This window comes from Chelonia mydas, chromosome 6, assembly GCF_015237465.2.
Source record: "Chelonia mydas isolate rCheMyd1 chromosome 6, rCheMyd1.pri.v2, whole genome shotgun sequence".
Classification (NCBI taxonomy): Eukaryota; Metazoa; Chordata; order Testudines; family Cheloniidae; genus Chelonia; species Chelonia mydas.
Window position 1 is genome coordinate 83,887,707 of NC_051246.2, and position 72,089 is coordinate 83,959,795.

A 72,089-nucleotide genomic window follows, 5' to 3' on the forward strand; every position below is an offset into this window, starting at 1 on the left:
AAATCTTTCCATGGACTTCAGTGGACTTTGGATTGGGCCTTTACTCAGACACTTTATCATACTTCAGCCATACTTGGAGACAGCAATATTTTCCACTCACGTTTGAAGCATTGTCAGCATGTTGACCGATGAAATTTTCTTTTATATTGATGCCCATATTTTCAAGTGTGTCCACATCTCTCATGTGTGGGCCGGTGTGTAAGAATCCTGGAAATCTCTTGATGGGCTGTCCATCAGATGACTAACACACTTTAACTGATCAGTGTTAGAGAGGTCAAGTGTTGCTATTGATAACTGGGGCTGAAAGGGTGGAAATACTCTATTTTAGACAGGAAATAAACATTTTTATCTCTCATTTTTTAAAAGAATTGTTATTGAAGGCCTGGGCCTGGTGGATCTATGCATTAATCTTATATCACCCACCCAATTTTTAAGTGATTAATTTTTTCACTGTGAACACCCAGCATATATGTATAATGAATCATTCCCCTTTAGATAGCCAGCCACTGAAACTTGGGTATAGGCTTGTTACTAACTTTTATTCCTCTTAGACACTCAGTTCTCATTTGTAGAAGCATCTGTGGGCTTCTTTCCCCACTACCCCTGCTCAGGAATTGGAGTAATCTCTTCATTATGGACCTAATTCTCAGTTAGACCTCTTTATGCTGCCAGAGCAGTCCTTACTGTAACTGAGAGTCATACCCAGTGATTTAATATGGAGTTCAGAAGTATAATAATCCAAGTTTTCAAGGTTGTTGATCACTGTGGTATCCAAGAGCCAAGATAGTCATTTATTATTAAATGGACTGCAGTAGCATCTAGGATCCCCAGACCTGTACCATGACATGTGCTAGGCATGGTACAAGTACAGAAGAAAGACAGTCCCTGCTCTGAAGAACTTACAAGGTAAGTATAAGACAAGATGCAACAAATGTTGGGGGAGCATAAGTGTTTCTTTGTGGAAGAACTCCCACCTCTACCCCCAGAATCCAAATAAGGAAGCAAAGGTTTCCAAACATAGTAGTAACAAAAAAAATTGCAGTTAACAGAGAAAAGATTAATTCTATTGACACTATTAATCAAAAACACATATGGCAGAGTCAACAGCTGAGGGTGGCTTTGAAATTATTAAGCAAAGTGAATAAGGGGGCACACTTACAGTTGTCTCTGTTGTAGTGTAAATGGACCTAGCAATGGCTTTGTAAACGTGCGGCCCAAGACTCGAGCTGGTTACGGAGACACAGCTAGGACCCAGCTACACTGAAACCATGTTGTAACGGGTTTCCCTTAGTGGGTTGTAGGTATAGTGTAAAAGGGGGCAGGGTTATTAATTCAGAGCCAAAACCTGCCCAAAGATACAGGAATGGAGCTAGCAGTCTAAAACTTGTATATATAGCAGCCAATCCATTACCTCCCTTCTCTTGTAAGCCAAGAATCTCTTAAAGACAGACTGGTGATAGTATCCTTACACCACTCTACATAATATAATAATTCACACTGCAGGTGAGTGAGAAACAGAGAGCTACATCTGATAATGAGAGGCCTGAGGAAAGACAAAACAGCCTGTCAATATGCCACAAGAAAACCTGTTTCCTGGAAACAAAAAAACAAAACAAAGGAACTCATGAAGGGCTGTCCTAGACAACCTTGAAAATATCCCCCTTTTTGTCTGTGTTTCCAAAACTTAACAGTCTCTAAACATCTTACTACTCTAGGCAAATACCTGTTTGGCCTACAGAGCAGAATTATCTGATTCAATGGTGTGCACCTAACTATTTGGTCTCTGTGACCATTCAATTCTTGGCCTCTCTGCTGCAGTTTTGAGAAGACTTGTCAACTCACCTACAGGTTTGGCACCCATGGCTGATCTTCAGACATCCACAATTGAAGCAGAGCTGACCAGTGACTCAGATTAAAGGTAGATTTCTGAATCCTTCCACCTTCAGGGCACCCTTCCCTCTGCCTCCTGCTGGGAGTCCCGAATCTATATGGCTGTGGGGGAGCTAAAGTCTTGTTTTAGGCTGATTTAAGCAGAACTAAAGAAGCCCCGTCAAGTGCTGTGCTCATGTTCACTTATACATAAAGCCAGGAGCCCTGGGCCGAAGCAGAAGCCTTAGCAGAAGGTAGATCTCCTGAATGCTGCCAGCTTTCCACAGCTCCTCATCCTAATCCACCAAAAAAAGATGATTTATTTCCTTCAGAGGAGGGAAGGATCAAGTAATTTCCCTTCAACTATCCCTATCCCCTAGCCAATGTATATATATTTGAAATGCAGATGCTGGATTTTTGCATTGTTTCCAGCATGGATGCCAGGTATTTGTGGATTTATTCAGTATATCCTGCCCTTTCTTTCTTTAAAAAAGAAAAAGAAATGTGCTGGCAGATATGCCTCATGCTATAAAGTGTATTGGAATAATTGTTAATGTGGGAAATAGATGGGTTAAGAAATTAGTAACAAGGAAGAAAAATACACATAAAATGTGTAACATCTCATTTTTGCTGAGGAGGGGTGGCAACTCAAGAACAGAGAGGCTGAAGGCCTGATCCAAAGCCCAGTGAAGTCAATGGAAAGACTCCTATTGATTTCAGTCAGCTCTGGATTGAGCTCCAAGTGATTTGCTCTTGAACTATCTTGGGGTACAAATCAAACTCAAGCATACAAATCAGTCACTAAGAAAACAAATACAATGAGTCTTCTGGAAAATAGCTCCACAATAGCCAAGGTTATGCAGTGAGTAGTCAGTGGCAGAGGCAGGGACAAAACCCATATTTTCTGACACACAATCTTGTACTCTAACTGTTACAATAAAGATGCTTGACCATTTCTCAGTGAGATTATAAACTCTTCTGGGCCAGGACAGTGTCCTTTTATAAGATTGTACAGCATCAAGCACAATGGGGCTCTGATCCTGACTGGAGCCTCTGAGTACTACCATAATCCAATAGTCAATAAGAATGTTATACAAACAAATTTTGTAAAGCTTTTTCCTGCTTAAAGTTATTCAAAGATATTCTCTGTTGCAGTCCAAATTCTTTTCCTTTATTAGAACTAAAGAAATCATTTGTCTAATATTTTATTCAAAAATTTCAATTGATAAATTATTCATAGTTTCCCCCCTAATCAGGCAGTTCTTTAGGTGATTAAAAAATATTCAGCAAATAAACTATTATTGATATTTCCCCCCCTTAATAAGGATGGGGCCTGTCTTATAGCACCCTCTTCCAGCCAAACCCAGACTTGCTCTTGCTAAGCCAGTGCCCACCCTGGGGGAATTCTGCCTGGAATCTTCTCACAGATTCCAGGGAAAGTAGCTTCCAGCAGAGTTAGTTGTTATGGTTTCTTTTCTTTTTTTCCCCAAGTCTCCTCAACACAACAAGATCAAAACTTTCCCAGGTCTACCCCTCACACCTGTAAGTTCATCACCCCAAAAGGCCCTGGTGCTTACCTCGGAGTCTTTGTGATAACAGCATTTCCCATTGTCTCCCTTCTGTTCATTTGTTTCTAAGAGCAGTTCTTCCCAGCAGTTACTTCAGCCTCTGGCAGGTATTACAGCTCACTTTGCCGCTTCCTGCTCCTCCTTTTATGAGCATCAGCCAGTTAAACTGCAGGTCTTTACCCAGGTGCAGCAGTTGGGGCTAATCAGCCAGCCAGCTCTGACCTCAATGGGATGGTGTCCCTTGTACCTTCACACCCCTCAATGAATTAACTGTTCCCAAATAATATTTTCATTATTTTGTTATATTGACAATAAATAGTCTGTCCTAAATTTTCAGAAGTGACTAGTGATTTGGGCTGCCTCAATCTTTGGGTTGCTCAACTTCGAGATACCTGGAATAGGCCTGATTTTTTAGAAGTGCTGAGAACTTGCCCTCCAAAAATCTGGATCCTTCAAGATGTCTCAAGTTGAGCACCAAAAAATTGAGGCACCCAAAGTCAATAGTCATTTTTGAAAACATAGGCCTATAGTAATCCCAAACCTTTCTCCTTGCCTCAGATGGTCTGAGCAATTATTGTGTTAACTACCATGTACTTTACTGAAGTGCCATTATGGATCTTAGCATGTCACCCATCTTTTCATCTTGTTTCTTAGCTATTTTCACTTGTTCTGGTTGCCCCATATTTCTCTTTTTCAGGAGTGAAGAGAAAAGATAGCTATCCAAATTCTAATCTAGTGCCTGCTATACGGGATTTCCCTTCCACTGTCCCACTCTATAACTAAAGGTTAAACTAAGTAAATATCCATCATTCTAGCTGTCCTTTTATAACTTGTGCCAGAATACGCATGAGTGGGTGGGTGGTCCCCTGCATTATCCTCAGAATGTGCAGATGACCATTAGCAGAGGAAGTGGAAGGAACAACATGTTCACCAGTAGCAGAGCCAGAAATAGCAGATGCTGTATATTCAAGAACACCAATAGGACTGGAGGCAGGCTCTGCCAGGGCACTCTCTATTCAAAACAGCCTTCCGCAACATTTATAGGAGCGGGGAATATTGTATATTAATCACCTGAAGCTACACGCTTACCTAAGATTTTGCTAAGCCCTGAAAACAAGAGGTACTACCTGAAAATTGATTGGAGAGATAGACCCTCAGACTATCGGTGGCAGCTGCCGGAAAAGAATTTGAAATGGTTGGAAATCATGATTTATTTCACAAAGCACAACTGTGCTCCAAAATACTGGCCTCCCAGCACCAATGAATAAAAAATAACTTCCATGGGTTGGCAGTTCATCCTTTCTTACAGCACGATTCCCATCCAAAATGAAACAGAGAAGCAAGTGTGCTGCAGCAGGAAGTGTGCTGGCCTTGTCTTTTCTAATTATTTACCAGTCCTCTACATTTGCATGAAAAATGCTTTCAAATAGTTGTAAAAACTACGGTGTTATTTTTGTTATAAAATCTATATATTTTCTAAAAAATGCAATGTTGCTCATTATAAACAATGACTACGGTGGTCAAAAGTGACCTGTGATTTGGTGTGCCTCAGGTTTTTGGGGGATCACCTGAAAATGCCTTAAAAGGATTGATTTTCAAAAAGTGCTAAGCACTAATTCTCTGTAAATCCAGCCCCTTCAAGGTGTTTCCAGTTGGGCGTCTAAAAAATGAGGCACTCAAAATAAATAGCCTACTTTTGAAAAATCTTTATATTTTTCATTTTATCCTTGTAAAATCACTTACATAAATGAGATTAGTCTATTTTCTATGAATCTGTCCTTTCTCTGCATGTTTGTCCTTGTTACTACAGCAAAATACATAAATTATGTCTTAATACAATAATAATATTTAGCTCTTTTCATCTGTAGCTCTTAAAGGAAGATAAATATCATTATCTGGGGAAACTGAGACTCAGCGGGGTTAAATAACTTCCCAAAGCCACTGAGTCAGCAGAGGCAGGGATTGGAATAAAACCCAGCTTTCTTAATGCTCACACCACTGCCCTATTCTCTGGGTCATAGTGAGTATGTCTACACTACAATTAAATGCCACCTGACTTGTGTTCACAGGATTTGGGCTAAGAGGCTGTTTAATTACATTGTAGACTTCAGGCTCGGGCTGGACAGTGGGCTCTGGGAACCTGCGGGGGGGGCGTCGACATACCCAGTGTCATCTATCATTCTCTTTAATAGAAGGATACATACATTGGTATTAGTATCATCCTGCTGCTGTTTTGCTAATTAATAGTTGATACTCAGATAGTTCTTTCAACATAGTACAAAATACTTTGTTATTGATATAGAACCCAGAATGAACTGTAGGCATTTGATGGCCAGTTTTGGTTAATAAAATTAAAATGCTGAAGAATACACAGAAGATTGGATCATATGACAATATGCAGTAATGTTTTTACAAACAGTTGTACTGTGCAAGATATTTTCTGAATCAATATTTTCATTTTTCTCTGAGTAGCCATGTTTATATTTAGAATTTTACTAACATGCCAAAATATTTCAAGCACAAAACAGCATGAATGCTTTGCAAACAAGACATTAAAGCAACCAGCACAACCATATGAGTTAGCAAATTAGGCTGGCTGGTGACAAATTGTGTGCATCATCTTATTCTAAACATTGTGAGAGAATACAAAAGTGAATCAGTCTGTACAATCTTCATGCACTACCAATAGGCAGTCAGAAGCTTCCTTCCAAGTGCTGCTTAGGTAACATTTGAAGAGTTTCTAAAGACAGGCTCACATTGGTGCCACAATTTCAGAAAGGACAGGAAGAGACATGATTTATGGGGAAGAAAGGCTGAGATTGTATTAAACACACAGACAAAGGTGCAGTCAGTCATTGCTTTGTTAAATTCAGTGGCTTCTCGCATGAGGGCTCCAATGCAGGTTGCCAATGCCCTCAGAGGACCCATCAAATGACTTATCCCTGCTGGGGCATCATGGCCCCACAGGGAGTCCATATAGCCTCTCTTTAGGTGCCTCTCTTTGGGGATCCAACCTGGGGTGATGACACAGCTCTGTTCTTGCTGGTTCTTAGTCATTTTGGCCCCATCCCACAGGTATGACCACAATCCATGCAGCTGCTGGAGCCTTAACCGCTTCCCTCGTGCTTCCAGCCTCCTGGCTCCTGGCTCCGAAAGGTCTGGACTCCCTGAAACATGTGTTAAAGCTAAAGACTAAAGATGACATTTAAAGGTCAGCATTGACCATTTCATTGCTGATCATTTTAGTGGATGGAATAGGTTGGGAGTGAGTGGGACTGAAGCTCCAAGAGGCAGGATTGGGAGTTGCTGCAGGGAAAGAAATGCAGAGAGAAGCGGAGAGACACAAAGTCAGGAAAGAGGGAGAAAAATAGAGAAAAGAGAATGGGAAAGAAAAGCAGCAAAGTGCATGAATAGAGGTGGGAGACCTTATTTTCTGAGTGAAAGAAACTGAATGGAATAAAAATTAAAGTTTAGTTAATAAAGGCCTTATAGATAAAGCCCAGATAAAAGAGGATGCTTCTGCAGTTGGGTTTGCGCCCCACTCAGGTAAAACCCTAATGCAATAGAAACAGTTCGGTTAACCCAAAAATTGAGGACAGTAGAGGCAGATGGAGCTCAAAACCCAAGTATGCCAGAGCCCAGTGAAAGCCAAAAGAAAGCTGAGCTCTCAAGACATCATATTCTGATCTCTACAAGAGTAGGTACATGGCACATACATACTTTGTGTAGTATGGAAAAACTGGCACAGGTTTCACAAGAAATGAAAAAATACCATCTGAACATACTTGGCATCAGTGAGATGATAAGGCCAAGATGTGGCAAGATGGTGTCTGATGGTGCTATAATCCGATATTCAGGAGCAGAAACACATGGAAGACATATAGGAATTATTTTGAATAACCTTACAGCAAGACCCTGCTGGCTTGGGAGCCAGTAAACAACAGAATAACAACAGCCAGGCTGCAAACAAGATGTGTCAAGCGTACAATAATTCAAATATATCCACCCACAAATGCAGCAGGTGACAGTGAATTGGATATATTCTATGAGCAGATGCTGTCAGCCCCAGGGTGGGATGAGGGGCTCCAGTTGACAGCCCCAAAGTGAGGAGGAGCTCCAGCTGTCAGTGCCCACAATGCCCCAGACAGTTAAGTTGGTGGAAGCGCTCCTGGTGAGGATGCACATCCCCAACAGAAGGAGCATAGTGTGGACATGAAACATTGCTTTAATTACTGCAGTGGCTGTATGCTGACGTACTTAATTTTGTAGTGTGGACATGAGTGTAACCAAGGGACAGGTGTCTATGTGAATCTGCAGAAAGTCTGGAATAATTGCTCAGAGAGATGTGAACTGACTTAATCATCTCAATCAGGACTTTACTCAGAGGCCAGTGATGACCACAGTGTAAATGTCAACATTGTTAAATATTTCATTTCTTATGTGGGAACAGATAGGGAGGATCACAGATCTGCACAATTTACTGAGCGGGCCTCTCAACAGGTAAATTTGGGAGATACCACCAATTCCCTCCCTCCCATTAAGAAAAATGCACGCTGAAGGATCCTACCGGAGCCCATGGACATAGTGAAGCCTCATCTAGGGAAGCCAAGATCAAGGATCCCAGTAGAGCTCAGATGAACACATGATCACATTTTGAACATCTACACAGCCTAGTCAGCAGTATCTGATTTTGGTGACTCACATAGGAGGAGCTTATTTTGTGGGTGGAACTTTGTAGAGTACCGCCTCTTCCTCCCACCCCCCATCTGATTCCGGACTGCAACCTTGGAAACACAGAAATATGTTTATGGAGTGATCAGAGCAGATGGCAGAGACAGTCCCATGTTTTGACAGTCAATACACACAATTCCAATTTAACAACTGACAGCAGAGTTGAACAAATAATTAATGATGAATCATTTATCTGATAACATTTTCCTTTTTTTCTATTTGCAAAATGTCAGTGAACAGATTGTGGTTTTCTCAGATATATTTGTTATTCAGAATTATTTAATGTATTTCACAAAACTCAATTATTTTGCAATTTGTTATTCAGAATCCAAAATTCGATATGTGTTGATTAGATTTATCACAAAAGAACCATGCTGCCATTTCTGTTCACTGACTGGATAAGTGTTATAACACAATCAATTTGCTGCTACAAACGCTCCTGGAAAACCAATTACTATTTTAATTTCTGTGAGTACTCACATGTGCAATGTTAAATTTCACTTACCAGGAACAATTGCGCTAATAACAGTCAACCACATGGGTGTTTATAGACAGCAACCGCTCAAGGAGCAGGAACGTGTCTGAAGTCATTAAAAAAAACCAACCTCGTACAAATATCCCTGAAAATATGCTTACAGACTAGTATTCACTCCTCCATATATAAGTAATCTGATCATCCCAAACAGCGATAGTATCTGTGGTGCCCAACCACCATCAGCATTTCACAAAGAACACTCAGAGCAGAACAAATGCAAAACAGATTATAAGGAAAATTTACGGTTTTGTACATATTTTCAATACTGGGGGGGGGGGAGGGGAGACGACTATCCAGTCAACACGCATGGTTCATGTGTGCTTGGGTTCAGCATAGCTGCTCATCGGTGGGGATGAAGTAACTAGATGTATATCAATGATTTAAACCAAAATCGGATTCGATTTTCAACAAATCAAAACGCAAACAGCAATTTTAGGGACCACTTAGTCTAATTAGATTCAAATTAATTCAGCATATGTGGCGGTATGGTATACAGGATGTGTTGGCATGAGTAGACATCTGTGGCGGATTCTATTAAAAATGCAAATAGGCCACTTATAACCGGGCGAATGCCACTCCGTTGCAGACCTGACGGGGCTTTTGCCTTGTGGATTTAAGGAGACCTGCTACAGCAGTTCATTTTCCGCCAGGCTTCACCCTCCACGCTGCTATTGTACATATAGATGCTGGACCTAGGGGTGCTGCTGCACCACCCCCCCCCGCCCCCCGGCTTGAAATTATTTCCATTATATACAGGGTTTGCAGTTTGGGTCAATGATTGTGCAAAGAGCTAGGAAAAAAACGTGCCATTTTCCTATGAAAAGACAAAGAGCCCCCGTCATTTCTGTATCCACCTAAGATATCTCCTATCCGGAACAAAATGTGACAAGGTAACCGAAAGCCCAGCCGACTGACATTTGCTTAAAACGTTAGGGTACCAAAGATTTACCTGGAACGTCTAAATAACCAGATAAAATGACGTGTAAGGAAAAGGAACAACAGCTCCCCTAAAGCTTTAAAAATCATACAGACAGAGGCTTGAGAGGCTGTTGCAGAGGGCAAAGGTATCTCTACAGTGTAACAAACTGAAAAGGGTCAGTAGACTGTGTGTGTGTTGTGATTCCAATTCACTCACAGACTATTAAAGAATTTGACATCTGCAGAGCTCCGAACCTCGTCTGACTACAAGAATGAATTCAAACACTTTAAGCCTGTTCTGCCAGGATTTTGCCCTGGAAGGGAAGAGACCTGCAGAAAATGCCCAGCAGGCTGTGGGCTGCGTATTGCTAAGTGTCAGGCATGAGTGGAACTCTGCTGATGGGAGAACGGTGACTCCACGGAGCCAGAGTCACACCCAAGTGGGCACATGGCAACCGAAAAACTACAGGATGGGAATCAGCTGAGTAACCCAACGGCTTTGCCTTGGAGATTCCTGTGCCCAAAGGAAAATGCCCATCCCTTCCGTCAACGGGAGAGAAGGGGAGGCGAGCTCCCTCCTGCCCAGCAATGAGCTGTCCTTGCACAAGGTGCAGCTCACTGCGCTAGTCCACCAGACGGTAAGGGACTGTCTGTGAACCTGTACCCGATCCCACAAGGTTTGGCCCGGACGGGCGGCAGGGCTGTTTGCCTGTGTGTCCATCGACCCTCTGGGTGCAGAGCAGAGCTCCCGGTGGGTCTCACTTGTCCCGGTGTGACTCCGGAGTCACTCCACAGGCGGCCAGGTTTACACGGGTGCCTGGGAATCCTGGCGGCGCCCCGCGCATCTGCTTGCTGCTGCCCTCTGGCAATTTAGCAGCGAGGCCGCCAGCCTGGCGCTCGCTCCCTCCCCGCAGGGTCGCCCGCCCAGGCCACCCAGGCAGCGCGGGCCTGCCCAGTGCTCATGCGCTCGTGGAAGGATTTAAAGCGCGCGCGGGGCTCGCAGCGCCGTCACAGGCACCAGCCGCAGCAGCAGCGCCGCCAGCCAGGCCCCGCGCTGCAGCTCCCCGGGGGTGGGTTGTCTTCCCCCGGCTCCACCGCCCCGCCCCAGGCTCTGCCTTGGGCCCCGCCGGGAGCTCCCGGGGCTGGGCCCCAGGGGTCCGTGCCTGGGCGCAGCAGAGCCCGCCCTCCCCACGCGAGCCCCGCGCAGGTGCCCACGGTGCCGCCGCTCCACCTGCCGGCCCGGCGCCACCGACGCCCCTGGCCCCTGCTGACCACACACCGGGCCGCCGGGGGGAGGGGGCGCCTTGTTACCCCTGCCGCTGCCGAGCCTTGCGCTGAAGCTCTCTTCCCTCTCCCCAGGTGCCCCTGTGCGCGGCCGCCATGGCTCCTGTGCTGATGCTGCTAGGTGGGTAGCGCCTGCGCCTTCCCCCGGGCACCGCGCCCCGCCTCCCCGCGCGGCGACCCGCTCCCAACCCCGCGGCCAGGCGCGCCCTGCACCCGGTTACAGTGCTCGGCCCGGGGGCCGCCCCTGAACCCTGCTGTGTCTCTGATTACAGGTGGCTTCCTGCTGGCCAGCCCGGTGCGGGCAAGCGACGGCTCGGGTGAGTTGATCTTCTCCGTTATTTCTCAAAGACTCCGTTTTTTACATAGGACCCTTCATGGGTCTCCAACTGATGGTGCCTCTAAAGAGGGTCTCTGCCGGGCTGAGCCAGTTCGACACATTAGCAATCATCTCCCTATACAACCCCGGACGTACATTTCCAGCGTAGGGCTTCACTGAAGGGAGCTCAGCAATTGCTAAATATAAATGTGTGCTTGGTTTTTCCAAGCGAACAGTAATTTTTGTATTTAGCTTTGTTTAAAGCGTCTAATAGTGGCGCGTTCAAGCATCTCTGTAGCCGCTTTAATAGTCACACACCCAGTGCAAGTTAAACCAAGTACAAAAGACGCGTATCTTGCCAGCGTCGTATCCTTTTCTATCTCCCCTGAAAACGTCTTACTTTAACAGTGATAGGGAAATAATTCTTTGTGTAGGGGATACAGGGAATTTGTTTATGCTGTGAGTCTAAGGTAAGAAATGTCTGAACACACAGTAGCCTTTTCTCTTTTATATAAAGACTAGCACCAATGTGTGGTTGCTTTTTGCATAGTATTAGCAGATTCCGTTAAACACGCAAACATTCAGACTACAATCACATTGATGGGATCACATCTCAGAGCTCATAAGGCTATTTGTTTGCTGAATCTAGATGCTAGCTGCCTCTTTCCCCTTTCATGCTGCCCTTGGGTTACTGAGCCACTGCTAGCTGCTCCCCAGTTAAGGCTGCAGCAGCATTTCTGTTCAAAACTGTATTTTCAAAGTGCTCTGAAATCCACATGTATAAATTGAAGGAAGAAAACAATGCTGTTTCCAGATGGGATGGGATGGAGCACCAACCTTTCCTTCCCTGCATACTCTCTCCCGGGTTCTGAAAGAGAATTTTGTGAGGGGGTAACTGTTAACTAATACTTCCTTGTGAACTTATATTATCCTCCCGCCCTCTAGCCAAAAAATAAAATAAACAAAACATCTTGCAAATGGGATTATCCAGATACAGTGATGCACAAGAAAAATATTTTTATTTTATTTTCATTTCATTCTTTAGTACCAATAGTGTGCTACGTGTTTAACAGACAAGATACCTGGTCCAAAAAGCTAATAAACTAAACAGATCAAACATGGGAGATAGCATACATCAAAAAGTAAAATGACTGAGCAGTGTTGTATAGAATGTTTGTTTGTTTTGTTGGTTCCATATTATTTTGACATAATTCTTTGAGGGGAGAACATAGGTTTGTACCTATATGACAAGACTTGTCTTTTAAAAGTGAGAAGCATAGAAGGAGATGGAGAAGGTTGGTATTTCCAGTTTTTAAAAAAAAAAAAATCAGTACAGGATAGGTTCAAAAACTTTCAGGAGGCAAAGGTATCAAACTTCTCTATAGTGTAACAAATTGAACAGTAAATGTAGTCGTATATGGATATGAGAGAGTAAGAAACACTCACAGAGCTTAAAAAGAATTTGACATCAGAGAACCTCCAAACATGTTATGACTGTAAGAATCAATGCAAGCACTTGATAAGTCTGTTCTGCCATGATTTTACCCTGGAAGGGAAAAGACATACAGAAAGTGCCCAACACACTGTGGGCGGCATATTGACAAGTGTCACGGATGAGTGAAACTCCACTGTTGGGAGAACGGTGACTCCATGAAGCCGGAGTCACACCCAAGTGAACACATGGCAGTAGAAAAACTAAAGAAGGCAAATCAGTTGAGCAACTAAGGAGTGCAACCACTGTCTTGGGGACCATGTTGTCAAATGAAACTCTCTCCATTCCCTCCATCAATGGGAGAGAAGCGAGGGCAAAAGAAAGGAGCATGAATCCCTCCTGTCCAGCAATGAATTCCTGAAAGCAGAACACCATCCTGACCCCAAATGGTGAGTGACTTCAAATTTGTATGTATAATACAAGAATTTCATTTGCTATTTTTGTTTATTTGTTTTAACTTTTGGCAAACTCTTTAATGTTAATATGATGGCCTGATGTCCAATTGCTAGATACAAATCTTTACTGAGGACCTCCTAACTAGGCAGCAATGCAGAAACTAAACCAGGATCAATTTTGCCCATTTCTTTTGCAGGTACATTTAAAGAGAGGGAATAGCTTGTGACACTGGCAGGGAACAATAGAAGAACTCTTTAGGATCCTTCCTAACTAGGATAAAGTCCTGTAAATTAAAGGTATCTGTCAAAGCAACTAAAGAGATATTAAAGGGACACTAGCAATTTAATTTATGCCCTTGCTTAGGTTCTTTAAATGGCTTTCTATAAGAAATTTGTATTCATTTAAAAAAATGAAAATAAATTTAAAAAATATTTCCCCACCCACACTCACTCAACAACGTGACATTAGTGCATCAGAAGTTTGCGGCAACATTTTCAAAACCACCTACATCCCATTTTCAAAAGTGACTTAAGAACCTAAGTCTCACTGAAAGTCAAAGGGATGTAGACTCTCAAATCACTTAAGTGCTTTCAAAAATGTTTACTCTTGATCCTACTCCCATTTAAATCCATAGGAATATTTCAGATTACTTCAATAGGAGCTGGATTAGGCTCGAGAGGCCACAAATGGAACTGACCGTATCTGCCCAATCCTGGAAACACCTGTGTGTGTTGATAATTTGTTAGCTGGTCTTCATTAACCCTAGACTGTTCAAAAGGAAACAAAAAACAGTATAAATGAAATGTCAAAACAAAAACAAAACCCAGCCAACATAGCCATGACCATCTAACACATTTTTAAACCTAGTTATCCTTGTCTGTGCTCAGGGCAAAATTGGGTTTAACATTGTATTAGTATAAACCTGTTAGTTAACACATTTTCCAACATGATGCATTTTCCCAGTATAGACAAGACCGGTGGGACTATTTGTCTGTGTAATTTAAACACACGCTTGTTTGAAGGCTCAAGGCAGAAAAGGAAAGTGAATACTTCAGTTTCACTGTCCAAGCAGTACAAAAATGTCAAAAGGAAAAAACCAGCATAAGCAGTGACATGACTCAAAACTATTTTACTCTTTATAATCCCTGGCTTTATAATAGTTTACAATGAAACTGTTCTTTAAATATATTGGGACAGATTCTGCTCTCTCCTATAACCAAGTAACACAGGGCAACATAGCCCAACATTTGGTTGTGGCTTTTACCTTGATAAGACTCCCTTTAAATGTTTAGTGACTCTTGCTCGAAAACTGTGCGAAAGTTGTTCATTTTTTGCAGTAATAAGTAGCAGAACTGTATAGTGAAAAGATGGTAATTTAGGAAAGTATTGGATAGAAGAGACTCATAGACTTTAACATCAGAAGGGACCATTATGATCATCTAGTCTGACCTCCTGCATAATGCAGGCCACAGAATCTTACCCACCCACTCCTGCAATAAACCTCTCACCTATGTCTGAGCTATTGAAGTCCTCAAATCATGGTTTAAAGACTTCGAGGTGCAGAGAATCCTCCAGCAAGTGACCTGTGCCTCACGCTGCAGGGGAAGGCAAAAAACCGCCAAGGCATCTGCCAATCTGCCCTGGAGGAAAGTTCCTTCCTGACCCCAAATATGGCGATCAGCTGAACCCTGAGCATGTGAGCAAGATTCACCAGCCAGACACCCAGGAAAGAATTCTCTGTGGTAACTCAGATCCCACCCCATCTAACATCCCATCACAGGCTATTGGGCCTATTTACCATGAATATTTAAAGATCAATTAATTGCCGAAATCATGTTATCCCATCATACCATCTCCTCCATAAACTTATCGAGCTTAATAAGCTTAATAGGTCTGTTGCCCCCACTCCTTCCCTTGGAAGGCTGTTCCAGAACTTCACTCCTCTGATGGTTAGAAACCTTCGTCTAATTTCAAGTCTAAACTTCCTGATGGCCAGTTTATACCCATTTGTTCTTGTGTCCACATTGGTACTGAGCTTAAATAATTCCTCTCCCTCTCTGGTATTTATCCCTCTGATATATTTATAGAGAGCAATCATATCTCCCTTCAGCCTTCTTTTGGTTAGGCTAAACAAGCAGAGCTCCTTGAGTCTTTTTTCATAAGACAGGTTTTCCATTCCTTGGATCATCCTAGTAGCCCTTCTCTGTACCTGTTCCAGTTTGAATTCATCCTTCTTAAACATGGGAGACCAGAAACTGCACACAGTATTCCAGATGAGGTCTCACCAGTGCCTTGTATAATGGTACTAACACTCCTTATCTTTACTGGAAATACCTCGTCTGATGCATCCCAAGACCGCATTAGCTTTTTTCACAACCATATCACATTGGTGGCTCATAGTCATCCTGTGGTCATCCAATACTCCAAGGTCCTTCTCCTCCTCTGTTACTTCCAATTGATGCGTCTCCAGCTTATAACTAAAATTCGTTTTAATCCCTAAATGCATGACTGTACACTTCTCACTATTAAATTTCATCCTACTACTATTACTCCAGTTTACAAGGTCATCCAGATCTTCCTGTATGATATCCCAGTCCTTCTCTGAATTGGCAATACCTCCCAGCTTTGTTTCATCTGCAAACTTTATTAGCGCACTCCCACTTTTTGTGCTGAGGTCAGTAATAAAGAGATTAAATAAGATTGGTCCCAAAACCGATCCCTGAGGAACTCTACTGGTAACCTCCCTCTAGCCTGACAGTTCACCTTTCAGTATGACCCGCTGTAGTCTCCCCTTTAATCAGTTCCTTATCCACCTTTCATAATTTTCATATTCAATTTAATATACCCATCTTTTCCAATTTAACTAATAATTCTGCATGTGGCACCGTATCAAACGCCTTACTAAAATCAAGGTAAATTAGATCCACTGCATTTCCTTTGTCTAAAAAAATCTGTTACTTTCTCAAAGAAGGAGATCAGGTTGGTTTGGTATGATCTACCTTTTGTAAAACTATGTTGTATTTTGTCCCAATTACCATTGACCTCAATGTCCTTAACTACTTTCTCCTTCAAATTTTTTTCCAAGTCCTTGCATACTACAGATATCAAACTAACCGGCCTGTAGTTACCCGGATCACTTTTTTTCCTTTCTTAAAAATAGGAACTATGTTAGCAATTCTCCAGTCATACGGTACAACCCCTGAGTTTACAGATTCATTAAAAATTCTTGCTAGTGGGCTTGCAATTTCATGTACAAGAGCTATGGAATGTGAGAAGTGTCCTAGGGGTATCCAGGCATCTCACGACTGCCTGCCCTTAGCATGAAACAGCTATGTCTGTGCCTGCTGTGGGTCAGTTCTCTGACACCAGTGGCCTCTAGCAGCACAAGTACTGCCTTCCAGAACCCTGCAGGCCTCACTCCCTCTGTTCAGGCACAGACCCATGCCCGAATACTCAGTTGTTCCCTGCAGCGTCCAGCCCCTTTTCCACTGAACACTCACAGGATTACCAGGTCTCCTGTTCCCAAAGGAACAGTGTACACCATCTTGTAACTCAGGACAGCACTTTGCTTAACACCACAGCACCTAGATATATTTATAGTGAAAACAGTAAAACATTTATTATCAAAGATTAGAGATTCAAATAATAGCGAATAAGAATTTTGGAGACAAATGGTATAAAACATATATAAAAAACAAAATAACTCACTTTCTAGAGACTAAACTAGCAAGTTACTCTTTTATCTAAAGACACTTAACTCACCCTAAATTCTACAGCATTTTCAACCAAGCCTGGCCTAAACCCCTCATTTATGAAACAAAAGTGCTGTCCTTTTTCTTCCTCAGTGGAGGGTGTCTGTTCAGGCTCTGCCCCACCCAATATACTCAAGCAAACCTCCTATATGCACCTCAAGATAAAGTTCTCTCTCTCCACTGTGTTTCCCTTTCTGGCCGTTCTTTTTTACATCCTTCATTTGTATTCATTTCAGACTGGTGATAGGGGACCAGTTCTGAATGAAACAATACTCAGTCCACATATAAATAGATAGATGGATAAACATTTCCTGTCTAAAAGATAATCTATTTTTCGCCTTTGCTGGTGACTAACACCTTGATGCAAACTTTAACAACATATATTCTAAATATATTAGGACTGTCAATTAATCACAGTTAGCTCACACAATTAACTCAAAAAAATTAATCGTGATTAATCACAGTTTTAGTTTCACTGTTAAAGCAATGCCAATTAAAATTTATTACATATTTTTGCATGTTTTTCTATATTTTCAAATATATTGATTTCAGTTACAACACAGAATACAAAGTGTACAGTGCACACTTCATATTATTTTTATTACAAATATTTGCACTGTAAAAATTATAAAGAAAAGAAATAGTATTTTTCAGTTCACCTCATACACTACCTTAGTGCAATCTCTTTATTGTGAAAGTGCAGCTTACAAATGTAGATTTTTTTTGTTACATAACTGCACTCAAACAAAACAATGTAAAACTTTAGAGCCTACAAGTCCACTCAGTCCTACTTCTTGTTCAGCCAATCACTAAGACAGACAAGTTTGTTTACATTTACAGAAGATAATTCTGCCCACTTCTTATTTACATCACCTGAAAGTGAGAACATGCGTTTGCATGGCACTTTTGTAGCCAGCATTGCAAGGTATTTACGTGCCAGATATGCTAAACATTCGTATGCCCTTTCTTGCTTTGGCCACCATTCCAGAGGACATGCTTCCGTGCTGATGACGCTCATTAAAAAACTAATGCGTTAATTACATTTGTGACTGAACTCCTTGAGGGAGAATTGTATATCTCCTGCTCTGTTTTACCCACATTCTGCCATATATTTCATGTTATAGCAGTCTCGAGTGATGCTCCAGCACATGTTGTTCGTTTTAAGAACACTTTCGCTGCAGATTTGACAAACCACAAAGAAGGTACCGATGTGAGATTTCTAAAGATAGCTACAGCATTCAACCCAAGGTTTAAGAATCTGAAGTGCCTTCCAAAATCTGAGAGGGATGAGGTGTGGAGCATGCTTTCAGAAGTCTTAAAAGAGCGGCACTCTGATGTGGAAACTGCAGAACCCGAACCACCAAAAAAGAAAATCAACCTTTTGCTGGTGGCATCTGACTCAGATGATGAAAGTGAACATATGTTGGTCTGCACTGCTTTGAATCATTATCAAGCAGAACCCCGCATTAGCATGGACGCATGTCCTCTAGAATGGTGGTTGAAGCATGAAGGGACATATGAATCTTTAACGCACCTGGCACGTAAATATCTTGCGACGCCGGCTACAACAGTGCCATGTGAACACCTGTTCTCACTTTCAGGTGACATTGTAAACAAGAAGTGGGCAGCATAATCTCCTGCAAATGTAAACAAACTTGCTTGTCTGAGTGACTGACTGAACAAGAAGTAGGACTGAATGGACTTGTAGATTCTAAAGTTTTATAGTGTTTCATTTTTGAATGCAGTTATTTTTTGTACATAATTCTACATTTGTAAGTTCAACTTTCATGATAAAGAGGAGATTGTATTACAGTACTTGTTTGAGGTGAATTGAAAAATACTTCTGTTTTTTATAGCACAAATATTTGTAATCAAAAATAAATATAAAGTGAGTACTATACACTGTGTTGTGTGTTGTAATTGAAATCAATATATTTGAAAATGTAGAAAATATGTAAAAATATTTAAATAAATGGTATTCTGTTATTGTTTAACAGTGCAATTAATTGTGTGATTAATCACGCAATTAACTTTTTTATTCGCTTCACAGCCCTAATATATATACATAATTCTTTACATAGCATCTGTACAAACATTTCACAATGACGTTGATGTTGGGTGTGACACTTGCTTTCATTTGAGACCTCACATGGCATTCTTTGGTGAACCAGAATGCACATACCAGAATCAGGAGATTCCTGTAACCCTTCTGCATTCCCTTGCCAGTTGGCATTAAGAGGTCCTTGGGTCACAAAATGTTGAAACCTATGGCATGGTTATTTGATGGATGTCATAGGAGAGAAGACAGACTTCAACGCCTTTGTAATAGGTTCTCCCTTGTCTTTTATAGGCCCAGCATTGAAGCAAGACATCCATCCTTATCTTTCTACATGGAACTTCCTCCATTAAATCATGTTTAAATCAGGAAGAAATACAATATGTCTCTACATGATATTCTGAGGTGTTGTGTTTCTGTGAAGTATAGAGAGTGTGTGTAAGCCACGATAGAGTGGGAGTGTGATCATTTTCTTGGAGTTTTTAAAGCTCAATCCTTCATTCACTGTGCACGCCAAACACCACTGAGAGTCTATGGGAGTTTAGAATGGGCAGGAATGGGTCTGTAATGATAAATTGCAAGATAAGCTTTTCTCTTGCAACACACTTAGATTTAGGGTCTAGGTTTTCAAATTCCCATCACAAAATATTTTCATGAAATTAAGGGAAAGTTCTATCAAGTTAATTCAGAAATAGAATGAAGATCAAGTGAAAAATACTTAGGGGTGTAACTTATGGGTAACAAATGCTAATGAAAATAATTATCTACCACATCTGTTATTTGCAATTAAGTTAGGCACAGGTAAGTCAAACCACAGAATATTTAAAAGGACCTCTCTGTTTCAAATGTTTTAATGCATTGAACAGGCTTTATCCTCTGTGCTGAATTTGGATGTGTACTTAAGAAGGTAAAAAGTTTAGCATCAGGCCAAAATTATTATTAATTTCTAAATTATTAATTATGCATATACCAAATTGCTGTACTGGAGAAGAACACTACAAACATAACAGTAATATTAACTGTAACATGGGGAGACTGGTGGAGGTCTACAAATGAACATCTAAAAGTAGAGGAAAACTTATTAGACCATACAAATATGGAGAGGGTGAGAGTATGAATCAAATCCAGCTCCCGTGTCTGTGGCTGCAGAGTTCTTCCTGGAAGCAGAACTGATGTAGTTCTGCTGAACTAGGAAAGGAGTTGGATTGTTTGGGGGAAGGGCTATGCAAGAAATGCAGACTACCGTGCAGCTGAGAGAGAGACTGGGGGGGACCAGAGGCTCTTGACTCTTTGGCCCTTCTTCTGTTCCTAAAAACCACGACTGTGATGCACGTGTGGGGGTGTGGCATGTTATCTCAGCCACCAGAGCTGAGAACCCTGTGCAGTGGCTCTGTAGCTGCACAGCAGTCTGTGGAGAGGTATCTCTTAGAGATACCCAGTGTACACCGCACTATTTGGGTTGAATACGAGCTTCCTGCATTTGTCCCTAAATTAGTCAGTGCACCGGAAGCCAGTTTAACTGCTTGCAAATATGAGTAATGTGAATTTCAGAAAGTCAATTAAAATCAGAGTACTGAATTTTCCATAGATTATGAAGGCACATGACAAATGAAAGAGGAAAGCCAGGCAAGGGACTGTCAAGATACATCAGCATCGTGGCAACAGGCACCGTTACATAGCCATGAATTTATGAAGATTAAACCAATAAGAAGATGTCACTAATTCCCTGAGATGAGCTTAAAATAACAAATTTGAAGCAAAAGGAAAATCTGTTTCTCTTACCACAGGGACAGACTAGCTCTACAGCCTTGCACACAATGGGCTGGCACGAAGCAGAGAGTAGACTATATGGTACAGTCAGAGGAAAGGACCTTTAGGTTGCTCGCTTATAGTGATGGGTACAGTGGCATCTTTATATAAGTAAGATCGTTGGGGAAGGGAGACTGTGGGAACCCTATTTAATGATAATACAGAGGATTTTTATAAGCACCTTATGGGTTCAGAGTTACTTACAGACTCTAACTACTTAATCCCCACAACACTCCTTTGAGCCTGGTAAGTATTTTTCCCCATTTTATAGATGTAGAAACTGAGAATGAGAAGTTAATGGCCTGAATTTCAAAGGTACTTGATTTCAGTGGGAGCTGGGGATGTATTGCTCAGCACCCCTGACAACCAGGTAATCCCATGATTTATTATCCAGTCAGCAAGGGAAATGGGAATAGAGCTTTGGACTTCCAGACTTGTACTTAAACCATTATACCATGCCCCCGCCTCATCTGCTCTTGGAAGTGTACACGGTTCCTATTGATACTAATGGGATTGGATAGGAGTATTGTCATAACTGTAACAAAAAAGGGGGAATCTCTTAGCCTGAAGACACTTCCTTACATAATTTATAGAAGAGGCGTTATACCCTCATTGCCAGTATGCTCTTGATTTTATTTTAGCCATTTGTTTTCTTGGAAATATTTAGTCAGATTTTTGGACCTGCTACTTTTTAATCTGAAAATCATATAAAACTATTGACAGAGATAAAATTGTTTCCTTTACATTAAAAAAAATAACCCAGTCTGGATGAAACGTAACTTGTTTGTTCAAGTACAATTGCCTTACTTACTGCAAATATTTTTGAGGCATGTGGCATGATCTTTCTGAATAATAATAGCCTGTGGCTTAGGCTCTGACCCAATGTAAGTATTATATCTGAAAGCAAGTAGTACCCAGAGTGTAGTTCAGAATTTAAGTGCTGTGGCTGTCACTTCCAGAGAATGAGCGAGCTAACAATATGCTTAGTTCTGTATAAGACACAAATTTTAAAAGTCCCTGTCCAACTATCCAAACAGAAAAGTGTTTTTTAAACAATTTCACAAAGCTTAGAGGTCCTCATTCATTCCTTCCCACCCATTTTAAGTCTCTCATATTATGGGTTTAATTTTCAAAATATCAGCTGCCAAGGCTCATCTGCAAAACCACATGCACAATTGTATACCTATCTGGTACACACAATTACTGTGATTAAATGTGTAATTTGGTATTTGCACACAGAAATATCCAGAAGTTCTCTCACAATTCCTGCATTTCTGTTCCTACCACTTCTGCTATTTTGAAAATAAGGCCCTTACTGGGAAATGCATTGATAAAAATCTAGAATAACACATTTATAAAATAGTAAATGAGATAAAAATGTGACTTTTTGGTTGGTCTCACTGCCATAAAGTATGTTCAATATGCTAATGAAAAACACAATTGTTTGCTGTGATCCCAAGGTAAACCACTTTTAGTGATAGTGTCACATGTGATCTTTGCTGCAAGTATGAGTGATATGGGCAGGGTCGTCCCAGAGGGGCAGAAGAGTTTGCCCCAGGACCTCCTATTTGAGAGGGCCCCAGAAGTGAGTAGTGTTGCAACCTGGTGCACCGGGTCACAGCAACATTCACTGAAATTTGGCCCAGCAGCCCCTCTGTCATGATGGCCAGGTCACAATGCTCAGAGTAGAGAGCCAGGCTCAGTCCCTCAGAACACAAATCAAGCTGCTGCTGCTGCTGCAGGGTGGACCCCGGACTCCCAACCCGGGCCTCCTCTAAGGGTGAGGGGGCCTCAGTTACAGAGTTAGTCCCAGACCCCCCAAAACATCTGCAGCCCTGGTTATGTGAAGTTGGTGAAGAACTATTTTATATGCTCTAGGAAGTTACATGGCCTACAGGAGGTCAAACTACATGACCACAATAGCCCCTCTGGCTTTGAAATCTATTCAGGTCCAATTAAGATGTTTTTGTCTTCATGCTGGTAGAATTTCTACATTTTAAGCCTATAGGCTGAATAGCTGATGATACAGTAGTTAACAGGGAGGAAAAAAATCTGTTGCAAAGACATCAGGGGCAAGATTTGTTCTTAGAAGGTCACTAACGGTATTGAGTCAGGGGTCAGATTGTGAGGCAGAAGTGATGTTACCCTTGAAAAAAATCCCAAATTTGCCACACTCGCACACTAGTTGGATGTGCTACGTTGACTGGGGATAGAATAGTTAATGATGATGCAAATTTAGTACCAAGTTCTCATGTAAAAATGTGTGCACAGGAGTGACCCTACATTTGTGTGCTGTTACCATGCGTATGTTTGCCTATGATAAGTCATCTAAAGTCATTATATGACCAATTGCCAAATTCCCACCTACAATCACAGTAATTGTTCACACAATGTACATGCAAGGCTTTCAGATTTTCAGTTTTGAAAACTTGCCCCTTATGTAACCATCATTATACTTCAGAATTAACATAATACAGCATATTGAGAGAAATGGAGCAGTTCACACATTTTAGAAGTATTGGTTCTCTCTCTGAAGATGAATTATGACATAGGTTCATATTTGAAAAATGTCTTCACCAGTTCAAGAATTTACCAAGTAATATTTTTGGTTTTTAATAAAAAAATAAAATTTGCAGACACTGATGGAGATAAAAGAGAAGTGCTAATATGGCATACTGCCTCAACCAGATCCCCTACATCCAGTTAAGTCATTTGACTATCCATTTCCATTACGTCGAAATATCTTGTAAAATAACTTGGCTTTCCTTTTGTATACTTACATAATGGAAAGCCTCTCTGGAAAATAGCTTTAGGTACTTGTGATATGCACAGCTGTATTTGGGAATCTCCGAGAGTGGGAATATATTTGATGCAGGGAACTGTCTACAGTAACTGAAGTAGTATATTGGATGTTGTGATTTCCTTTCAACTTTATTTATTATTTAAATATTTAAGTAAAGTGTCTTGTAAATGCTAATCTTAATGATAGTTTATGGTGTATTTTAACTACTATACAAAATGTAATGTACCGTCTGTTAAATAGTGATTGTTGCTAAAAAGAGAGAATAATATGCCTGAGCTAACAAAAGAAAAAGCAGAAGTAAGAGACAGCAACTTCCCGTGGGACAAAGGCACGTGACTCACTGAGGTGCTTTTCAAAATCCCAGCCAAAGACAAACATGAAGTTTTCAATTGCCAAGTTACATTTTATTCGTGTCTATTGGCCACGTGGTTGACTTGTTTTCACTGAGTCCTTCATCATTAAGGATTACTTTTTTTTAAGCGACTGACTAAAAGCAGCTTCAGTTACTTCCACTAAGCTTTCTATACTGTCCATGAAGACTAGGGTGACCAGAAGTCCCGATTTTATAGGGACAGTCCCGATATTTGGAGCTTTTTCTTATATAGGTGCCAATTACCCCCCATCCCGTCCCGATTTTTCACACTTACTATCTGGTCACCCTAATGAAGACAAGCTCTGTGAAGCTCAAAAGCTTGTACCTTCCACCCAACAGAAGTTGGTCCATTAAAATACATTACCTCACCCACCTTGTCTCTCCTATACTCTCCATGGCAGTGGTTTACATGTCCTAGAAATAGGTAGTATTGCAATAATAGACCTAATTCACTCTTGCTGGGGCAGACAGATGAATATCTAACCTCACTGCACTGGCCTCAATTTTTGTGATAGTCTTAATGGGATTAAAGTGAAGTGAACATTGTCACCTTCTCTTATGAATTCCATCTTGGATGGTGGCTTCAGCTTCTGCTGAGAGCTTCTTAGGAGCTCTGTTGGTGGAGCTGTCCAGGGGATGGTCTGAATCAACACATTCCTTTCACGGACAGTGCTGGCCACTTTTAAGATTCACTGGCTCTGAGCAGCCGTAATAGAGAAAGCTGCTGCCGCTGCTGCTTTGAACTGCTGTTGCCTTTCTCCTCCAATGCCCTCCAGCTTTCCACCATCATCTGTGTTGTCCTCTGCTGAATGTAGTTCAGTGCTTGCAATCATTTCTTGTTGGTTCTTTTTCCAACATGACTGTGAAACAAGCGTGTGTAATCTTCCTTGTCATTGCCCATGATATATGCTGTGAGCAAATCCTTAAAGCCAGACTGCAGTACAAGACAATGCTGTAGCTTAATTTGAAATTAAAATGTGTGCTTTAAACTGAGATATGGTGGGTAGATTTAAAATGATCTTCCAGATTCATTTTAATAGGCTGTTCAAGCCTCAGAGCTCAAATTTTTCTTTTCCTCTTTAGCCCCCACTACCATCACATGCCTTACAAGGGGAGTTGATCTCAGAAAGGAGAGAGCAGATGTCCTCTGTCCAGCAGACTGCCCGCTACGGCAGTTCTATGTCTTTGGGAATGTAGTTTATGCCTCCCTTTCCAGCATCTGTGGAGCTGCCATTCACAGGTAAGCTAGAAGACCACTAACCAAGATGACAAGGAAACATATTTTAGAAAGGAACTATATTTTTCAGTTGTAACCTTTGGCTGCCATCCGAATTATAGATATTCCTGACAATTCTCAAAACACACCAACAGAATGTCATTAAAAGACTTCAGGTCAAATATAGCTTGGAGTAAGTGGCTGTAACTTTCATGAAATCTCTGGGACAAATTCAATAGTGATGATAAGGATAGAAAGGTGCTCTTAAAAGTAGAACAACTTGCACTAGCCTGGCAACTGGTGCGCAATGAGTATAATTTATAGATATGGGAGGTAGAAGTGAGGAGACTATAGCCTGAGAAGTTACTAGTTGGAAGGTGTAAGATAAAGCAGGCTTCCTCTCTCTCCTACTTTCTTATGCCACACCATTCAAAACTCTGCTCAATTCAAATTCAGCGCCAGTGTAAGCTGACACAACAATGATCAGGATGAATTTACTGCAGGCAGCATACAAGCTCAGTGTTAATCAATCGATATTACATTAATTTACCAATTACATTTGTTTTTATGACTACAATTTACACTTGATGTGTAATTTACACCACCACTTATGTCACTGCAAAATTTTGCCCATGAATCTGGGTATTTGGATAGCAAGCAAGGGATTTTGAATATATTTTTAATTACGGTCACTATATGGGCCATCAGGTATTTAGTGTGAGTTAGAAACGTTTAAGTATTTTGAATATAATTTTTAAAAGAAAGAATTTGTTTTCTTTTAAGGGTAATTAATTATGGAAGTTAGGCAGTGTGGCATGTTATGACCTTAAAACAAAATTACTCAAATTATGGTGTAGTTTTTGTGCCCTGTGTAGCTCTTGGAGTTAAAACTTGGGGGATCATCTATGTTCTAAAGCTTTTAAGGAAGGATTTGTCCCACTGCATGTGATTAACAATGCTTGTAGCATAAATTTCAGTAAAAGATTCTGCAAGTACATAAAGTACTTATTTGGTTAAGTTTACAGGTAAACCAGCCTCCTACTCACTTCAGAAGAACAAGTAGTATTTGAATAGTAAAATTCATCACTTGTAGTCTAAGGGACCAGTCCTGCCCACAATTACCATTGAACAGAGTACAGTGAGAGTTTTACTGACTTCAGTGTGAGCAATCAAAGTAGTAACTACTACACTCAGAAGAAAGTTTGCTGGAACACAGTTCTGAATTTTCCAGAGTCAAATTCTTGTTTTTCGGATGATCCCAAATTATTGTGGTTATCCATATAGCAATATGTTCTTACCTGGAGTGACTAATGTATTGGGTCTTGACTCCAATTATGCACTCACATACTGCAATGATTAGGCAAGTTAGAGTAACAGTAAAGTTCTTTTGCCTATTTCCAGTAATATGATTCTTGAAAGCAGCAGTTCTCAGACGCCAAAAATATCGTGTGGGTATAGGACTCTTTCCCCCCACCGCTTAATACATTTTATTTGTTTTTATCTGTATACTTTTTCTTCCCTATGAATGAATTATGAACATGTGGATCTTTGTCCCTCCTAGTAGCTGGTCTATAGAATATGTTAATATGTCTGCCACTTTTCCAGCTATGCAATATAGTCTTTAGCTCAGGCTCATACTATTAGCCTTAGAGGTCTCAAATTCAAACTCCACTGCTGGCCGCAGTAGTGTCAATTACATAAGCAGAAAACTTGATAAAAATTTGCGGCTGTCTCTATGCATCATAAAGGAGCAGATATAGGCACAACCGAACTTGTTCATTCTTGGTTTTGCTGCACAGTTCCCTTCTTTAATGCTGCATATCTCAATCTATAAATTCCATGCACGTAAAACTTTAAAAAAACACTACACTACACTCACTACATCTCATATTACATACTAATGGCACTGGCATAGTTTCAGGAGAATAATCCAGCTTTAACCTCTGCTTTAAAAAGAAAAAAACCCCAACACCTAAACTCTAATTTTTTTTATTTTTTTTTTAAAAGAAATTATTATTTCTCTGGTATTTTTGCTTATTCTTTTAGGGTAAAAACTGCTCCACCTATGTAAAGTATGAGCATGGGGAGGTTGTGCTGCAGAAATTCAAACTCCCACCACACTCCCAACCAGGGTTAGGCAATGGGCAATATAATACCCTCCACCCATGCACTGAACTCTTTTTTCAAGTCCCAGTTTGTAGAGACATTTATTTGCTGTACAATAATATTGTGTGTTTCTTGAAAGCTACCGAAATAGTTTGTATGCTTTTTAGTGAGTTCAAATACAATACATACAGTATAGTACTTTAGATTTTAAAAAGTTAATAGCACAAGAATGTGCTGGTAAAACTTTTAATGCAAGTTATTAAAGAACTGACTTCACAACCAAACAAGAGAGAATTCTTCACAGTAAAACTGTATTTGAATAAAAAATAGGCCCACGTGACAGAGTTTAGATACAAATCTCGATTCAGGATTTGGAATTAACCCATCACTAATTCAGGGCTGGATTCTCCAATCCTTCCTCACATGAGTAGTCCTCTTCACTTCAATTGACTACTTGCTAGAGTAATACTATTTGACATGTTTAATAACTGTAGAATATGGCCCCACAGAATTCCCTATACTGTAACTGATGTGAGGTTTTGTGCCCATTTTGGTTATTGTATTAAATCCTTCCTTTCTTTTTAATGTGCCTAATTACTGTTAAGATACAGAACATCACCAGCCTTTTCCTGACTAGACTATAAAAGGTATTTCTCTGTCATGGTGAGTGGAAGGGAACCTACTGAGGATGATTATGCCTAGGCATGAGGAACTGAGTTAAAGCTACCCTTGAGACATTAATTGGATTAATAATCAGAAGGCAAAATTGAAGACCTGATCCTCAGCTGGGGTAATAGTGGCCTATGTGCCAGATTACACCAGCTGAGGATCTGGCCCAATATGTTAATTTTTAGATGGTATATGCTAAACCCTAACTTTTAAAGCCTAGTCAGAGGTGGGACATGCCTCAAGTCTGACACTGGACTCCCATACTGCCAGTGTCACAAGAAATGTCACACTTTTCACAAGTTAGCTATATTAGTCTTTAGGACACAGGCTAATCCCAAGGGGTATGAGAATTTCCTGAGTTGTGGTGTTCACTAGGAGAAAATTGGTAGAGCGTTTGTTTGGCCAGAGGAATGCACTTCTGAGCAGTTAGGTCTGTTGGGAAACTTTGGGCCACTGCCTTCTCCTGCTGGGTCTTGTTCCTAAGTCATGCCAGAAACAGAGTGCAGTGGAAGCAGAGACAACAGAACCTGTGGGGGTAGGGAGAAGCTGGCATTGAACCCAGAACAGCTCTGGGTCAAAGACAGAATACAGGCAGGCCAGCAGCAACAAGCTGCAGTTGGAAGGATGCCATTTCTTGTGGCCACAGGGGAGGAAGGAGATGGAAGGAGTTGCATTAGCAGCTAGAAGTCAGGGCGTAGGGAGAGAAAGATAGGAGCCAAGTTAATTCAGCTGTCATTGCTTGGGGTTCTGTTTTCATCCTTGGGTTCCATCAGAAATGACATCTGTAATTAGCTACTTACAAACACATTTTACAGTGTAGTCATGGTGAAAAGTGCTTCTTATCATGGAAACTTTTGGGGCAAAATTCCCTTCTCAGAGATGTCTCTTTATCCCCTCTCAGATCCTGACTTCTGTATTCTGCTCTGTCCCTGTATAGCACATGTAGATTTCCCATAAACATCAACTGTAGAGCAAAATTATTAGCATCGAAATATGCTAGGAGAAGTTTGCCTTTAGATTTTTGGACTGAGTCAAATGAGTACACACTTTTGTTAAGGGCGCAGCCTCAGCTCTGGACTCCTTGATGTTTGTGTCTTTCCACTGGACTATTGACTCTGTAGTTAAAAGATAATATTGATTTGCTTTCATTTCGACATGTTTTTTTTCTGTCCTTGCATGATAACATCATTTCTATCCACTTGCATAGACTGTGTTTTGGCATCATCTTGTCCTTCCCTAGACAATTGCATCGATCTGAACATTACATTACTCTGACAGTGCTAAGCCTAGTCAAGGGAACAGGCACTTGGCATCATCTCAAATAAAACTTTTTTTTTTAAAGTAAGTAGCTTATGCGCTGCTGAGGAGAGCTGTGTGGAGCTGCTGGGCCCCTCTTCACATGAAAAGCCTGTCAGGACCATCACGAATTCCAAAGTGACTGAACATTTATCCAGAGGAAAACAATTTTTATGAGGCAAAAATCTGTGATTTCCCTTTTCTTTGAACTGTAGAACTGTTTTTGCTTACCTCTGGCTGCTCCAGCAGGTGTTAATAGTTTGATTTGATTTATACATGTATCTGAGAAAAGCCATTTTCTCAGATACATGTATAAAGGCCACCTCTACTATCTGGAGGAATAGTTTAGTAATCTAATAATTTGTCTTGATATGCCAAGACCTTCTGGAAAGAGACATGCCAAAAATTTGAGAAGGTCAAGCTGGCCCTCCATCACCTTCTGAGATACAATAGGTAAATTGAGTTCCATGCCTCTGAAGGGGAAGATGAGTCTTTAAAAACCTGGAGTCCTGTCTGCTTACCCAGGGCCTGGTCTAAAGCTAGTTGAACTTATTGAGAGACTTCAGGGGGCTTTGGACTAGAGTTATACCTTTCATAATAGTGAAGTTTGTTGAGTTTGTTTTGATGTCCTGGACCAAAATCCCCCTTCCACGCAGTATTGTGCAGTGAGATATTGGATGGCCCCCTCTGTGTGTCTGCATGTCAGTGATTTACCTGTAATTCTGTTTTGTTTGAGTGTGCTTTGGAATGAAAAGAACTGTCTAAATGTAAACCATGGTTACTACTAACAGTGCAGCTGGTCAAGAGAAAGGGCTGCCCACTTCTGTGGATTGTCAGGAAATGAGAGGACAATAGCAAAAAAATGTGGTGACCATTAGTTAACCAATAGTCAAAAATTACTTAGACAAGAACAAGTGAAAAATTACTTAGACAAGTTAGATGTTGTCAAACCACCAGGGCCTGATGAAATGCATCCTAGAATACTCAAGGAGCTGACTGAGGAGATATCTGAGCCATCAGCCATTATCTTTGAAAAGTCATGGAAGATGGAAGAGATTCCAGAGGACTGGAAAAGGGCAAATATAGTGCCAATCTATAAAAAGGGAAATACAACCCAGGGAATTACAGACCAGTCAGCCTAACTTCTGTACCTGGAAAGATTATGGAGCAAATAATTAAGAAATCAATTTGCAAACACCTCGAAGATAATGAGGTGATAAGTAACAGTTAGCATAGATTTGACAAAAACAAATCGTGTCAAACCAACCTGATAGCTTTCTTTGGGTAACAAGGTAACAAGCCTTCTGGATAGGGGGGAAGCGGTAGATGTGGTATATCTTGACTTTAGTAAGGCTTTTGATACTGTCTCACATGATCGTCTCAGAAACAAACTAGGGAAATACAACCTAGACGGAGCTACTATAAAGGTGGGTGCATAAATGGTTGGGAAATCGTTCCCAGAGAGTAGTTATCAGTGGTTCACAGTCATGTTGGAAGGACATAACGAGTGGGGTCCTGCAGGGATTGGTTCTGGGTCTGGTTCTGTTCAATATCTTCATCAATGATTTAGATAATGGCATAGAAAGTACACTTAAAGTTTACGGACAATACCAAGATGGGAGGGGTTGCAAGTCCTTTGGAGGATAGGATTAAAATTCAAAATGATCTGGACAAACTGGAGAAATGGTCTGAAGTAAATAGGATGAAATTCAATAAGGACAAATGCAAAGTACTCCACTTAGGAGGGAACAATCAGTTGCACACATACAAAATGGGAAATGACTGCCTAGGAAGGAGTACTGGGAAAGGGATCTGAGGGTCATAGTGGATCACAAGCTAAATATGAGTCAACAGTGTAACACTGTTGCAAAAAAAGCAAACAGCATTCTGGGATGTATTTGCAGGAGTATTGTAAGCAAGACATGAGAAGTAATTCTTTCGCTTTACTCCACGCTGATTAGGCCTCAACTGGAGTATTGTGTCCAGTTCTGGGAACCACATTTCAGGAAAGATGTGGAGAAATTGGAGAAAGTCCAGAGAAGAGCAACAAAAATGATTAAAGGTCTAGAAAACATGACCTATGAGGGAAGATAGAAAAATTGGGTTTGTTTAGTCTGGAGAAGAGAAGACTGAGAGGGGACATGATAACAGTTTTCAAGTACATAAAAGGTTGTTACAAGGAGGAGGGAGAAAAATTCTTCTTCTTAACTTCTGAGGATAGGACAAGAAGCAGTGGGCTTAAATTGCAGCAAGGGGGTTTAGGTTGGACATTAGGAAAAACTTCCTAACTGTAAGAGTGGTTAAGCACTGGAATATATTGCCTCGGGAGGTTGTGGAATCTTCATCACTGGGGATTTTTAAGAGCAGGTTGGACAAACACCTGTCAGGGATGGTCTAGATAATACTTAGTCCCGCCCTGAGTGCAGAGGACTGGACTAGATGACCTCTCGAGGTCCCTTCCAGTTCTATGATTCTAATAGAATGAAAGACATTCCTGGAAAATGTATAAAGTTCCAGTATAACCAAAACAGCCTTGGCATGCAAGGCATTGGCCCCAGAGTAAAATACAGTGGTTCTGTAAAAATAAAAATCAGGTTTTGATAGCAAAAATTGTTTTTTTCAATTAGGCAGAAATTCACAAGCCCTTTTTTACTGATTAGCTCCCACGTGGACCTTCTGTATAAGGTGAATTTCACCTGTAAAGGAAATCCTGAGCTATCATGAAAATGAACTTTCCAAATTCGTTAACAAAGGAACAAAAATAGAGACCAGAAATATGGTTATTTCATTTCAGCTAATATCAAGTGTGCATTCTGCTTACATATCAACCTCAGCTTTGTCAATAGTCTCAATGAGGTCCAAAAGGGTGATACCCACTAATACATCCCAAACAAAAAGAAAAGAACTAATTTAACAGATTACAAATTAACTATTTACATATGCATGGTGTTTTCTGTCAAGACAATTTCACATCCCCAACATAAAATAATTTTATTCCCACCTAAATCTCTTCGAGGCTTTTCTCTCCCTGGATTTCGTTTCAGTGCACTTTTGAGACACGTTTGTTGTTTCTGTGGAACTTGCTGGCTGTGACAAAATTCCTGCCCATTCTGTTTGAGTGGGGGACTCATCACTGTCACAACTTTTCCAGCTTCAGCATCCAGTTACAGTCTCAGATGTGGGCAGTAGCCATGCTGAAACACTATACCCCTTGATACTGCTTTAGGTGGTCCTTATGGATAACTTTGGGTTTAGTCCTGGGACCAAACTGTATCCTACACACCACTTTGCTTATTTGAGTTACTATTGTGAGGGTTCTGCCCAAATTTTATCCAGCTGAGAGCTCCTACCCCTTTTTCTCCTAGGATTGTGGAACCAGACTAACTTCCCCTCTTTTAAAAGTTTCCCCATCTGACCTCAGGTCACAATCTTTTCATTTTATCAGCAGCTGTTCTCAAATTTTTCCTAGCAAAGATGTGAACTTTTTCAGTTTTAGATTGTAGGGTTTCTGCATCATCCAAATGGTTGAAACCCTTTTGTTCCTCTTCAGAAGCTCCATACAAAATGTTTGCTGGGAGGGGGCCCAAACCTGAGGAGTGCTGTAGTACACTTTGTACCCTCATTGACTGCTGTTCTATAAGCCATTAAAAGGAATGGGATATGCTAGTCCCAGTCCACTTGGTGCTGTTCTACAATGGTAGCTAGCTGAACCCCCAAAGTCCTGTTGAACCTTTTGACCATCTCATCAGACTGTGGATGTGCCGGGCTGGTGCGAGTTTTGTGGACCCCTAGAATCTCACAACCCTGTTGAAACTCTTTGGTTTCAAAGTTTCACCCTGATTTGTGTGTAACTCACCCAGGATCCCAAATCTGGTGAAGAAATCATTCACAAGGACCTCTGCTACTGTCACAACCTTTTGATTTCTTATTGAGTAAGCCTCAGGCAGTTTTGTATAGTAGTCCCATAGCTACCAGCAAATATCAATTGCCAGCCTCTATCACAGGACAAGGGCCCAAGAACATCAATGGCAATGCACTATGCACTATTGCTCCTATACAATATTTAATCCTTAAATTCCAAGCTTTCCCACGGTGACTAGAAAGCTTTGACTGTGGTGTTCCACGGTTGCTGCGTTTGCAAGGTGATTCTCCAGTCACACACTACTCTACAATCAGGATCCTCTCTTTAGGAAGTTTTGAATTGCTCTTGGTCCATTCCTGCAACCTCACCCCATGGTTCAGTGGATGAATCAGAAACATGAGCACTTCTGTGAATTAGAGGAAGGGAGTCACACCCATTCCTTTGAGCAACTAATTCCTTGCTCTCCTTCTTAGGACAGGGTTTGCAGCAAGGCTGCATTAACAAGGCATCAGCTTTAACATGCATATGGCCAGGGCTGTGTGCTATTTTGAAATCATAGCACTGCAGTTTCTCCAACCATCTGTCAAGCTGTCCCTCAGGATTTCTGAACCTAAAGAGCCATTGCAGAAAAGCTTGATCTATCCTGATCATAAACTTCCTCCCATACAAATAGTGGTAAAAACATTCTATAGATTTAACCACTGCTAGGAGTTCCTTTTCAGGTGGGACAATAATTTCTCTCAGGAGAACGTAGACTTTTGCTACGGTAAGCTCTCAAGTCCCTGGAGTTCTTGTGTCAATACTTCCGCCAAACCATAAGCACCAGCCTTTCTGTCCAACGAGTTTTGAAACACAAGTAGGCCAAGACAGGAGCAGTCAGTGAAGCCTTTTTCAACTCTGAAAACACACTCTGAAAAACACTTATCACACTCTGCTGACCACTGAAATTGTTTCCCTTTCTCACCCAACTTATGCCATCATTTTTGCAATACTGAACCTTCTGTAATAGCAGAGCCGTGCAAAACTGTGTACATCTATAAGTGTCTGGGAGTTGGCCAGCTCTGTACCGCCTCAATTCTCTTTTGTCAGTGAAAATTCCCTCCCCACTAATTGTGTGCCCAAGTAGATTACCTTTATTGGAACATCTCACATTTCTTTGGCTTCAGTTTCAAACTGGCTGCCTTCAGCATCTCACAGACCTTTTGTAAATGGTTTGGTTCCTGTTCAAAGGGTTTATCATGCACCAGGATATCATATAGGGATAACAGACAGACTGTGAGGGACATGCCATGTACTACCCTCTCCATTAGCATTTCAAATATGTCTGGTGCACTGCACAAGACCAAAGCCATCACTTTATATTGCCACAAGTCTTGTTCTCCTGTGAAAGCAATTCCCTCCCCCCGTCTTTTGGATCCATTTCTACTCACCAATACTCACTTTTAAGATCCAGTGTGGAAACCCAGGCTGAACCTGCTATAGCATGCATGGTACTATCTATTCATGGTAATGGATAAGAATCCTTTAAAGTGACTTCATTTAATTTTCTATAGTCCACCCAGAATCTGGTGCTGCCTTCCTTTTTCTTAACCAGAACTATGGGTGAATCCATAGTCAAAGGTTCAATAATGTCTTCCTGATACATTTCCTCAATGTCCTGTAGTGCCTCTTTCCTTTTTTTTTTTTTTTTTTTTTTACTGGCAACCAGTGAGGTAGCTGTTTAATTGGTTGGTTTCTCCTAGTATCAATCTAGTGCTAGATCAGTGCAGTACAACCTATACCTTTGTTGGACCGGGAGAACAACTCATGATTCCTAACCAGAAGTCTCTTAAACCGTTCTATGGTTCCCTATTTAAGAATACAGCACTGTGCTGGAACAGGTTCAGTAGAAATTCTGGGAGCTCACCTTCACCCATTATAGTTTTCTTCTTTAGCTCTTTTGACCAGGGCCATTGATTCTTCTTCAAGTTGTGTCCCTATGGGTGCTCCATGTCAGGTGTGCATGCGTCCCAGGCACCTTCCGTCTGAGATTTTTAGGTAGCAGTGTCCAGTTGGCCTGCACATGTGCTCTACTCTGCCCTATGCTTTGTACCATGGCTATGTGGAGCTGCATGGGTGAAATAGCCTCGGTTCCTTCTCAAACACCTCGGCCTGAGATGGAGTCTCAGCAGTGTCCATCCTTGCTTATCTCAGCTGTAGGGTTTTTTTTCCATAGTTTTACTTAGCTTAGTTGGTTGTAATAGTAAAATAATTTTAAAAATTAAGGACCTTGTCCTTTCTGGGGGTTTTTTAATGCCTCTTTAAAAATGTTACTTTATACTTGTGAAGTATTTAGTTGGCCTTGTGGTAAGACCGTCCTCTTTTATCGCAGAGGCGTGATCACCAATGCGGGAGGAATTGTAAGGGTACAGACCCTGCCAGGACAAGAGAACTACTCTGCCATATATGCCAATGGGATCCAGTCTCAGGTGCTCACTAGATGGGCTTCATCTTTCTCAGTGGCTGGTAAGTGGATCAAGTATTTATTATTTAGTAAAGTATATTTGCAATGTTAACAGAAATTTGTCCAGGCCTTTCAGTGGCCTGTGGCTATACAGTGTGCTGTAGAAACAATGGCTGACTTTCTCCTTTTCTCGTTGTTTTATCCTCCATTTTCTTATAATCGCCTTACCATATTATTCCATTTGGACTATTCAGTCAATGATTGCTGCTGACTCTGCTACATAAAGCAGACTTGAGTTACTCAGACCCAGATCCTCAGAAGGTATGTAGGCACCTAACTCCCACTGAATTCAATTCCCATTGAGGATCTGGGCACCAGTACCCATTGACCAGTCTGTTACTGTTCTGAGTGTACCAAATGCTACAGCCTTCATCCTAGGAAAATGGCGCAAAAAGCAACCTTGCCAAAGGCCTCCAGGAAAATTCCTATCCTCATTTTGTGAGAAACTGAATAAAGAAAAGGGATTATGTAGGTCAGTAACATCACATTGTATGTTTTTTCATTTAGGGCCCTATCTTGTCCAGTGTTCAGCTCCCATAGGAATTCAGTACCTCACAGGATCAGGACCTTAGTTAGGTAATAATGTGCTTAAGTGTCTCCTTTGAACCTCTACGCTGCAGGTTCACATATCCTTAAAGAAAATTTTGTCTGTACAATCAGTTAACTGGCATTTGGTGATCTACCTTAATCTTAAAGGATGGCCAGTCAAGTTTTTTCCTCCTTTACCTTCCATCACACAGACAGATAAAACCTGGTCTTCTGTGAAACTTGTTCCTTGTCAGGATTTCAGTATATCCAGTAAATCTACCTGTAAGAAGAGACTCACCTATGTGTCTATTTTATCATGCCTGGTTAGGGCTTTCATTCTCTAAAGAGTATTGGGACGAGGAATTTTATAAAAGGGATTTTTGGCAAGCAGGGTCACAGGTATCACTGGATCAGGTGGAATATATCTGAGGATGACCCTTTGCAAAACTGTGGTTGTTCATTGCAGCTTTGGTTTCAGAAGTATACATCGACAGAAGAAAGCTTCTGTAGTTTCTGGACTATTATTTTACAGGAGAATTAAAATTTTCTGTAGTGCTTCCAAACTGTTTACATAAATTCTACCTGCCAAGTCTATGAGACACTAGTAATTCCCATAAGGTGGCCACTACAAATTAAGGCCTTGATTCTGAGTGGTGCTGAGTGACATCAAATCCAGATGGCTTCAGTGGGAGCCATTGCTGTCTGAGTTTGTCTTTTACAAATTATAAAACGTACCTGCCTTAGCTCACGGGCCATTATAAACTAGATGTGCTGTAATTATTTATCAATTGTACATTTTTCAAATTTGATTACTTTTTAAACACCTGCAATGTAATTTGACTGCAGTGAGATGCAATGAATTCATCTTTTCAATATTATACAGGGACCAAGAGTGGAGCACTTGAAGCAGCTGGAGGACCACTATCAACAGCACGCCCCTCTAGAGGTTGGAAACATTTCTAATAGATGATCTTCCCAAGGGAAGCCTTCCACACTATATGAGAAATGTACCCTCATGTGTAAATGGCTGCCTGATAGGGAAAGACTCAATCAACTCATCTTTTGAATAAAGTTACACGTATCAGTACTTTTTACCCAATATACTTAACAGGCAATATCAGGTAGCATTTGTAATCTATGAGGCTGATTCCAATCTCAGTTATACTGGTGTAAACTGGTAGAAACTTGAGTGAACACAGTGGCGTCATACAGATAACTCAACAAGGAAACCTGTTGTGTGCTCAGAGGCTTTTTCATTTCCATCAAGTGATTGATATGAAAATGAAGAGAATGCATTCCTTTTTAGAGAGGGAATTTGAGAGAGAGTTGTCTGTCTGATTCAGTGTACTGGTGAAGTTTAGATCCTCATACCATGGTGACGGGTGCACTGTCGAGGATAGACTGGAGAATTCTTGTCATTCATGCAGTTGTACTCAGTCTTGATCAGATCAGATATAGAAACATTGAAAAGGAAATAAGTCAATACCAAGTCATCGTTATTACACATTGTATTCAAAGTCAAGATGATCCCATAACTGCTCAGATGACAGTAGACAAAGCTATAGAAATGGTTTTCATTCTCCCAGGTTTGCCTGTGAGGAGGAACGACTGATGCTCACTACCACAGGTTTAAGGTTGCCATAACTTTACCAGTATTTGAGCCTGTGTATTTCTGAAAAACAAAGATGAATATAAAAAAATTAAGTGCCTGCTTTTCCCTCCACCAAATTTTACACTCAGCCATGTGTTTGTAGTTCAGCTACTGCACTTCAAAGAACCAACAGCAGCAGCCACGATTTTGGTCAAAGTCAGGAAAGTATGGAAAAATTCTGGCACAATATTGGAGTTGGAGTGGATACATTGGCAATGGACAGAGCCAGAAAAAAGATGGACAGTCTTGTGTGAATGCACTCTTGGGTGTAGCTAGAGGGTGTAATTCCTTGTCAGGATTTTCACTGGTCAAAGAATCAGTCCTTGCTGTGAAGACGTCTAATCCCCAGTCCATCTTGCCCCTCATGATAATTGTTAGAAGCACACATACATAAAGGGTTTGATGAACCTCAATCTACAGATCAAAACAAAGTAAACTCTTTACCAAGCTGAGTTTCTAGCAACCATGAATCCCTCCTGGCTCCTGGAGCATCTCCTTTCTCTTCACTTCTTCCTTCATGGAAGCAGCAGTATCAATTTTCTGTTGTGCTGCAACTAAATATTGTTACTTCATGTTGTCATAACTTGAGTCTTATATTCACAGAGTTTCAAAGACAAAGGACTTTGCTTTAAATTGTTTTTTGAAGAGATGAAGCAGTAACAATATTTTTCTCTGTCATTGTGTGTGACGAGTTAATAACATAGGGCCAGATTGTAGCTAGTCCTTCAGGACCATACAGGAGGGTAAGACAGTATAAGGTATACCTTACTCCAATGCACCGGCTACCCGTGCTGTGGATGGAAGCACAAAGGGAGGAGCAGCTGCTGCAGGGGCACTACACCCCTACTGCACCAGTCGGCAAGAAGGGATGGGGGAATGGACAGAGTCTTGCCTCCTCTTTCCTGCCCCCCAGACATACTAACTAGTGTAATTGCACCAGCATCCTGGGGGAAGTGTGCTGCACCACTGAAGATCAGAGGCAAGGTATATCTTTCCTGAAGGCAGGGAAAACTAGGAAGCACAGGACTCTGAGTTTGAGTCCTGTTTTGCTCCTGGGGCAGTATAGGTACGTACTCTTCCATATTTGGGGCAAAGTTACAACTGGCCCCATATTAACATTTGGGTGATGGAATGCCACTATGGGCCACCAACCTGTCTAACATTCATGCCCTGCAAAATTTCTTTCTTCTGAGAGCTTAACATTCTTTTTTAAACTATGTTCACAGTTGCCGCCTCTGGCAGAATCTGTCCTACATATTACTCTGTGTTAAGACCTTTCTCCTAAACTCCTTCGGAGGTAGAGTGTCACAGAATTTAGTTGTGCAAGAGAGACTGAGTCTGGTTGTGGGGAGGAGAGCAGGTTATTCACTTGCTACTCTCCATTGGGAGTAGCCCTGACTCCTCTTCCCACTGTCCACCTCAACCCCTAGCCAAGTAGCTGGTGCATAAAGGGGAGTTGAGATACACCATGAAAAAAGGGGCAAAGAGTCCTGTGGCACCTTATAGACTAACAGACGTATTGGAGCATAAGCTTTTGTGGGTGAATACCCACTTCATCGGATGAATGTCAACATGTATTCACCCACGAAAGCTTATGCTCCAATAGGTCTGTTAGTCTATAAGGTGCCACAGGACTCTTTGCCGCTTTTACAGATCCAGACTAACATGGCTACCCCTCTGATACATGAAAAAAGGATAGAGGAACTTTTCTCCCCCCCCCCCAAGTGAGGGGAAATCAGGGCTGGAATCCCAAGGAGCATTCAGAAAATTGTAAGGCTCACATACGTGCCACCTCTCACGCAGGACAGATGGCAAGATTAGAACCTAGCTTTTAACATCTTGACCTCTTCTAGCTTCAGTTTATGCAATTCAGCCTCTTGTTCCCTAAATAACCCTGCTGTTTCCTACATTCTAGATAAACGACTGAAGAAACTTCTTGAGAAAAAGGTTGGGAACAAAGGTAGGAACCCACATAGCCAACTCACGCAAAGAAAATTCCTGTTCCTTTGCCTTTCAATTAATCTAATTATCTTGGGTGTTCACAGACTGTAAAACGGATATTGCTTTTCTGATTGATGGAAGCTACAATATTGGGCAGCGTAGATTTAATTTGCAGAAGAACTTTGTTGGGAAAGTAGCTGTGATGCTGGGAATTGGAACCGAAGGACCACATGTGGGAGTTGTGCAAGCCAGGTATCTGCAACGTTATAAGAAAACTCTAGAAACTGAGTTATTAAAATGAGAAAGCTGAAACATATAAAAATATCCTATTCAGCAGACCTCTACTTGAGTAGTATAAGTTATAACATTCTGCTTAGGAACTGTTGTAGTTGAGACATCCAACTAAAATCAGTTTATTTGGGGGGACTGGATGGTTTAGGACAGAGGTTTCTAAAGATTTTCCTAATGTGAACTACTTTGTTAAGAGACAGCAAGTCTTACAGACACCTCCCTTTCTACCGATGATCCAGTAGTATCCCCATGACAACAGGAGCAATATTAAGGAAGTATTACTTTTTTTTAATATGAGTTAGCAGTGGAAAACAAGTAGAGCCAGCACCATGCTACCAGACAGGTCTATGCATACTACCAGCATGTTCTCTCTGGACCACTCTTGGTCCACAGACCTCAGGTTGGGTACTACTTGGGCTAGGATAATGGTAGTGGGACACAGAGCCTTTCTTTTCCAAGTCCCTAGTTCATACCCAACCCCAATAATGGTACATAGTGAATGACAGTTTGAACCACTTCATGGTAGTTGTTTCATCTATATGAAGTGTGTTTGTGGTTTCAGTCCAGTTCTGATTGGACTGGTGTCCAGTACACAAAAGCACAACTGGGACTAATTGACAACCACAATGAGAGACTGGGCATAGAGAGCAAACTGTCCTCTCATCTCCAGCAAGCATTCCTTTATGTTAGTTTTGAGGTGAGTTGATGTGGAAGGGTGAGAGAAGTTTGTCTTGCTGCCTGCCCTGTCCTTGATCTGAGGGGAGAGGACTTGGGCCTCCAGGGCTGCCAGCACCATTCACAGTCATGTAGTTCATCTTTAAAAAAAAAAAAAAAAAAAAAAAAGATCTCAGCAAAGTGGGGATTCTAAAACTTGGCCATTTTTGATATTATGGTCAGTAATTTTTAATACCACACAAAATGGAGTATCCTTGATCAGCTTATAGCAACTGATACTTCCAAACGTGTTAATGAAAATTGGAAAAAAAAAAAAAAAAGAGACTTAACATTGGGTTGTATTTTGGCTTATAGCATAAAACTGTCAGGTACCGCAACGGCCAACCCAATAGCCTAATGCTCTCACCCCCCACTTTAAAAACACCTCTCACAATTTTGTTTGCCTATTATCAGGATTTAAGTCCTGGGCAGCTGGTTATGTGAGGTGACTATTTTCCAAAGCCCAACCACTTTGGCAATTGCTTCTGGTCTAAAGGAAGTTTCTTCTAAACACGGAAATAGCTGGTGGATTAACAAGTGAGGTCTCTCCCACATCCTTCAACAAGCCTGTATTAAATTATAGGTACGAATACAGTCAACAAGAAACAATGATAGATATTGTGTGAATGTTGTGCAAAAAAGATACTAAACATTATTAAAATAGACACTGAACAAAAGGATCCAAAAATTTCTGGGGGTGGGGGAATTGAATTTCTTTTTATCAAGATGATGATCAACTACCATGTCAGCTTTTCCAGTTCAGTTGAAAAGAAAATTGTTGCAACATTACTTGCTGGCCACATTAGCAAAGACAACTTTGCTTCCTGGAGAATTATTATTGTTCGGCTTCATTTATTTGTAATAATTTACCTTCCAAACCATGGGATTTGTCAGGAAATTTATAAATAGCCAAAACAACTGTTTGAACTGAAAGGCTTGGAGAAAGTCTTATGTAATGGGTGTATGGAATACCGAAGAGAGATTAAGACACAGGGCTTGAGTCCTTCACTTAAAACAGGAACTCTCCTGGACTCAATGGAGTTACATCACTGCAAAATGGGATGAGAGGAGAATCAGTTCCAAAAAGTAGAGTAATTATCTAATGGGCAAACATGGCTGTCTTGGGGCTACATCCCCCAGAGTGCTGAGCAACTGAAGTCAGCTGGAGTTGAGTACCTTGATGAATCAAGCCTTTAATGGGAATGGATCATGGCAACTGCCCTCCAAAGATCCTCATATCTTTAAAAAAAAAAAAAGAAAAAAACAAAGCGGCATTAGGTCCTCGTCCTGCACTGGGATCCTCTTATGTAGATCCCACTCTGCATAGGCATAGGGGTCCATCTGATGCTGCATCAAGACCTTGACTTCATAACAGTTGTTCTTTTCAACTGCAAGTGAGACCAAATGTACTTCTTACAGTTCACATGACAACTAGTTTTTAATTTAGTGTTTTGTTCATCCTAGATTAGGAGTCAGAGGGTGAAATTCATTGCAGCTAAAATTTTCCTTTTTTTAAATAAAGAGTAACTAGCTAGCATACAAATTAAATTACTCTGAAACTATTTTCATTTAAAAGAAATTTAAAATATATATATATATAGCAAATGTTTAAGATCCAAATTCAACAATAAAAAAAAGTGGCCAAATTCATTTCTCACTTACTCCAATGTGACTCAAAAAGTAGTTCCATTTACAGAGGTATAATTGAGAGCAAAATTTGTCCCTATAACAGAATACAAAAACAGCAAATGAATACACTTTAAAATGAATGAAAATCATTCCCTTCTTACCTGCTAAGACCTCTGTTCTGAATTTGATTCCTTCTGCTGTCTTTGAGATAATCACAGATACTGCAAAGAGTGAGGGTTCCTACTTTGTTTTAAGAATTAATATCATTAACTGTTGCTGACAAAACTCAGAACCCTGAATTCTGCTCTTAAGCAGGCTAAAAGGCATTTCATTTATATTTAAGATTTGTCATGTATGTCTGTTTTTTAACTGGTTACTTTATTTTTCACATAGTGAGCATCCAAAAACTGAATTTTATCTGAAAAACTTTACTGTGGCAAAAGATGTTTTGTTTGCCATAAAGGAAATTGGCTTCAGAGGAGGCAACTCCAATACGGGTAGGTACAAATCTGATCAGAGACCGGATAAGAACTAATTGTACCCAAGGAATGTTATTGTTGTCATTTTGTTTTGTATTAAAATGTTGGCCTGTCCTAAATTCAAAGTTTTTAGAAGATGAAGTTCCACATAACATTGCCCCACAATACAAATGTGATAGTAATTTCCACTGTTTAAACAGTCACGGATTTCTTCACAGGGAACAGCTTCGTTTCCTGAAACAAATATGTATCATTTATAGTAGAATGATTTTCAGACTGTCTGGGGTAATCAGAGCATATCAAAAAAGAGTTTCTGAAGGGAAATGAAATACGAGAAGAAGAAGAAGAATATCTCAAATATATACACATTAAGTCATGAAGCAAAGAGGAACAGTGCCCTCAGTTCAGTGGTGGTAGTAAGCTGGTACAGTCAGGTACACCGTACCATTAAGACATTTATTGCCAGCATGCCATACCAGAAAGATATTTTCAAGAATGAATTGTAGAGCCCTGCGCAGATACAAATTTATACTCGTGGCTGCGGATATCCACAGAAACAAATTGGTATCCGCTGAACCGCAGGGCACTCCTGGGAACTGCAGCGGTGAAAAGAGCAGAACATGGGGCTGCCACTCCCAGGAGCCAGCGCCATTCATTAGCAGCTCCTTTGGCACAGCTGTACTGCCTCCCAGCCCCACCTCCAGCCCTTCTACACAGCTGCATCTCCTGTCTGGGGTCTGTACAGCCCTGCCGGAGTACAGGGCTGGGGGCGGTACAGCCATGCTGGAGGAGCTGCCAGTGTGGGGTGTTGGCTCTCGGGAGCGTCAGCCCCAAGTTCTGCTCCTTTCACCACTGCAGTTCCCGGGAGAGCCCTGTGGTTCAGCGGATACCAATTTCTATCCACAGATATAAATTTATATCCGCGCAGGCCTCTAGTCACAGAACATTTTTTGTGAGAGGGGGTGGGGTAGGAACCGTACTGGTAAGAGTTAAAATCTGCTTCCACCACTGCCTGAGTTTCACCCTTCCACTTCAAGTGAGCTTCCTTGGAGTATCTATTTCCACAGGGCTGACTAGACCTACACGTAAAGTTCCACTTACTTTTGATCAGTTGGAAATTATTGTACTTTCTATTGATTTGTGAGTTACAGGCCACTCAAACTTCAGTGTTACCTGGAATTCCCAGAAGAAAATTTTGCTATTACACTGGGATAAATCCACAGTAACTTCATACATGGCAGTGGAGTAACTCCAGATTTACACCGTACCAACAGAGAGGAATTTGTGTCTCAGTCTTCTAAGGTCCTTTTGAAAATTCTACATTTTAGAAAGATCTAAGTCCTCCAACTAGGGTGGCCAGGTGTCCGGTTTACAATCAGAAAGTCCAGTCAAAAAGGGGACTTGATGGTGTCCAGTCAGATCTGAACCACACAGGGAGAGGGGAAAAGCAGCGAGTGACAGACGGAGGAGGAAATAGGAGCTAATGGGGGGGAAGGACCTCAGGGGGAAGGGGCAGGGCAGGAGCGGGGCCTCCAGGGAAGAGTTTGGGCCAGCGGTGAGGCCTGAGGTGGGGGTGGGGGGCAGAAGAGGGCAGGGGCAGGTCCTCAGGGGGAATGGGAGATCCGGCACTCCTGCTGGCGTGTCCGTTTTTTAAAATATTACAAAGTTGGCAACCTTACCTCCAATCAGAGTAAAGGAAATTCTGGAGCAAGAATAGGGATGTTTCTAGGTTGGTTTATTGTTTTGAAGGTCAGTGTACTCATGTTTGTGTGTTACTCTCCCAGTCAAGTTAGTGTGAAAAACAATTCAAAATGTTTTAAAAAATCCTTTAATTTATAATCCTGGCAGTACAGCCAGGAAAGTTCTATCTGATTAACTAAAATTACGAATCCTAGAGATCTATTAAATCTTTCCACAAGATGTTTTTAAATTTCTCTGTAGAGAGGTGGCATGCCCAGTCTCTGGTGTTCCCCTCAGTTTGAACAGTCTTTACCCGCTATAGAAAGGGTTAAGGCCAGTACTACTCAGCTGGTACATAAGAACATAAGAATGGCCATACTGGGTCAGACCAAAGGTCAACCCAGCCCAGTAGCCTGTCTACCAACAGTGGCCAATGCCAGGTGCCCCAGAGGGACTGAACCTAACAGGTAACGATCAAGTGATCTCCCTCCTGCCATCCATCTCCACCCTCTGACAAATAGAGGCTAGGGACACCATTCCTTACCCATCCTGGCTAATAGCCATTAATGGACTTAACCTCCATGAATTTGTCCAGTTTTCTTTTAAACCCTGTTATAGTCCTAGCCTTTACAACCTCCTCAGGCAAGGAGTTCCACAGGTTGACTGTGCGCTGGAGTGAAGAAGAACTCCCTTTTATTTGTTTTAAACCTGCTACCCATTAATTTCATTTGGTGGCCCCTAGTTCTTATATTATAGGAACAAGTAAATAACTTTTCCTTATTCACTTTCTCCACACCACTCATGATTTTATAGACCTCTATCAAATCCCCCCTTAGTCTCCTCTTTCCCAAGCTGAAAAGTCCGAGCCTCTTTAATCTCTCCTCATATGGGACCCGTTCCAAACCCCTAATCGTTTTAGTTGCCTTTTCGGAACCTTTTCTAATGCCAGTATATCTTTTTTGAGATGAGGGGACCACATCTGTATGCAGTATTCAAGATGTGGGCATACCATGGATTTATATAAGGGCAATAAGATATTCTCCGTCTTATTCTCTATCCCCTTTTTAATGATTCCTAAAATCCTGTTTGCTTTTTTAACTGCCGCTGCACACTGCATGGACATCTTCAGAGAACTATTCACGATGACTCCAAGATCTTTCTCCTGATTAGTTGTAGCTAAATTAGCCCCCATCATATTGTATGTATAATTGGGGTTATTTTTTCCAGTGTGCATTACTTTACATTTATCCACATTAAATTTCATTTGCCATTTTGTTGCCCAATCACTTAGTTTTGTGAGATCTTTTTGAAGTTCTTCACAGTCTGCTTTGGTCTTAACTATCTTGAACAGTTGAGTATCATCTGCTAACTTTGCCACCTCATTGTTTACCCCTTTTTCTCCAGATAATTTATGAATAGTTTGAATAGGATTGGTCCTAGGACTGACCCTTGGGGAACACCACTAGTTACCCTTCTCCATTCTGAAAATTTACCATTTATTCCTACCCTTTGATCCCTGTCTTTTAACCAATTCTCAATCCATGAAAGGATCTTCCCTCTTATCCCATGACAACTTAATTTACGTAAGAGCCTTTGGTGAGGGACCTTGTCAAAGGCTTTCTGGAAATCTAAGTACACTATGTCAATTGGATCCCCCTTGTCCATATGTTTGTTGACCCCCTCAAAGAACTCAAATAGATTAGTAAGACATGATCTCCCTTTACAGAAACCATGCTGACTTTTGCGCAAGAATTTATGTTCTTCTATGTGTCTGACAATTTTATTCTTTACTATTGTTTCAACTAATTTGCCCGGTACTGACGTTAGATTTACTGGTCTGTAATTGCCAGGATCACCTCGAGAGCCGTTCTTAAATATTGGCATTACATTAGCTATCTTCCAGTCATTGGGTACAGTAGCTGATTTAAAGGAAAGGTTACAAACCATAGTTAATAGTTCCACAATTTCACATTTGAGTTCTTTCAGAACTCTTTGGTGAACGCCATCTGGTCCCGGTGACTTGTTACTGTTAAGTTTCTCAATTAATTCCAAAACCTCCTCTAGTGACACTTCAATCTGTGACACTTCCTCAGATTTGTCACCTACAAAAGACAGCTCAGGTTTGGGAATCTCACTAACATACTCAGCCGTGAAGACTGAAGCAAAGAATTCATTTAGTTTCTCTGCAATGACTTTATCGTCTTTATGTGCTCCTTATGTATCTCGATCGTCCAGGGGCCCCACAGGTTGTTTAGCAGGCTTCCTGCTTTTGATGTACTTAAAAAAATTTGTTTTGTTATTACCTTTTGAGTTTTTGGCTAGCTATTCTTCAAACTCCTTTTTGGCTTTTCTTATTCCATTTTTACATTTAATCTGGCAGTGTTTACGCTCCTTTCTATTTACCTCACTAGGATTTGACTTCCATCTGTTAAAAGATGCCTTTTTATCTCTTGCTGCTTATTTTACATGGTTGTTAAGCCCCAGTGGCTCTTTTTTAGTTTTTACTGTGTTTTTTAATTTGGGGTATACATTTAAGTTGAGCCTCTGTTATGGTTTTCACTCTAGTCACTATACCTTTTAATTTCTGTTTAACTAACTTCCTCATTTTTGCATAGTTCTCCTTTCTGAAATTAAATGCCACAGTGTTGGGCTGTTGAGGTGTTCTTCCAACCACAGGAATGTTAAATATTATATTATGGCAGATTTCAGAGTAGCAGCCGTGTTAGTCTGTATTCGCAAAAAGAAAAGGAGTACTTGGGGCACCTTAGAGACTAACAAATTTATTTGAGCATAAGCTGAGCTGTAGCTCACGAAAGCTTATGCTCAAATAAATTGGTTAGTCTCTAAGGTGCCACAAGTACTCTTTTTATTATATTATGGTCACTATTTCCAAGCAGTCCTGTTATAGTTACCTTTGGACCAGATCCTGCACTCCACTCAGGACTAGATTGAGAGTTGCCTCTCCCCTTGTGGATTCCTGTACCAGCTGTTCCAAGAAGCAGTCACTTAAAGTATCGAGAAATTTTTCTCTGGTACAGAAACCCAATTTCCCAATTGTGAAATAGCTTCCTCAAATTCTCCTTTTCCTGTTCAAAACTAGGAAAAGCCTTGAAACACACAGCTCAGAGATTCTTCTCTCTGGAAAATGGAGTACGAAGAGGGATTCCTAAGGTCATCGTAGTTTTCATAGATGGCTGGCCCTCAGATGATATAGAAGAAGCTGGAATAGTGGCCAGAGAATTTGGCATTAACGTATTCATTGTGTCTGTAGCAAGACCCACAACTGAGGAACAGGGAATGGTTCAAGATGCTGGTTTTGTTGACAAGGTATGAGAGAATGTCCTCAATGTATTTGTAATTTACTCTTCACTCATGGGTATTACATACTTCAAATGACTAAGTTTCCTCCAGCCTGAACTCCAAATGAAAAAGTCAGACATATGTAATAGAGTTTTAAAAGAGTTTGTCAACCATCTTGTAGAATAGGTGAATTATATCCCCAGTATAGAATTCTAAAGGATGGTTAGCACTCTGTAGGAAAAATGTCACTATTAAATTCTAAAAGGTTTTTGCTATAATTTTTGTATAGCCCTCTTGGTTTTATGCCATTAAATTATATGAGACTCCTCCATAAATGTTGAAAAGGCCATTTAAAAAAAAGTTATTTAGAGCCAGGTTTTCTACTCATTTTTGTGGACACTGTTTCGCCTCCCACAATTTTATGCCCATCCTTGCTTGCTAACAAAAATAATAGTAACTAGATACTTACCTGATTTGTGATTTCATACAGACATCTGACTATATTTGTTGCTATCTACAATTAACAGTACATACAAAATTGTTTTTGCAAAATCAGAATCAATCACAGAAAATTAGGTAATTATACTTTGAAGCAAAATCTAGATCCCTCCATGCTTTACATACTTGTATGCCCATTAATTGTCTCTTTATTCAACATTTGAAATGTATAATTAGAACTTCCAGCTTTTATCCTTCATCTTTTTATGAATACTGCTAATTCTTAGAGAAGATCAGCATCTACAGCTACCATTAATTTCAACTGGAATTCCAGGTGGTCAGCATTTCAGGGAGGCTGGTGGGGGGAAATCAGACCCTAGTTTCCTATCAAACTATTAAATTAAATTATTTATATACACCTTTAATAATACATTCAACAGAAATCTCTGTATGCATGTTTTGTTTTTAAACAGGCTGTCTGTCGAAATAATGGCTTCTTCTCTTACCATATACCCACCTGGTTTGGTACTACCAAATACGTAAAACCTCTTGTCCAAAAATTGTGTTCTCATGAGCAGATGCTATGTAGCAAAACTTGCTACAACTCTGTCAATATAGCTTTTCTGATAGACGGCTCTAGCAGTGTTGGAGACAGCAACTTCCGCCTCATGCTTGAATTCATCAGTAATGTTGCCAAAGCCTTTGAGATCTCCGATACTGGTTCCAAAATTGCAGCTGTGCAGTTCACCTATGATCAACGCATGGAGTTCAGCCTCACTGATTATGCCACAAAAGAGAAGGTTCTCTCTGCTGTGCGGGGCATTCGTTACATGAGTGGTGGTACCGCTACTGGTGATGCCATTTCTTTCACAACCAGAAACGTGTTTGGACCTGTGAAAGATGGACCCAACAAAAATTTCCTTGTTGTTTTGACTGACGGTCAGTCGTATGACGAAGTTAGAGGTCCTGCTGCTGCGGCACGCAAAGCAGGTAAATGACTGAAACACAACAAAAGAAACTGGAGGTCAATATTTCACACTCCTGTAGTGTCTTTCACTGGCCAGGGTGTGTGTGTGTGGGGGGGGGGATGTGGATGACAAAGAAGTTTGTAGACATTAATTCAATCTCGTTTTGCCCCCGTGAGCTAGTGAAGTGTTGTTGCCCCTTTGGCCCAGTTAGCCACAATTCAGGACCTTGCAAAGGTTGGTTGTTAGGGTGAGAAATCAGTGATATGAGTTGGGTGTATTCTTGTGCAATCTTGTTTATTTATAAAATAGGCACACAAAGGCTTGTTTCTCTAAACATAGTCGCAACAAACAGCAGCAGACAACTTTCTTACTCAGAAATCCGCAAGCTATCTGCATTAGCTCTGGCCGGCCACACAACCTATTGCCTTGGGCCATCACCTCCACTGTCTACAGCTGTTTTCAATACATGAAGGAGTTTGATTGCTCCTTCTGTAGAACCTGAAAGAATACCTGACACACCCACTGACTGTCTTTGGATCCAAGAGCTCCCTGATGGCAGCCATTACTAGCACTTTTCAGCATAATATATTAACTCCATTTTACAAAGATGCTAGCTGAGGTTAAATGTTTTCCTGTAGGTCACAGAGCTAGAAATAGAAACTAGATTTCCCCATTCCCTGTCCTCTGCTCTAAATACCAAACAACCCAACCCATTTTAAATAATTTTATATGACACTTCTAAAGAAAATTATCTGAATCAGTTGACATTACAGTATTTGAACCAAATAGCCTGTTTTCAGACTGGAAAATTTCTTGCACTCTACTCACCAAAACTACAGATGCAATGTATTGGTCCTTTTCTAGTCATTGCTCTTTAGCTATTTTCCTGTCTCATTATGTACGGTATAAATGTTGTAAATTTACATAAGTAAGTAAAAGCAGGTTATTACAAATTCAGAATCTGAAAGAAGAAAATACTGTCAGCTCAAACTCAAGGCCTGTATGGTATTAAACTAGACTACTACCATCATTTACTGGGGAGGAAAGTGGTTTGGCTAAAGAGCCTCCCTTGAGAGAACTGACTGAGCACAATAGTGATTCAGTCTTACTGTTCAGAAAATCTTTCAGTGATTAAATTGGTGTCTAGTACACAGTAGATCAGACTTCCATTCCCTGTGTCCAATCAAAGTTTAATGATATCATTACTTCTTTCATAGGCAGTATTATAAAATATCTAAAATGCTAGCCTTATAAGTTGCCCCATGCTTCTTACTGTAAACTTGTTTAAGTTTAAGCAAAAAACTTCTGGTTCCAAATATTTAGGACCCAATGTTGCTCCTGCTGAAGTCTAGTGGAAAGAGTCCCATTGTCTCTGGCCAGCTGCATGTACTGAAACACGCTTTTTTTTTCGGGGGGTGGGGGAGGGAGGTCGAAATTAATCCAGCAAATGTAAAGCTGGAGAGCTATTTTCCTTGTATCTACAAAGTTCTTGGACTTACATGTGGTCTCTTTTTATTATAACACTATAGATATTACAGTCTTCTCTATTGGTATTGCTTGGGCACCATTGGATGATCTGAAAGACATGGCCTCTGAACCAAGAGAGTCGCACAATTTCTTCACAAGAGAGTTCACAGGACTGGAGCAGATTGTTCCTGATGTTATTAGAGGCATTTGTAGAGATTTCTTGAACTCTAAACAGTAGAGGAAAGGCTGTTGGTCACTTTGTTGAAACTAAATCAAGAAAGCTGGGAAGGTCTTTCTACAGTTCAAATATCCCATTCTTTTAATACACAGTCAAAGTCTTGGGATAAGATACAAAGAATCACACTCTGCTTTCTAAACTCAAATAAAAGCTTCCAGGGACATCATTGCAAGTTTTGCTTGATTAGGGACTGCAGGATTTTGCCAAAAGCAATTTTAAATGTATATTAACTTTAAATATAAATCAAGGGCTGTTAAGCATACGTTACATTTAAGGTACCAGACATCAGCTGTATGTATATAGAGAAAATACAAGGTAACTTAGCTCTGACATTTGTGGGCTGTCATTTGCTGAATGTCTCCTCACAAATGAAAATTAATATACTTTTAGATATCTAACACCTTGTATACAATATATACAGTTGAAGTTTCTTGAATTATTCCAAAAGGCTCTCTCACTATTGTGATGAAAAGACAAGATGGGGAACATGTAGTTTTCACAGAAATGTTTTCAGTGTTCCATTTGTGCAACAGCTACTTCAGCTACTATTACAATGGATGGTTTGTAAGAGGTTGTGTGTCAGATTAAAGCAATCTATTGGATGAGAGCTTTCTACAGCAATGACACTAATTTGGCTGGTAGATCTAGTTTCAAAACAATACCTGGTCACTTTCATCAGCTCCCAAGGAGTAATCCTATCAGATGTTTAGGCCTAGATCCTCAAAGGTATTTAGACACCTATTTCCCATCAATTTCAATGGGAGATAGTTTTGCCCAAGGCCCAGATGGTCAAAGCTATTACACATCTGTCTTCCCACTCCTATTAAAGTCGATGGCAAAATTCCCAGTAAATTCAATGGGCCTGATTTTCTCCACTAACTTGCACGTTGGGTAGTCATTTACATGTGGGAGTAAAATGCTACCATACTTATTCAATAGTGTTTTACATTGACATTTTACAAGTGCAAATGACGAGACAAAGTTCCAGGCAGGGCCTTAGAGACTTCAGTTGGAATTGAGGGCATACAGACTGACATCCAAAATGAGCTCAGATCGCTAACCTTAACTTGTCTATAGTAAGTTACTCAACCATGTGGAGGGGAGGTAAGTAGGAAGAAAGAAAGATAGAGGATATCGTAGCCAGCAGGTGATAACTTTTAGAGCAGTTCTTTATGAAGCCACTTGAAACAGATTTAAACCCTCATTGTTTTTAAAATATGAAAAATAGCTTTTGAAAATCTCTTCCATTTGATTGTGTCTATATTTGCATCCATACATGTGGTTAAAATTATTTTAAAATTCATTGTAAGGCATCTATCAAATATCTGAAGTGGACAATACATTTTGGCCCAAATATTTTTTTGTAAGCTGCTTCCTAGGTAGTAAGCTTTTGTTACCAAACCAGAGCACTTTCCTGTTCAACTATCAGTCTGGGGTTTCTTTCATTTTTCTCATTTTGTGCTCTTGGTTGTAAAATGCTAAGCAGTTACGAATGATACAGAAGGGATCCTATTTATCAGGCTTTTTGTAGTGTATATTTTTAATAACTTATGACTGGCTATATATTACACTAAACATGAATGGCAAGGATGCCTTGTATTTTTCTATTAATTGTTATCCTTAATTCTGTATATGTTTATAGATATACAGTATTCAGGTATTCCTGTATGAATCATCCAGGTATTCAAAGTAAAATATCAACATTGTGAAGACTATAAACATTTTAGCTCTCTTTTGATATGAAAATACACATACTGCAAGTAAACTTTTAGACTGAGATTGCAGCTAGATATTTTAATATTCAGTAATGCAAAAAGCATTCTATGTTGAACCCCCGTAATACATTTTTGAATACATCAATAAAGCAATCATAAAGAATCCAAATATCAGTATTGTTTTAAATTATTGAATTGCATTAAAAAACCCCAAAGTGAAAGGATACTAGTAACATCTGTCCATGATTGTTGAGTCTACTAATAGCAAAATTATAACAATATTCCATGCTAAATATGATGGTAAATGTAAATAACTGAATACAAACACACTCACCAGTTAGTGAATTTACAAGTTCTGTGGTGCACAATTTTTTTCTGTTTGTTGTTGTTGAAGGGACAACCACAAAGCTTTTCACAGACACAGCCCTTGAACACACAAACAGGTCAAGTTTGGATCTTTAAAACAATGAAATATTTAATTGTAAATGTCTAAAAAGGTACGAAATGTGGCCACAGTCATGCATATGACCTTCTCCACCCTAGAAAAAACTTAGCCATTGTTCTAATGCTTGTGAAATTCCACAAATGCTAGCAATTGTCTACACTAGGGCTCCTACTGGAAGTGTGTTTATCGCTGTTGTCTGTGCTTGCACTGAACAAGTCAAAACAAGAAGACATGGTGCCAAAATGCTTGTAGACTAGTGCTAGCCAGCAGTGGGAGAGTTGCTAAACATTTAAGTGTTGATGCAGCCAATGAGGGCAGATTGCACTCTTAGTACAACCCCAATTACTGTAAGCTCAGGAACGAGTGTGCACAAAAATTCTTAACCCCACCTCACTAAAATGTACATGTAGGGCAAAAGTTGTGAGCACAACTACTGTATGCTGTAGGTGCAAAATGTGGGCAGAATTACTGCTTGACCAGGTGTGAGGTCAAACGGGAAATGTCAGGGGGAAAGGGTGCTCTTTCTGGGTATAAAAGGCTCGGTCATAAGAAGAGCATGTTGCAGCAATAGCAGACACACAGAGAAGGCACCTTACTTGAGCTGTGAACACTGGGAGGCAGAATAGTATAGTGAATTAGCTGAGTAGGTTGCTCACACAGTTTTGGGGTGGTCTTCTGCTCTATCATAGTACGTGTGCATGTAACTACTGTTAGATCTGTTCCTATGCAACTCCTGGTCATAGGACATACAAACTGTTCCCCCTGTGGAGACTATGCCCAGTTAGCAGTGGCAGTTTTTCAAGATCAGGTGCTTCAATATCTACCTGAAGGACAGAAGGTAGACAACATATCCCAGGAGCTGCAGACAATGCAGTAGCCTGTGCTGACCAGGACTCGAAACATTAGGCACACAGGGTAAAATTTTCAAAAGCATCAAAGCGACTTAGGAGTCCAAGCCCTGTTTCCTAAAGTGATGTAAGCCTTTAAGGCCAGCTTTTTAAAGATATTTAGGCACTAGTAGAATGTTCTAAATCAGCTAAGTGCCTAATTCCCATATGAGAATTAGGTGCCTCAGTCTCTGTAGCTTTAGGTGCCTCAATACCTTTAGAATGCAGCCCATGGGAGCTTAACGCTCATTCAAAGGCAATGGGACCAAGGTACATAAGTGACTTTGGAAAATGGGATGTGGGCTCCTAACTCACTTAGGCACATTTGAAACGTTTACACCCTATGCAGTTCCTTACAGCTCCTAAGCGTCAGACAAAATTATGGACAATAAAGACTTTCCCATTCCCCATGTTTTGCTCCCTATGAACAATCTGGTTCTCAGTCACATGAGTAGGAGGCAGGACAGAAAAGTACTCAATTGCCCCATTTTACAGCTGTAGATAGATGGTTATTGCTGCCAGATTTCCCTCTTCCCTTTCTGTTACATTTTGTTTCCTATGCTGCACACCTGTGTTAATTTCAAAGAAAAGAACAGTTGGGATGTACATAGAGGCCAGATCCTGGGTCCCCCTAGCCTCCCGAGAGAAGTCCCATCTGCACTGGGGCATCTTTGGATGGTGTGAAGTGGTTACAATGGAGGTCTGCTTCCCCCCTCCTTGCTGGTACAAGGGCAGGGTCTAGGGAAATGGCAAAGGCAGCCACCATAATGTACAGCAGTCTTCATAGTGATGCACTCAGGATCTGGGAACAGCAAATGTAGCTCAAAACCAGCTTTTGTATCCCAACCACAACCTGAGTGTAATAAGGCCAGACCCAAGCGTCATACCCATGTGTTGTTATGGTTAATGAAACTATTCCATACTGAACTGGCAAGGAGCAAAATAATCCTAAGTAATTGTCCTACTGTGACTAAGACACAAAAAGAGAAGCTTACTCACCCCAGGCAGTAACTGTAGTTCTTCAAGATGTGTCCCACTATGGGTGCTCCACTTTAGGTGTGTGAACGCCCCACACACTTTAATCAGAGATTTTCATTTGCAGTATTCATTTGCCCATGTGGTGTGAGAAACTTTATCCTTCTAGAACATTGTGAAAGGAGGGTCTGCTATTAAGGCCCCAATCTCTCAGACTCTGTGGGCTGATGTAGTAGCCATTCTGACCAGGTGCCTGGATGGACCACACTGAGAATGTCACGCTCCACGTAGACTGCAAGAAATAGGGCAGACAATCCCCAAAATTAGTGGTTTATATTCTATAAGAGAGCTACCAAACCAGTATCAAAAGAGCTTCTGTAGCACCCCACTGGTTAACAAGAAGCCAAACCCTCCCCTTTAGGCATTCCAACCCTTGGCTCCCTTCTAGACAACCAAGTTTAATATAGTGTGTTTGGTGAGAGGCAGAAAATGAAGGCAGGCATTTCTGACCACTCTGAGCTCCAACAGGTTGATATGAAGATTGGATTCTTGAGGTGGCCATCTGCCCTGCCCTGCCCATTGGGGTGCACCTCCCAACCTAGCAGAGATGTATCTGTGGTTATGGTTACCATTGGTGTTGGTTGGAGGAAGGGTACCCTCTCCCCTATATTGTGATGAACCTTCTACAATACTAGGGAGCATCTGACCTGTTGAGGAACTGACACCTGTTTGTCTAGGCTGTGATTGTTTGGCAAGTAAACTGATCTGAGGCACCTCTGGAAACAGTGAAGGAATAACTTTGCAAGTTCTGTCACAGAAGTGCAAGCCACCATGTGACCTAGAATTTGAACACAGTTTCAAGGGCTCTGACAAGGTTTGATAGTGTCATGAATCTGTCCATGGGGAGGAAGGTCCTGGATCTCAGAAACTATGTTCTGAATGGGAGTCAGTGTGGATGTTCTCACCTTCACCTGGAGACCCAAGTCCAAGAACAGAGAAAGCACTTTCTGTGCGGCGGACAACACTTCTTGAGATGAGCGATTGTTCAGTTGTCACTGAGGCACGGGAACACTATGATCACCTGACGATGCATGTATGCAGCCACCACCAATAGAACCTTTGAAAACACTCTTGGAGCCAAGGAGAGATCAAACAGGAGTACCTGATACTGAAAATGATCCCGGCCTATGATAAAACACTGGAACATTCTGTGGGACAGGTATTGCTATATGGAAGTATGAATCTTGAAGGTCAAGGATCAAAAACCAATCCCCTGAATCTAGAGAAGGACTTATAGCTGTCAATCAACATCCTGAACATTTGAGACCTCACAGATTTGTTTCGGAGTCTTCAATCTAAGATAGGTTTCCACCCTCTGCTTTTCTTCAGCATGAGGAAGCCTCTTCCCTGTGCTGAGCATGGACCAGCTCTATCGCTCCTAAAGGAAGAAGGGAGTTTAGCTCCTGTCTTAGTAGGAACTTGTGAGAAGGGTCCCTGAAGAGGGATAGGAAGGGGAATGAGAAGAGAGGGAGGTCAAATGGATGGCGTAGCTTAATGATACTATTTCCAGCATCCATGTGTCCAAGGTGATATGCTCCCATACTTGCTGGAAATGGGAGAGCCAGTCCCCAGATGGGGGGGGTGGGGAGAAGGGGGGAGGAGAGGAGGGCAAACTGTTGTAGCTGAAAGGTTAAAGAGAGAGAGGAGGGTTCAAACCCTTGATCATACCATGAAAACTAGGAGATCTCTGCCAATTTCACAAAAAGAGGCTGAGACTCAGGCATGAGAATCCTGCCCAGATAGTATTTTTAGAGCCTGCTCCCTTAGGGAAGTACCCAACTCCCAGTGAAGCCAGAGCTGGCCTCTAATATATATCAGTAATCTGAGTATTGAAAAATGTGAGTCAAGGGTAAAGTATTTTGTTCTGCAGTGGGTTGATAACCTGAGTGATGTGCAATTTCTTCCAAAGATCACAAATGAAAAGACAACACAGGGTTGAGAAATTCAGTGAAGACTGTGGCAAAAGATAGGAAAGAACTAAATTTGACAGAGACAAAGAAACTTACTGTTAATCAGTTACTACTCTAAACTCATGGAGATTTCAAAGCGAACAAACTTTAGCAGCAAAATGGTAGTTACACTAGCAACTCACAATTTGCTAAGACTGGAATACAAGGGGTTCCATTACCAACAACTAACCCAATTCACAAGTGAAGAACTTCAGGAATTCTCTGAGACCCTATCAAACAGGCAGACCATGTCCTGAAAAAAAACAAAAACAAAAACAAAAAAAATACCATAGCATATGTAAAAGTAGAATGAATTAAGAATGAATTATATTGAAATTATAATTCATTAAAGAAATGCTACTTGAAGGATTTGTTGAAATACAGTTGTCAGGAAGAGAAACATTAAGGAGCGTGAGACAAGGGGTCCTCAAACTAGTTAACTGAGAGCTCCTACTGAGCTAGGAGATTGGTAAACGTTAGTATGCAAATAAGATATGTATGTATATTTGTCAGTTTCTGCTTTCTTTTGTCTCTTATGTTAAATTGGCTTTGCTTAGCTGTATAAATAAGTTATCTTGAACCGCAGAGAAGGGCTCACATCTGGGTGCATTAGCAAGGCGCTTTGCTAATAAACAGAGTGGTCTGACAAATTATGTGAGTCCTGAATCTGACTTTGACAATTTGGAGGTTCCACCGAGATGACAACCACCTTCACTGGGGCCGTGTGACTCCTGACTGTTCTTAGGACAGCCGTGGCAAGCTGGCACCTGGGCATTTGGCCCGAGCTGTCCTCCACCAGAACGGAAGGGTGCATGACCACAGTGAAGTCTACGCCATCGAACCTGTTGGTTCCCACTCTGTTCTGGTAGGGATCCCGGGATCTGACATCAGGAATCTGGTCAGGTAATTATGTCTGTGTTTTGTCCGGACTGAGGACTGTCTTGTCTCTGTGTCTATCCATCCTCCCTGTGGTGTGTTTGAGTCTGGGCGCCGTCTCCATCTGGGGATCGGCTGACCAAAGGGTTCCTGTCCCCACGGTCTGAGTGAGTGAAATCTGTACAATCGCAGCCGCACCGCGCCTTGGGTAAAACCCTTGGTGTGAAAGCAACGGCGATTGAGGCAGTAGCCTGTGGGCTCCTTTTGTGTGTTGAACCGGGCATCGCTCTGACGAACCCGACTTTCCTTCTTGTGTGATTGGTGTGTAAAGTCCTCCTGTATGGGTAACCAGACGTCTAAGTCGGGACAGTTCCCTAAAGGAACGCCGGCTCAGTTTATGTATTTTAGGAAGAGTCCAGACTCCTGTAAATTTCTGGAAAAATGGTCTAGGCTAAGGGGGTCAGGTAGAGTGACTACTACCAGCACTACGCTTCTGTCCCCAGAAGCCTTTACAGCTATTCTGAGGGAAAATGGGCCCTTTCCCCACAGAAATTGTCTATAAGGGACTGCTGCAGGCAGCAGGCAGAGAGAGAATCTGATCAAAATTGTTTGACTATTGGGTAATGTAATCAAAATCACTAAAAGATGTAAGGGTGTTCTACTGGAACTTAACTGCCTCAAATGTATAAAGGGAATGTAAGATGTAAAAAAAAACAGAGCAGTGTGGAAGGGATGTTAAGGGAAAGAAAATGTGTATGTATCCGTCTGTCTGTGTGTAAATACGTAAAGTTCTAAGGACCAGTTGGTTGTTTTTGTTTTAAATAATGCCACTAAAAATCCATTTGACTCTTTAATTCAAAGTTGCAAAACTGACAGACCTTTTTGCTAGACACAGGTAATTAATGTTGTTTGGCTTTGGGATTTGGCATTTAACCCTTAAAAGGTTTCAGAGTAACAGCCGTGTTAGTCTGTATTCGCAAAAAGAAAAGGAGGACTTGTGGCACCTTAGAGACTAACCAATTTATTTGAGCATGAGCTTTCGTGAGCTACAGCTCACTTCATGGGATGCATACTGTGGAAATTGCAGAAGACATTATATACACAGAGACCATGAAACAATACCTCCTCCCACCCCACTCTCCTGCTGGTAATAACTTCTCTAAAGTGATCATCAAGTTGGGCCATTTCCAGCACAAATCCAGGTTTTCTCACCCTCCGCCCCCCCCACAGACAAACTCACTCTCTTGTTGGTAATAGCCCATCCAAAGTGACCACTGTCTTCACAATGTGTATGATAATCAAGGTGGGCCATTTCCTGCAGAAATCCAGGTTCTCTCACCCCCTCACCCCCCTCCAAAAACCACACACACAAACTCACTCTCCTGCTGGTAATAGCCTATCCAAAGTGACCACTCTCCTTACAACCTGCGTGAAAATCAAAGTGGGCCATTTCCAGCACAAATCCAGGTTTTCTCACTCCCCCACCCCCATACTCACACAAACTCACTCTCCTGCTGGTAATAGCTTATCCGAAGTGACCACTCTCCCTACAATGAGCATGATAATCAAGGTGGGCCATTTCCAGCACAAATCCAGGTTTTCTCACCCCCCCCCCCACAAACTCACTACCCTGCTGGCAATAGCTCATCCAAACTGACCACTCTCCCCACACTGTGCATGACAATTAAGGTGGGCCACTTCCAGCATAAATCCAAGTTTAACCAGAACGTCGGGGGGGGGGGTAGGAAAAAACAAGGGGAGACAGGCTACCTTGCATAATGACTTAGCCACTCCCAGTCTCTATTTAAGCCTAAATTAATAGTATCCAATTTGCAAATGAATTCCAATTCAGCAGTTTCTCGCTGGACTCTGGATTTGAAGTTTTTTTGTTGTAAGATAGCGACCTTCATGTCTCTGATTGCGTGACCAGAGAGATTGAAGAATGAATGAATTCATTTGCAAATTGGATACTATTAATTTAGGCTAAATAGAGACTGGGAGTGGCTAAGCCATTATGCAAGGTAGCCTATTTCCCCTTGTTTTTTCCTACCCCCCCCCCCCCCGACGTTCTGGTTAAACTTGGATTTATGCTGGAAGTGGCCCACCTTGATTGTCATGCACAGTGTGGGGAGAGTGGTCACTTTGGATGAGCTATTGCCAGCAGGAGAGTGAGTCTGGGGGGGGGGGGTGAGAAAACCTGGATTTGTGCTGGAAATGGCCCACCTTGATTATCATGCTCATTGTAGGGAGAGTGGTCACTTCGGATAAGCTATTACCAGCAGGAGAGTGAGTTTATGTGTGTATGGGGGTGGGGGAGTGAGAAAACCTGGATTTGTGCTGGAAATGGCCCACTTTGATTTTCACGCAGGTTGTAAGGAGAGTGGTCACTTTGGATAGGCTATTACCAGCAGGAGAGTGAGTTTGTGTGTGTGGTTTTTGGAGGGGGGTGAGGGGGTGAGAGAACCTGGATTTCTGCAGGAAATGGCCCACCTTGATTATCATACACATTGTGAAGACAGTGGTCACTTTGGATGGGCCATTACCAACAAGAGAGTGAGTTTGTCTGTGGGGGGGGCGGAGGGTGAGAAAACCTGGATTTGTGCTGGAAATGGCCCAACTTGATGATCACTTTAGATAAGCTATTACCAGCAGGAGAGTGGGGTGGGAGGAGGTATTGTTTCGTGGTCTCTGTGTATATAATGTCTTCTGCAATTTCCACAGTATGCATCCGATGAAGTGAGCTGTAGCTCACGAAAGCTCATGCTCAAATAAATTGGTTAGTCTCTAAGGTGCCACAAGTCCTCCTTTTCTTTTTGCGAACCCTCAAAAGGTAACTCAATGCTTTACAAAATTTAAAATGTTTTTAAGTTGTGGCTGCAGCAGGGCAGTCAAAATCAGGAGGATAAAAAAAAATTCTGGATTCTTTTTGTTTGTTTTTGTAACAAAATAGCAGATGAGAGTTGTAGTAAAAAATAAATAAATAAATAAATAAAAGACAGTGCCCTTCTGAAGCAACAGCAGGGGTGAAGTGCACAAAACAAAAAAAAAGTTAGAAACACTGAGTCTTAAAATGGCTCTGAGTAATCAGACTGTCACTTTGATAAAGGTACATGAAAACTCTGTAAGCAAAAAAAAGAAATAGTTACACCTTATGTAAAAATGGATATGGATAATGTTATAGAAGTTAAACTATGGAAGGAATGTGCATTTGCCCCAGAACACGTGCAGGGTATATTGTAGAAGGGGCAAAAGAAATGCAAACATACCATGCTACTTAATTAAAATGCTATTAGGGCTCCAAAGGGAGCCACAATAGGTTGGGTTTTCTTTTTCAGATTGCTGTGTGTTTTGGAAGCAGAAGTTAAAAGTGATCAAAACTCTGGTGAAAGTTGATTGTGTCCCTTTTAAGATAGAGTTTCTGAGCTGCTGATGGCTTTAAATCCAAAAGCAGGAAGTGTCTGTGAAAATGCAAATTACCTAAATGATAAAGGAAAGAACTAACAGCACAAAGGAGCTGCAGATAAAGGACACACCTGGTCAGCAAACAAATTGAATAAATAAAAGGCATGGTATAACAAGATAATTTTAATAAATGTAATGATAATAAGTATCCCTGTAACAACGTATATTGTGTATGATTTTTGGAAAAACCCTTTAAGGTGGTATGGTAATGATGCTTCTCAGTTATTACCTGTAAATAAAACTTAAAGCTTAACACAGCAGGAAAAACATTATAAACTTGGTCTGCTGTATAAGAAGGAAAACTCAGGGATTTAATGACTAAACAGTGGGATAATTTCCCCATAACCCTTAAAAGATAAAAGCCATTGAAACCTGGCCTGCCTATAGAACAAAAACAGGAAAATGTGGGGGCAATTCCTGTTTTTCCTGCAATTAGCAAGGAAATCTGTAAAAGAAAGTGGTATTATTATTAAGCAATAATCTGTCCCCACCAAGGGGGTGGAAACTGTTTCTTTTGTTTTTAGACTCTACAAGCAAGCTGGCGCCAGCGGAAGAATAACTCAGAATACCATGGATCTATGTTTTGTGTTGTTTGCCTGTGGTGTTTGTCTTGTTGCTAGCATTGTTGTGTTTTAATGAACAGAAAACCTCATGACATGGGTGGGGGATGGCTTCAAAAGGCTGACCTTGGGGGGACGGGGGGAAGATGTGTATGGGAATGCAAAAGGCTAACTCAGGAGAATCCCAAAATTCAGTGGCCACTGTTAGGATCTTGGGACAAAGACCGAGTAGACGTCCTAAAAGACAAACTCAGCCAACCTAAAACTAAACTGGCAAAAGGAGAGGTTGATTGTTTCATGCAGTGGTGGGAAGAGGCAAATCATAGGTGGACAGAATCAAAACTTGCCTCTCTCAAAGATTCTGGCTTCTATCCCAGATGCAATTCATTTTACTGTTGTTGATTTGTGCTCTTCTTTCTTTTCTGTCCTGGTTCACCCTGACTCCCAGTTCCTGTTTGCCTTTTCTTACAAGGGGCAACAGTACACATGGACCACACTGCCCCAGGGGTATACTGAAAGCCCATCATATTTTTCCCAGGCATTAGCCCGAGACCTTGCTGACCTTGTTTTCCCGTCCAGGTCCACATTAGTCCAATATGTAGATGATCTACTCCTCTGTTCTCCTTCATTGTCTGCCTCTGAAACTGACTCTTTAGTGCTCCTTACTGCCCTAGCAAATAAGGGTCACAAAGCTTCTCGCTCTAAACTACAACTCTGTCAAGCTTCTGTCACATACCTTGGCTTTCTCCTCTCCCAGGGTTCCCGTGCACTTTCTCTCACCCACATCCAAGCTATCCTTAGCTTTCCCCGACCCCGCTCCCCACGCCAGGTCCGAAAGTTTTTAGGCATGGCTGGATTTTGCAGACAATGGATTCCCCAATATGCCTCCCTTGCAAAACCTCTCCAGGAAGTCACTCGATTCTCTGTGTCTGACCCCATGCCGTGGCCCCCTGAGGCGAATTCTGCCTTTGTTTCCCTCAAACAGGGGGCTTCTGCCCCTGCCTTAGGGCTGCCTGACTATTCTAAGCCTTTTACCCTTTTTTGCCGCGAACAATCTGGGTGTGCACTTGGAGTTCTCACTCAGATGTACAGAGAAAAGAACCGCCCAGTGGCTTATTTCTCTGCCACTTTAGACCCTGTTGCCAAAGGCTTACCCCCCTGCCTGCGTGCTGTGGCTGCTGCAGCGTGCCTAGTCGAAATGTCTGATTCCCTTGTTCTCCGCTCTCCTCTTACCCTCCTGGTCCCTCACTGACCTCGCCCTGCTCCAAGACTCTGCCCCAGAAACCGAGAAAGAATCCTGGGTCGCCCAAGGTTGCTCTCTACATCCCGATTCCTTTTGGCGCTCGCCTACTGGTGCCTTTGTAGCCCCCTTTTCACTCTATCCATCTCTGGCCGCCCTGCTACATGGTGTTTCGCATGTCGGAAAGGAGGGGATGGTCTCTGCTGTAACTAAGACAGGATGGTGGGCCCCCCATTTTAGCTCTTTTGCAGCCCACCACTGTGCAGCCTGTACCATTTGCCAAAGCCAGAATATTGGTAAACCTGTAAAAGTGGCCCAGGGGTTCCGGGGCCTGCCTCAAGCACTGTTCTTGCACAAATACCTAAGTGTCAACAATATGAATTTATATTGGTTATGGTATGTTTATTCTCCGGTTGGATTGAAGCCTTTCCTTGTCGCAAGGCTGACTCACTGTCTGTTGCCAAATGTTTGTTAAATCATATTATGCCTGCCAAGGGAATTCCTGCTACTCTGTCCAGTGATCGGGGTACACATTTTACTGGACAACTTGTTCAACACCTGGACCGTATATTGCATATCAAATACCTGTTGCACTGTCCCTACCACCCACAGAGTGCAGGTGCAGTTGAAAGATGAAATGGTGCACTTAAGAATAAGCTTGCTAAAATTTGTGACTCTACAGGATTAAGCTGGCCAGTAGCCTTACCATTAGCCCTTACGGACATGAGATCCATTCCATCCCAAAGGCATAAATTAAGTCCCTTTGAAATTGTTATGGGACGCCCTATGCGAGCTATGACTACTATTACTCCTGCTCCAGATTTGAACTTGACTCACAGTGCGCTCCTTCAGTATTGCAAGGGACTAATACAAGCTGTAAGTCACTTCCATTCACAGGTTCGAGTCGCCTGGCCCACGGAACCCACCTCCGACGCTTGCCACAACCTCGAGCCAGGTGATTGGGTCTACGTACGGGGCCATCATCGAAAGCATACTTTGGAGCCCCGGTGGAAGGGTCCTCATCAGGTACTGCTTACTACACAGACGGCTGTTAAACTATCTGGCATCGCAGCGTGGATACATGCTTCACAGTGTAAAAAGGCACCATCCCCAGAGAACCAATCACCACCTCAGGCCAACACAGAGTCAATTTTGACTCCACAAGACGATGTAGAGGAACAGTCTGCAATACCTTACAATCTACGCTCTCGTAAGGGTTGCTAGAAGCAGACGCTGTTCCTCGGCTGTTGGTATCTTACGGTCTGGGGAGACCACAATGACAATTATTTTATCCAGCAGCAGGCGTGGATAGCTCAGACCCTTAATATTTCTAATTGCTGGGTCTGCAGCCACATCCCAGCCCACTCTCAAACTGGTGTTCCTGTCCTGGCTATCCCACTCAAGTCCCCAGACCTCACTGGAGGGCCTCGTCCCTTTAACAAAATATGGAACAGCAATGACGCTTGGGAAGCGGTGGGAATAAATGCAACTAAATGGATAAGTGTGGTGGAGGGAAAAGGTCATTGGTGTTGGGTGTGTAATGGGACAAGGCTGGATCAGGGGAAAAGCTGTTGCCTTCAGCATATTGTGGCCAATGGTGTATGGGATTATTCAAACAAAACTAAAAAGTGGCAGGCCGGGTATGGAGATATGAATTTTTTCTCAACCTGGGATCAAACAGAGAAATCAATCTCATGTTCCCCCTACAGTAACCTTAGTGAAAACAATACAATCTTTCAATGTCATGCAAATAATACCACTCCTCCTAAGGAGAATTACCCTGTACCCTTTGGGGGATACTACTCCTCCTTTGCAAACACCTATATGACAAATGGGTGCAACCGACCCTTCCCAGCCTTAATAGGCCATCACTGGGTGTGTGGGACCAGAGCTTATACCGAACTAACAGCTAATTGGTAAGGAACTTGTTATCGTGCCCAACTCTTCCCACAATTCCGAGTGCTAGGAACCTTCCCTCGAGAATGCCTCCGCAATTTCAGGCGAAAAAGAAGGGACTTAACAGATGCCCAACAGTAAGTAAATAACATAAGCCCCTTAACCTGGGAAGAGGCCATTGGCAGTTCATTAATACCATTAGGGGGAGTAATACACCATGCAAAAAGGCTCCTAAGGTTACAAGCAGTAGTTGAAATAATGGCAAATGAAACCGGAGTTTAAGAGCCCTCGCCAAAGAAACAGGGGCAATCCGACAGATGGCCCTCCAAAACCATCAGGCATTGGACATAGTGCTGGAGGCAAAAGGAGGGACTTGTGCTGTCATTGGAAAAGCCTGCTGTGTGTATATACCAGACAACACCAATGAGGTAATAGATCGTGCTAGCCACTTAGAACAAATCGCATATCTTCCCCACGAAGAGCCAAGTTCTTTATGGAAGTGGCTAAGTAACCTTTTCAATTTCTCTGGCATAGGAAACTGGTCGTTTCAGGGAGCCCTAACTCTCCTGTTTGGAATCCTAATAATTTTTGTATGTTTTCAGTTACTTTCCTGTTGTATTCAAAATTGTGTCAGGCATGCTACACAGATAGCTGCCCCAAACCAGAGTGCTAATTTGATGATTTTAAATATCACTAATGAACAAAGAGATAAAGAACGATTGATATGTGGAACCCAGTCATTGTTGGTCATTGCATAGCTTGACCAAAAGGAGGGATTGTAAAAGTAGAATGAATTAAGAATGAATTATATTGAAATTATAATTCATTAAAGAAATGCTACTTGAAGGGTTTGTTGAAATACAGTTGTCAGGAAGAGAAACATTAAGGAGTGTGAGACAAGGGGTCCTCAAACTAATTAACTGAGAGCTCCTACTGAGCTAGGAGATTGGTAAACGTTAGTATGCAAATAAGATATGTATGTATATTTGTCAGTTTCTGCTTTCTTTTGTCTCTTATGTTAAACTGGCTTTGCTTAGCTGTATAAATAAGTTATCTTGAACCGCAGAGAAGGGCTCACATCTGGGTGCATTAGCAGGGCGCTTTGCTAATAAACAGAGTGGTCTGACAAATTATGTGAGTCCTGAATCTGACTTTGACACATAATAGAATGGCCAAGAGAAGTGATCAGATGGGAAAGCTAAATGTGACAATAAGGATATGCTGTAGTCCTGACAGATCTTAGAAATATATCAATAGTAGGACTGGCTTGTGCAGCACATGAACAAAAACTTCATTTCCAAGAAGACTCCAGTTACCTCAAACAAACATATCACACTTACAAATACAACAATGAAATTTGACTATGACAGACATAAAACCACTGTTCAGACTCGAGAAAAGAAAGTTAATACCTTTATAGCAGATGCAGTCATATATTGTAGAAACAGTTAAAAGGTACCAGATAAATCTGAGATTTGAAATATCTTTGAATTCCAGAGATATTAGTTTATACAGAAGAAATTAAAGGGGTGAAAGCTTAATTACACAAGGAACAAATTAAGGGAGTATTTGATGGGAGCAGGATCAGACCCAAAGTTGCCAAGTCCAAACAGCCCTTGCTGAAGCTAAAACCATCAAAACCTAGAGTGAGTTATGCTAGCAGTTGTGTCCTGAGAAACAAAAACAAGTAATATACAGACAGGACTGAATAAATTATAATACTAATTAAGTGACATTTAGAAAGTATTTTAAATGCTTTAATCAATTACATATGTTACTTCAATTCTTCTGACACTTAACTTAGAAGTAGCCAAAACAAAGAAAGAAAAAGAAGGCAAGCCAGTAAGCTAGTTATAAAGATCAGTATCATGTATGGAAGTGTCTACATTGTTAGGCAATATTATAATTTCTAGATAATTTTGTATTTATGCTCAGTTGTATAATTTTAAACTGAATTTCCCAGAGTAAAATTTGACACAAGGACAAGGTATTGTGCAAAATTACTAGGAGTTAAATTGTTCCAGCCTTTGTTCATATGGGCAGAATCTCTCAGAAGATATATGTTCTGTTAAGGAATGTTGTATACAAATTGTGTGTTAGTACAAAACAGTTCATGTCTCTACTACTTGTACTTTACAGTCTACTGACATGCAGAATAGTATTTAAATCAAACTAGGTGAGTATGGTAAGGTGATCCCAGAAAAGGTTAATGTAGCTCAGAAGGGCTTAAGTAACCTGATGATAGGTCACACTTGTAGAAAAGTTAGGCCTGATTGTCAAGCACAGATTGAGGAGGAAGAGCAGCTGGGACTGGTATGAGGCCAGGAAGTGTGGACAGAATGAGGCAGCAGTCAACTTCTAGGATTAAAGAGGGAAAGGAGGAAAGATGGTGTGCGGCACTGATCACACCAACACAAAAATATTTTCCACTTCGCCAGATATGTGGCTCTAGTGGAGGGCTTCCTGCTGCCTAGCAGGACCTGTCTTACTTGATCTGAGCACAGAAGCTCCAGGGGGTTCAGCCATGAAGCTTCCAAGCTGTGGGGTGGAGGGACCGTAGGTTGGGATGACAGAGGCGACTGGGGTCCTGAGTGAGTAGGTCAGGGAGAAGAGGCAATGTGATCGTTACGTCCACCGACAGTTCCAGCAGCATGGTGTACCAGTGCTGGCAAGGCCACGCTGGAGCTATCAGAATCACCTTTGCCCCCTCCCTGCGGACCTTGAGCAGGACTTTGTGCATGAGAGGGAATGGAGGAAAGGTGTAGAGCAGGCGACCTCTCCAGGGTAGCAGGAATACGTCGGTGAGGGAGCCCAGGCTGCAATCCTGGAGGGAGCACAACGATGGGCACTTCCTGCTGCAGCGGGTGGCGAACAGGTCAACCTGGGGAAACCCCCACCTTCGGAAGATGGGGTGTATGACGTGCGGTCGGAGAGACCACTCATGAGTGTGGAAGGACCTGCTGAGGCGGTCCGCCAGCGTGTTCTGAATTCCTGGGAGAAAGGATGCCTCCAGGTGAATGGAGTGGGCTCTGCAGAACTCCCACAGTCGAAGGGCCTCCTGGCACAGGGGGGAGGAAGGGCTCCCCTGGCTTGTGGATATAAAACATGGCTGTGGTGTTGTCCATTAGAACAGCTATGCAGCGGCCTTGCTGTTGGGCCTGGAAGGCTTGGCAATCAAGGCGCGCCGCCTTCAGCTCCCTGATGTTGATACGAGTGGAGAGCTTCTTCTGAGACCACAGGCCCTGTGTCTGAAGGTTCCCCAGATGTGTCCCCCACCCCATAGCCAACGCGTCTGTAACCAGGGACAAGGAAGGCTGGGGGCTGTGGAAGGGGACTCCTCCGCACACTGCTCAGGGGTTGAGCCACCAGTGAAGGGAGGCAAGGACCTGTCCCAGCACTGTGACCACTGAATTCAAGTTGTGGTGCCATGGGGAGTAGACCAAGGCGAGCCATGCCTGCAATCGTCTGAGCAGGAGCCTGGCGTGCTGGGTCACGTAAGTGCAAGACACCCTGTAGCTGAGGAGACTTGTGCACCCTCTTACTGCTGAGGTTGGGAATTACTGAAGGCTTTGAATGATGTCTGTGATAGCTCGGAATCAGGACTCCGGTAGGAGGGCCTGTGCCTTAACGAGTCTAACACTGCCCCAATGAATTCTATTCTCTGGGTCAGTTCCCAAGTCAACTTCCCCACGTTGAGGAGGAGACCCAGCCGTTTGAACGTACACCTGACCAGGTGGAGTTGGGACAGAACCTGTGCTCTGGTGCGGCCCCTGAGCAGCCAATTGTCAAGGTAGGGGTATACTTGCACCTGCCGTTGAAGGAGGAAGGCAGCCATGACTGACATGCACTTGGTGAACACTCGGGGGGCTGCTGAGAGGCTGAATGGAAGGGCCATGAACTGGTAATGTTCGTGGTTGACCACAAAGTGCAGGAAGCGTCTGTGCACCAGATGAATCACTATATGGAAGTACGCGTCCTTCATGCCAAGGGCAACAACCTCCTGGATCCAGGGAGGGGATAATGGTGCCTAGGGAGATCAAGCGGAACTTCAACTTTACAATGAATTTGTTGAGCCCACGCAGGTCCAGGATGGGTCTGATACCCCCTTTGGCCTTGAGGATTAGGAAGTATTGGGACTAGAACCCCTTGCCCCTTAGCTCCTGCGGAACCTCCTCCACCGCTCCCCTGGCAAGGAGCACCTGCACCTCCTGTATGAGGAGTTGCTCGTGAGAAGGGACAGGGAAGGACGGTGGGAGGGCGTAGGAGCAGAACTGGAGAGAGTATCCTGCTTCCACCATGCAGAGGACCCAGCGGTCCGAGGTTATTTGGGACCATGCGCAGTAGAAGTGGGACAAATGAATCAAAAAGGGCGGGGAAGGATCCGGGGGTAAGTCTGGTATGCTGTCCTAGGGCGTCCCTTCAAAGGCCTGCTTGGAACCCGATGATGGTTCGGTTGAGCCCCAGCCTTGTCCAGACAGGGGGTTGGAAGGCTTTTCTGCCCTTCCTTCCCCTCCGCTAGTAAAAGCCCTGCCTCAGCCAAGGAGTGTAGGAGTGCTGTTGCGGCTGCTGGGGCTTGAAGTCCTTCCTTTGGGTTGCCGGGATGTGCATACCCAAGAACTTCATGGTCACCCTCGAGTCCTTTAGGCTATGCAGCCGAGAGTCGATCTGTTCTGTGAACAGGCCTGCCCCGTCAAAGGGCAGGTCCTGCATTGTCTGTTGAATCTCAGACGGTAAGCCCAAGGCTTGTAACCAAGAGGTGGACCTCATGGCAATTCCTGAGGACAAGTTATGTGCCGCCGAGTCCACAGCGTCCAGTGAGGCCTGTAAAGAGGTCCGTGCCACTGCCTTTCCCTCCTCTACTATAGCCCCCAACTCCTCCCTGGACTCAGGTACCACAACCTCCTTGAACTTGAACATATAACTTTAGCTCCTGGAATTCTATTGGTTGAGGATTGTCTGCTGGTTGGCAATCCTGAGCTGGAGCCCCCATAGAATACACCTTGCAGTCAAATAAGTCCAGTCGCATGGCCTCTTTGGATTTGGGTGCTGGGGCCTCCTTTCCCAGCCTCTTTCTCATTCACGGCTGCAACCACCGGAGAGCAGAGCTGCAGGTGCATGAAGACACATTCATACCCCTTCAAGGGCATGAAGTACTTTCTCTCCACACCCTTGGCTGTAGGGGGGATGGAGGCCAGAGTCTGCCAGATAGTCTTGGCAGATGGTCCTGGTGGGTGCAGCTGTCTATGGGAAGTGGCCCGGATATGGAAGTGCCTGTGATGGCCTCATCTGGGGAGGACGACGAAGAGGCCAAGGGAGTAATAGGGTGCTCCCGATCCTCCTGTTCATTAGGAGCCCGATGACCTGCTTCGCTGTCTGCCTCTGGTTCAGGAACCGGAGTTGGAATTGGTTCAGAGGGGCGCAGGGGCACGTGCCTCCTCAGCACCCCTAGGGGTGGGGCTGACTGGCTGAAGCCTCCAGCACCCTCAGTTCAGAGGCGGCCTACTGGGAGCCTTTAGACTGGTCGCCCTGGGCCAGGCGGTATACCCACGGGGTCCAGAATGGCCACTGAGCTGGTCCCTGCCACTGCGCCGGCCATGGCCCTGCCCCCACTTCAGGGCATCCATGGCCTGACTGGTGCCAGTCCCACTCTGAGTACTTAGAGCCTGTCTCCAATCCCAAGGAACAGGATTGGGACCACGAAGGCCAGGGTGGCACCGAGTGGAGCTGAGCCGGCAAGCGATGCCGCAAAGCTAGGGAGAGGTGCTGCGAGGCTGGGGAACGGTGCCGCAACGTGGAGTGGTGCTGTGACTTGGAATGGTACCATGACCTGGAGCTATGTGGGGATGGTGAGTGGCGCCAGGACCGGATCCAGGTCCAGGACCTGCTCCTCAAAGGCAACCAGCGAGCGGATCGGCATTGTGACCGGGAGCACTGGCGCAAACTGGAGTGGCTGCGCAAGTACATCGGCACTGTGATTATGACCAGCGCCATGACGGGGAGTGGTGCCGGGACTCGACCATCACTGGTTTGCCTCGAGATGGTGCCATATGCTGTGGTACCAGAGGCTTGGCACGGATCAATGAAGATGCTGTCATAGAGATGAGGTCCCTCGCGGCCTCAAAGGTGTCTGGCAGCTCTTTTTCCTCAGTGCTGTGGGTTGGGGAATCCAATGGCACCGGACTTGATGGCCCCCCTTGTGGGGCCAAAGTTGACGGTGCTGCTTCCACAGGCTTTGGCCCTGGGTGGGCCTCTCTGGGACACGCCCCATTGGCTGGCTCCAGAGGAGTGGGTCTCAGGGACGGAGAGCCACTCCTCCTTTGCTTTTAGTGCCTCTTCTGTGCTGGGGAGCGGGAGCAGTGCCGGGTTGATGCCGCTGGTGTCACTGCTGGGGAGCAGCGGTGCCGCAGGTCTCCACCAGAGTCCATCCATGGTGCTGCTTTCGCCACCGCTGCCGGGGCGCTGCGCACTGAAGAACTTGGTGCTGGGTCCTGCCGTGCCAAAGGAAGCTGAGGTCTAAGTGCCGCCTCCATAAGGAGCTGCTTAAGGAGGAATTCACACTCCTTTTTGGACCTAGGATGGGGACCGCTTTTTCTTGGGAGGGCTTTCTGCCCAAGTCCAAAGGATTCAAACCCCTTGCAAATCCTGCACCAATAGACTTGGTGAGCCTCCCCCAGACACTTCAGACAAGAGTTGTGGGGGTCGCCCATTGGCATGGGCTTGGAGCAGGACTTGCAGGGTTTGAATCCTTTGGACTTGGGCAGAAAGCCCTCCCAAGAAAAAGGGGTCAGGATGGAGGGTAAACCCCCCAGTCCAATTGCTACTAACTCCAACAAAAATAAACTACAAGAACTAAAGAAAAGTTATAACAACTATAAAACAAGCTAGGAAAATGTGGAGAACTAGCTAAGCAAGACGCCACAGTTCCAACAACCATCATGGGCAGTAAGAAGGAACTGAGGGGACGCTGGGTCGGCAGGATCATAAATTGAGCGCCATAAAGGCGCCACTCTCGGGGGCTCCACAGCCAACCCAAAGGGGGCTGCTATGGGAAAAACTTCCTGACAGTTGTGCACGCATTGCGTGCACACCTAATTGGAATCGATATGAGGAGTCACTTGAAGAACTATAGTAATCTGGCCTGAGAAC

The 72,089-nt window shown here is 42.3% G+C and overlaps 1 protein-coding gene across 1 annotated transcript; it reads left to right on the top strand.

Annotated features, from left to right (window-relative positions):
* Nucleotides 1–9,989: 9,989 nt before the first annotated feature.
* On the top strand, nucleotides 9,990–52,924 carry COCH (cochlin). The gene is given in 13 exon segments (XM_037900538.2): nucleotides 9,990–10,191; nucleotides 10,193–10,259; nucleotides 10,981–11,026; nucleotides 11,178–11,222; nucleotides 24,986–25,142; nucleotides 35,423–35,556; nucleotides 36,966–37,028; nucleotides 39,649–39,693; nucleotides 39,779–39,926; nucleotides 42,702–42,805; nucleotides 47,568–47,794; nucleotides 48,679–49,195; nucleotides 50,703–52,924. Coding segments are annotated over 13 exon segments (1,851 nt in total). The 5' UTR covers nucleotides 9,990–10,069; the 3' UTR covers nucleotides 50,879–52,924.
* The last annotated feature ends 19,165 nt before the right edge of the window (nucleotides 52,925–72,089 follow it).